Below are 60,948 nucleotides of genomic sequence, written 5' to 3' on the forward strand. Positions count from 1 at the left end.
GGTCAGACTGAAGGCTCTAAACCTTCCCCCCACCGCTGTCCTTCCTGTTTAGAGTGCAGCTTCCTGATGACGCTGTCAGTGTCATATTCCCTCATCTGGTATTGCTCTCAGATGAGAGATCACTGTAAGACAGGAGGTCTAGGCACAGAAATATGATTATTAGAACGGACATTCTCACTTGAGTCAATGTTCTGTGCTGTAGCGGTAATACTATTTCTATTGGTCTAGATTCCTGGAGGCTGGGTCTGTGATTACATTAAAACCAATATCAAACTGAGAGCTTACCAAGTTTCAACAAATTGTTCATTTTCATTTAGCATTATAATCATATGCATCCTCACAGGACAAGATGAATGTTGTGTTTTTATTTCTCGCTGAAAAGTGGGCTTTTATTGTTCAAGTCCTAAGCACTTTATTGGTTGTTACATGGTTGTATGCATTTACAACTAAGCCTCCCAGTTGGCGCAGTGGCCTAAGGCACGGCATCTCAGTGCAAGAGGCGTCACGACAGTCCCTGGTTCGACTCCAGTCTGTATCACAACTGGGCACACAACTGGCCCAGCGTCGTCCGGGGTAGGCCGTCATTGTAAATAACAATTTGTTCTTAACTGACTTGCGTAGTTAAATAAAGGTTCCATTTAGGTCAAGTTCAGGTGAGAAACAAGTAACATGGACAAATTAAGAGAGTAAGGAACACAAGACGTAGAAGGTTGAAAAACGGAGATAATTCATTTGTCCCAATGCCTATCCCAAAACCTTTATAGTGTTGCCATGCAGCTGCACAACCAAAGTGAAAATCCTTATAGGATCTCGTAAATTAAAGACGTCAGATCAACTGGGATTCTTGGAAGACATTTATACACAGCAAATCACATCTGCACTTACGTCAACACACGCACACGTACTGTGTATACACACACCATGCAAACACACAGTGGAGGAGGAGGAGGTGCTGACTGGTTCACCTCAGGATCCAACAATCAAAGCAAATAATCAGACAGGCCCAGACAGCACTGAGACACTGCGGAATAATCACAAAAGACAAAAAGCATTAACCGCATCCAAATATATACCACATTTATACGCCTGTGTCTATATACACCTCCTCGGTATACAGTTGAAGTCGGAAGTTTACATACACCTTAGCCAAATACATTTAAACTCAGTTTTTCACAATTCCTGACATTTAATCCTAGTAAAAATTCCCTGTCTTAGGTCAGTTAGGATCCCCACTTTATTTTAAGAATGTGAAATGTCAGAATAATAGTAGAGAGAAATATTTATTTCAGCTTTTAATTCTTTCATCACATTCCCAGTGGGTCAGAAGTTTACATACACTCAATTAACATTTGGTAGCATTGGCTTTGTAATGGCCACTCCAATACCTTGACTTTGTTGTCCTTAAGCCATATTGCCACAAATTTGGAAGTATGCTTGGGGTCAATGTTCATTTGGAAGAGCCATTTGGAAGACCCATTTGCTTTAACTTCCTGACTGATGTCTTTAGATGTTGCTTCAATATATCCACATAATTTTCCCCCCTCATGATGCCATCTATTTTGTGAAGTGCACCAGTCCCTCCGGCAGCAAAGCACCCCCACATGATGATGTTGCTACCCCTGTGCTACATGGTTGGGATGATGTTCTTGGGCTTGCAAGCCTCCCCCCTTTTCCCCCAAACATAACGATGGTCATTGGCCAAACAGTTCTATTTTTGTTTCATCAGACCAGAGGACATTTCTCCAGAAAGTACAATCTTGGTCCCCATGTGCTGTTGCAAACCGTAGTCTGGCTTTTTTTATGGTGGTTTTGGAGCAGTGGCATCTTCCTTGCTGAGCGGTGTTACGCACGCCTCTATGAAGAGGGAACGCAACACCCTGCTACAACTCAACTCCCCGTGAAGTGAAAGAGGTATGGGACTGTAGGTGCGAGTAAGGATGACAAAGGCAGAGAGAGTGCTACCGTTTACAAGGAATTTATTCCGTCACACGGTAGTATGGGGAAAAGGGGCTGGACGGAACCAAAGCAAAGAAAGTAAATCTCAAAGCCCCCTCTCGTACCTTACCTGCCTACCCACGACTTACCTAATTTAGCACCACCTGGTGCCCTAACCAAAATACAGGGGGTGGTCCGCCCAGGTCTTACCTAGTGTCCCTAGACAGTGAATAAACTATATGTATTCCCGCAGGCCTCTTGCCTAAGCACTCCCTAGGTGCCTTCCCCTTCTCCCCTGGGAACAAACAATAAAACAGAATATTAAACCATTTAACAAACAAACTGAGAAACACAGGACATCAAATATGCTCTATCTGACTGAGCAACAAACTCACACAGAACATACTAAAGCTGCTCCCATCTACAACTAACATATGCTATAGCCATCAGCCTCCTCTCTCAGCCATCAGCCTCCTCTCTCAGCCATCAGCCTCCTCTCTCAGCCATCAGCCTCCTCTCTCAGCCATCAGCCTCCTCTCTCAGCCATCAGCCTCCTCTCTCAGCAATCATCTTTCTTCAATGACCTCCCAGCAATGATCTCTCTCCTGAACAACAGAATACTGGCTTTTATAACTGGAGAAGGAGTCTAATGGGATACAGCTGTAACTTGACGAGGGGGCGAGGTCATCTCCAATTAGCCGTGGAGTCGACCAATCAGCTGCTTGGGGGATTTCAGGAAGCTATCATGAAACACACATTACAAACCACAACCCAGAAACTGGGGAAGGTAACAAGTGGTCTTTCAGGTTATGTTGATATATTACTAGTTTTACTGTGGATATAGATAGTTTTGTGCCTGTTTCCTCCAGTATCTTCACAAGGTCCTTTGTTGTTCTGCGATTTATTTGCACTTTTCGCACAAATTGTACATCTGTAGGAGACAGAACACGTCTCCTTCCTGAGTGGTATGACAGCTGCGTGGTCCCAAATTGTTTATACTTGCGTCCTATTGTTTGTACAGATGAACGTGGTACTTTCAAGCATTTGGAAATTGTTCCCAAGGATTAAACAGACTTTACAGATGTTTTTCTGAGGTCTTGGCTTATTTCTTTTGATTTTCCCATGATGTCAAGCAAAGAGGCACTGAGCTTGAAGGTAGGCCTTGAAATACATCCACAGGTACACCTCCAATTGACCCAAATTATGTCAATTGGCCTATCAGAAGATTCTAAAGCCATGACATAATTTTCTGGAATTTTCCAAGCTGTTTTTCAGGCACAGTCATCTTAGTATATGCAAACTTTTGACCCACTGGAATTGTGATACAGTGAGTTATAAGTGAAATAATCTGTCTGTATACAATTGTTGGAAACATTACTTGTGTCATGCACAAAGTAGATGTCCTAACCAACTTGCCAAAACTATAGTTTGTGAACAAGAAATTTGGGGAGTGGTTGAAAAAAACAGTTTTAATGACTCCAACCAAAGTGTATGTAAACTTCCGACTTCAACTGTATATAAGTGAAATGATCATTTATTAAGTAGTTTTGAGGAGACAGCTGCCGGTAAAGAATGCTGATGATCGTTGAGTGAGCTCCATGGGCAAGCGCCAGACCTGGGTTGAAATAGTATTCAAAATCGTTCAAATACTTTGTATTTTGGTTGAGCCTGCCTGGAGTGCAGATGCGTCCCTGTGTTTGGACTTGTGGAGCTATTCCATTGGTCCCGTTGCACTAAGATCAATCAAGGGCATGCGAAGTAGTTGAAAGCAAACACTTACACACAACACAGGTGTCTACACTGTGAAACGGTGACCTCCCTGCCTCGAGCAGAGGAGTGGTGGTAAAAGAAGCAAGAGGAGGAAGAACCCCATCAAATAAAACACATAATGGTTTACCAGCGAGGGTAGGAAATGAGAGGGTAGGAGTGAGCGTTAGCGGTTAAAGAGGGGGAGAGAACGAGGGGAAAATCCACATTTCACCTCTCCAAGGATGAGAGGGAGAGGGGGTGTGCCGCCTGTTAGGTGTCAAGCCAAAAGGCTTGACTACATTCCTAGTCTGCTGCTCTCCTCTCCTGCAGGGCTTTTCATTGGGTTGTCTCCCTCCTGGTACTCCAAAAACAATGTGAGCTCTCGGCGCAGTGGAAAGAAAGGTTTGGAGTGGCCTACTTTGACAGGGTAGCAGAGAACTGTGTCAAGGATGTGATGCCTGACTGCATGCACAACAGAGCAGGGGACTGACAAAATGTTATAGCGTGTGGCCTTACTATTTAACCTCGGATCTGAACGTTTCTTCAATTCACACTGGTAGCACCTCACCATGAAGTTAGCTGTCAATGCAACACCATGGCAAATTCACCTTGTGCCCGTACAAACAGAAACATTTGAAGTCTACGTTTTCAGGTTGGTGTCATGGGTTCATGAATCAACACAGGCATGATGGGCTTGATTCCAAATTGACCTTTGATCCCTGGATGACAGTCAAATCAACACGTTTGAACTAAAGGTGATGAGACGAGAACTCTTTCCATCGTTGGGTCTGCTTTCATACAGTACAGAGCAGCCATATCCTGCCCCGCCCTTCCTCGCTACTCAGAGCACCACATGGCTTTCACATCAGCTCTCCTCTCGCCTCTTCCTCTCCTCTCGCCTCTCCTCCTTCAGCTTCCTCTCCTGTGTTTGTTTGTCCTCCGTTCAGGTCCCAGGTGTTTTCCTCCCCTGGCTCAGGATCTGCGTTCTGTAGCGGAAAGAGTTGGTCATCCGCTCTGACTCAGGTACCAGTGGTTTCCCTCCCTCTCCCTCGCTCCTCTTCTCCTCCTTTACCGCTGTGGTCCTACACCTCCCGACCCGGGATCCTGCTCCCGGCTCCCTCCCTCTTTCTCCGGCATCCAACCATAACACAACAAACTCCATTTCCTGTCTGAACGGGAACAATAGTAGGATAGCTTTGATGGCGTGTGGTAGGTTGTTGTACTGTAGGTGCTGGCTTTTCAACATTGAAATCACAACCTGAGTCATAGATCTGGAGTCAAACTGAATCGTGGTTGTTCTTAAAAGTTGTTAATATCCTTGAAATAAATCTGGGTTTTTTGTCATATGGTGTGGTCCGTTTACTGTAGCAGACACTTGCAGTATATTCAGTCAACGTGTATATTCCGTATATAAGGGATGAAACCCACGACTGCTCCAACCAACTGTGCCCTAACAACAGCTGTACAGATTAGTTGTGTATGTGTTATGGTACAAACCCCAGCGAAGTGGAAAGAGGTGTATGTGTTATGACACAGACAGCAGCTGGACAGGTGCTGCAGAGGGCACAGGTAGTCATTATTAAATGCATCAGCAGACTACTGTGTAAACACTGAATACATCATCAGCTCTGTCCCTCTGCCATATGGTGCCTTCAGTCCCCAGCCTCCAGCCTTCAGTCCCACTAGCACAAAGAGCCTGGGCATGACCCTTCCTGGACTTGACCTAATAACACAGCTATGTATGTCTGAAATGGCACTCTATTCCCTATATGGTGCACCACTTTTGTACAGAGCCCTATGGGCCGTGATAAAAAAAAGTAGTGCACTAAATAGGGAACAGGGTGCCATTTCGGCCAGCGGACTGAGTTCACTCACAGAGACTCTCTGATGTGTTAGTCATAAACATATCTCTCTCTCTCTCTCTCTCTCTCTCTCTCTCTCTCTCTCTCTCTCTCTCTCTCTCTCTCTCTCTCTCTCTCTCTCTCTCTCTCTCTCTCCCCTCTTTCTCTCTCTCTCTCCTCCTCTTTCTCTCTCTCTCTCTCTCTCCTCTCTTTCTCTCTCTCTCTCCTCCTCTTTCTCTCTCTCTCTCTCTCTCTCTCCTCCTCTTTCTCTCTCTCTCTCTCTCTCTCCTCCTCTTTCTTTCTCTCTCTCTCTCTCTCTCTCCTCCTCTTTCTTTCTCTCTCTCTCTCTCTCTCTCCTCCTCTTTCTCTCTCTCTCTCTCTCTCTCTCTCTCTCTCTCTCTCTCTCTCTCTCTCTCTCTCCTCCTCTTTCTCTCTTTCTCTCTCTCCTCCTCTTTCTCTCTCTCTCTCTCTCCTCCTCTTTCTCTCTCTCTCTCTCCTCCTCTCTCTCTCTCTCTCTCTCTCCTCTTCCTCTCTCTCTCTCTCCTCCTCTTCCTCTGTCTCATTCTCTCCATCTATCAATGCCTCCATTTATTCGATTAGGCCCGAGTCCTCCCGGGGTCATCCTTGTATTAGGATTCCGAGTTGCTCATGGCAACAATTTGATCATCACGCCTCCACACCAAGTCCCTGTCCCTTTTGTCCACACATACAGCGGACGGACGGAGGGAGTGGTGGTTTCGAGGGGTGTGTGGGAAGGTTATTGAGGAAGGCGATGACTCATGCCACATACCACCCTGCGGGGCACAACAGCACCCCCTGTTGATGGGCCGGGGAAACCCCGTGGCGTGGGTGTATTGTCTCTAGAGAGTGGAGTGCAGACATGACATCACATAACAGGATCTCTCCCACTCACCTCTTTGGTTTATGTGGAGGAGGGGGGGTGTCGGTGCACAGGTGGATACTAGAGTGTTGTTCTTTCTTTCTTTCTTTCTTTCTTTCTACTGTGCCCATGGCGATAAGCTACTGTTACTCGATCAATGCCCTCCATTGTTTCATTTCATGAGTATTTAGCAGGATTAACAGTGCACAGCATTGATGGATAAATTCTGTATAATACTCTGACAGACGCTACACATTGAGGAGTGCGAGGCCACTACTGTAACAATCGCCTTTGAAACCAGACTCGTTAAACAACCTGCTGTTCTGTGATGTGGCTGCATGTCTTGACAACGTCATAATCATAATTGAATGACTGTTATCCTTTTCACGTGTTACTATGTGTTGCTATTTGTTCCTATGCGCCTACTTGTTGTTTTGTTATGTTTGCCGTCTGTTGGGCAATGACGTCATCCCTCAGCATCACGGTCTGGGTCCTCGTACAGGAAGCAGTGTTTACTGAGTTGTGAGAGCGACGGATCGTCTTGTCAAAAGGTAGACCTCTGGAACATGTGTTAAGTGAGTGTGAGTGCCCTCTCTGCCTTCACACTAGCCCTGTCCTGTGTTCCCTTAAACACACACACATCCACACGCATGTGCACACACACACACACACAAACGCATGCCGGCACGCACGCGCATACACATACACACACACACACACACACACGCACACACCAAGACACACACACTCGCGACGCGGCAGGGAGAGGAAACTGCAACACAATGATAAGGTCTCAGAACACAATGGGTCCAGCAGAGCTCACACAGAGCCAGGACCAGTTTAGCTCTGAAAGGTCAACAAGCCTCTCCAGGCTTTCATTCGGTTCCCGCCGTTCTTATGGTTCACGTTCTAATGATTACTCTGATGGTCTTTATTTTGCAAATGTGGAACCATCCGGAAATACCGATGAAATATTGAAAATGCAGGCCAGGAAAAAAAAGAAAAAAAGAGAGAAGGCGAATGTGTTTGACGTCAAGCTTCCCATGGCCTGGGAGTTTTTCAGCTCTGTGGTTGCTGTTGCTGGGATCACTGGTGAGCTGCCAGGTTAACAGTCCTTAGTCCTTTTGTCTTTGTCTGGGCAGCTAATGGAACAATGGCCATCACTGGACAATGCATGGGGCAGTTTTGGAGGTTTGGGTTGTGTTTTATGAGTTTTCCAGTATTCAAGACTGAATAGAGCACAGGAGAATGTCTCGTGTGGTGATGCTGAATGTCAGGAGAAGGTAATGAATTGTGTCCATATTTTCCCCTCTGATGTTTTAGAGTAGCTACAGTTTATTACAAAATCCAACTTTTTTTTCCCTCCGAGGCTTATTTAAAGATACTACACTGCTCAAAGAAATTACGTGAACATCTAAACAACACAATGTAACTCCAAGTCAATCACACTTCTGTGAAATCAAACTGTCCACTTAGGAAGCACCACTGATTGACAATCAATTTCACATGCTGTTGTGCAAATGGAATAGACAACAGGTGGAAATTATAGGCAATTAGCAAGACACCCCCAATAAAGGAGTGGTTCTTGCAGGTGGTGACCACAGACCACTTCTCAGTTCCTATGCTTCCTGGCTGATGTTTTGGTTACTTTTGAATGCTGGCGGTGCTTTCACTCTAGTGGTAGCATGAGACGGAGTCTACAACCCACACAAGTGGCTCAGGTAGTGCAGCTCATCCAGGATGGGACATCAATGCGAGCTGTGGCAAGAAGGTTTGCTGTGTCAGTCAGCGTAGTGTCCAGAGCATGGAGGCGCTACCAGGAGACAGGCCAGTACATCAGGAGACGTGGAGGAGGCCGTAGGAGGGCAACAACCCAGCAGCAGGACCGCTACCTCCGCCTTTGTGCAAGGAGGAGCAGGAGGCGCACTGCCACAAATGTGCATGTGTCTGCTCAAACGGTCAGAAACAGACTCCATGAGGGTGGTATGAGGGCCCGACGTCCACAGGTGGGGGTTGTGCTTACAGCCCAACACCGTGCAGGACGTTTGGCATTTGCCAGAGAACACCAAGATTGGCAAATTCGCCACTGGTACCCTGTGCTCTTCACAGATGAAAGCAGGTTCACACTGAGCACGTGACAGACGTGACAGACGTGACAGTCTGGAGACGCCTTGGAGAACGTTCTGCTGCCTGCAACATCCTCCAGCATGACCGGTTTGGCGGTGGGTCAGTCATGGTGTGGGGTGGCATTTCTTTGGGGGGCCGCACAGCCCTCCATGTGCTCACCAGAGGTAGCCTGACTGCCATTAGGTACCTAGATGAGATCCTCAGAGCCCTTGTGAGACCATATGCTGGAGCGGTTGGCCCTGGGTTCCTCCTAATGCAAGACAATGCTAGACCTCATGTGGCTGGAGTGTGTCAGCAGTTCCTGCAAGAGGAAGGCATTGATGCTATGGACTGGCCATCCAATTGAGCACATCTGGGACATCATGTCTCGCTCCATCCACCAACGCCACATTGCACCACAGACTGTCCAGGAGTTGGCGGATGCTTTAGTCCAGGTCTGGGAGGAGATCCCTCAGGAGACCATCCGCCACCTCATCAGGAGCATGCCCAGGCATTGTAGGGAGGTCACACAGGCACGTGGAGGCCACACACACTACTGAGCCTCATTTTGACTTGTTTTAAGGACATTGCATCAAAGTTGGATCAGCCTGTATTGTGGTTTTCCACTTTAATTTTGAGTGTGACTCAAAATCCAGACCTCCATGGGTTGATAAATTTGATTTCCATTGATCATTTTTGTGTGATTTTGTTGTCAGCACATTCAACTATGTAAAGAAAAAAATGATTGAATAAGAATATTTCATTTTGTTCAGATCTAGGATGTGTTATTTTAGTGTTCCCTTTATTCTTTTGAGAAGTGTATATGGAGCGTTTTTGCCTCTGGTGGGGATCTTGAGCCGAAAAGGGTCGCCCGAAATAGAGACAAACGTTGACTACGGAAACCTTCCCTTTAGCTTAGTCATGAATCACCCTATAGACAGAACACAGAGACAGGACCCGTCTTAACTTCAGTAAGACCGGATCAAGAAAGACAGCAATTCTTCCCAACAACAGTGGCTATGTAGCAGCATCTGTCTGATCTATCCTCAAAGGAGAGGGGAGCAGGAGCAGGTCAGCCCACCCAAATGTCATCCCCGGCTGTTACATAAGCCAGCACTGTATTCTATTCTCCATTATGACACCTATGCCATGAACATTCTCCATCCGGAACACTCCCAACGTGGCGGAAAGGTCACGGGAAGAAAATGAAGGGAAAAAAAGAAGGTATTGTCGCTGACCGATGGCATCATGCAAAGGTTAGCATGGAGAGATGATGACTTTGGGTGCATTTTTTGGAGGCTGTTTTACCCCCCTGATGTATTGTCTGTGATTCATGAATTATGTTCTGTCTGCAGTGAATGGATTGCACTCATTTATCAATACCGTTATACGGGTTCAACTTTAACCTGAACCGTGTGGACATAAGGCCATTGTTGACCCGTACATCTCAATCATCAGTGTTCTGTAATTAAAGGACAAACGCTACCCTCCGTGTTAGTTTGAAACGTTTCCAGCTCCATGAAGACAGCGTTCTTTAGAATGGCTGCAATCTCCTATTGCACACAAGGACAGTGTTTGTTACCATTGTGTACATTCAACCTAAAGCTAATAGAACAAAGGCATCAGAGATTATTTATAATCGGTCACAGAAACTGGAATCCATCTCCCCCGACGCACCCACATTTATTTTAGGGGATTTTAACAACTGTAAAGTTGTTAAAGTCTTGCGCACATACCATCAGTATGTGAAATGTCACACTAGGAAAAATAGGACTCTTGATTTGTGCTATGGAGACAATACCAAAGGTGTTCTCTGCCACCTCCAGACCTCCCCTGGGGACATCAGACCACAATGTGGTCTACCTCAGGCCAACCTACTGTCACCTCCTGGAGAGGGAGAAACCCACAGTTAAAACTGTCCAGATCTGGAATGACAACAGTATCACTTGTCTGCAGGGGGTTTTTCACTCTACAATGTGGGAGGTATTTGAGGACAGCAGCTCTGATCTGGATGAACTCACAGAGGTTATTTCAGACTATGTAAACTTCTGTGTTGAGTCAGTTGTGCCAACTAAGACCTGTCAAATCTTCCCTAACAACAAGCCTTGGGTATCAAAACATCTAAAAATCACTACTTGATAGGAAGAAGGCAGTTTAAGCTGGGGGTGATAGACAGGCTTTAAGAGATGTACAACGTGAGATCAAAAGGCCGATACTGGTGGACAAGGAGGCATACAAGCAAAGGGTGGAGAGGAGCCTCTCCTCAGGAAACGCAAGAGTGGCCTGGCAAGGGATTATATCCATGGATAGCGCCCCCCCCCCACATAGGCAGGGGAAAAACCAGTGCTGACCTTGTGAACATGAGGGCATGGCTAATGAACTGAATGTTTTCTTCTCATGATTTGAATCAGACAACTTCGTGTCGGAGGTAAAAACAAATGGAAGCATCATTACAAATGTTTGAGAGGGTTGTTGTTCAACAGTCTGATGTTTTAAAGTTGTTCAGGGGATGTAACACACAAAAGCCCAGACAAAATGAGTGGACATGTGTTAAAGCACCGTGCTGAACAACTGGCTGGTGTTTTTTACAGACATTTTCCAATCCTCACTCAACCAGCAACACGTTCCAGTATTGTGGAAAAATCTATAATTATACCAATTCCTAAAGCATCTAATCCCTCTGTGCTGAATGACTGTCGCTTTGACATTCTAAGTAATGAAATGCCTTGAGAAAATTGTGAAAAGTAATATTCTCAGTGTCACCCAGAAGCTCCTCGAACCCATTTCAGTTTGCCTATCAGCCCAGCAGAGGAGTTGATGATGCCATTCTTACCCTCCTTAACATGGTCTATAGACATCTAGAGGGGTATTAACATGGTATCTAACATGGTCTATAGACATCTAGAGGGGGTTATTAACATGGTCTATAGACATCTAGAGGGGGTAGGGTATTAACATGGTCTATAGACATCTAGAGGGGTATTAACATGGTCTATAGACATCTAGAGGGGTATTAACATGGTCTATAGACATCTAGAGGGGGTATTAACATGGTCTATAGACATCTAGAGGGGGTATTAACATGGTCTAAAGACATCTAGAGGGGTATTAACATGGTCTAAAGACATCTAGAGGGGGTATTAACATGGTCTAAAGACATCTAGAGGGGTATTAACATGGTCTAAAGACATCTAGAGGGGTATTAACATATTAACATGGTCTATAGACATCTAGAGGGGGTATTAACATGGTCTTTAGACATCTAGAGGGGTGGTCTATAGACATCTAGAGGGGGTATTAACATGGTCTATAGACATCTAGAGGGGTATTAACATGGTCTATAGACATCTAGAGGGGTATTAACATGGTCTAAAGACATCTAGAGGGGGTATTAACATGGTCTAAAGACATCTAGAGGGGGTATTAACATGGTCTAAAGACATCTAGAGGGGGTCTATAGACATATTAACATGGTCTATAGACATCTAGAGGGGAGGGGTATTAACATGGTCTAAAGACATCTCTAGAGGGGGTATTAACATGGTCTATAGACATCTAGAGGGGTATTAACATGGTCTATAGACATCTAGAGGGGTATTAACATGGTCTATAGACATCTAGAGGGGTATTAACATGGTCTATAGACATCTAGAGGGGGTATTAACATGGTCTATAGACATCTAGAGGGGGTATTAACATGGTCTAAAGACATCTAGAGGGGTTATTAACATGGTCTATAGACATCTAGAGGGGTTATTAACATGGTCTAAAGACATCTAGAGGGGTATTAACATGGTCTATAGACATCTAGAGGGGTATTAACATGGTCTCTAGAGGGGGTAGACATCTAGAGGGGGTATTAACATGGTCTATAGACATCTAGAGGGGGTATTAACATGGTCTATAGACATCTAGAGGGGGTATTAACATGGTCTATAGACATCTAGAGGGGGTATTAACATGGTCTATAGACATCTAGAGGGGGTATTAACATGGTCTATAGACATCTAGAGGGGGTATTAACATGGTCTATAGACATCTAGAGGGGGTATTAACATGGTCTATAGACATCTAGAGGGGGTATTAACATGGTCTATAGACATCTAGAGGGGGTATTAACATGGTCTATAGACATCTAGAGGGGGTATTAACATGGTCTATAGACATCTAGATGGTGCCAAATCCCATGTAAGGGTTCTGTTTGTTGACTTTTCTTCTGCCTTCAACACAATCAAACCTTACATTCTGGCACAGAGACTCATTCGAGACTTCTTCTTAGACAGGAGGCTGGTTTTGTGGCTGCTGGACTTCCTGAGTCAACGCTCACAGCGAGTCAAAATAGGTCCCCATGTGTCGGATACACGCAATACCAACACAGGCTCTCCTCAGGGATGTGTTTTGTCCCCACTTCTGTACATCTTGTACACTAATAGTTGTACTAGTTCCCATACTGACAGACACCTCGTTGAGTTCGCCGATGACACTGCCTTGATCAGCCTGTTGCATGATGACGAGGAACATCATGGCCCGGGTCCTAGATGGCTTTGTAGAGTGGTGTGTGGAATCACACTTGGTCCTCAATACCAACAAGACCAAAGAGATGTGCATAGACTTCAGGAAGTGTACAACACCTACCTCTGCAACATCTATCAGAGGTCAGAACATAGAGATTGTAGAGGAATACTAATATCTGGGTGTCCTCTTGGACAATAAGCTTCAGCGGAGTAAATGTACATACCTGATCTACAAATAGAGCCAACAGAGACTGTACTTTCTCAAAAAGTTTAATATAGACTGTACTATACTGACTCTGTTTTACAAATCCTCTATTGAGAGTATTTTAACTTTTTGTATTGTTTGTTGGTTTGGCAATGCCACTGTCAGCCAGAGAAACATGCTGAGAAGGATTATTACCACAGCAAGCAAGGTACATGGAGTCAAACATACAGGCCTGGATGAGATCTTTAAGGTCAGGGCCCTCCGTAAGGCTCACAAAATCATTTTAGACCCAAGCCACCCCCTCAAATCAAATCAAATGTATTCATATAGCCCTTCGTACATCAGCTGATATCTCAAAGTGCTGTACAGAAACCCAGCCTAAAACTCCAAACAGCAAGCAATGCAGGTGTAGAAGCACGGGGATTTAGGGGATTTGGCACCCCCTGTACCTGGACTTTGAATTACTCCCCTCTGGGCGCAGGTATAGGGCACCTCTCAGCAGGAAAAACAGAACGAGACAATCATTTGTGCCAGGTGTGATATCCCTCCTAAATAGCTCGGGCGAATGTTCTTCCTCTTTTTTAAATTTACATTTTTTAAAATGTTTTATTCCTTATTTCTTACTCTTATTATTTGTATTGGTATGTAACCGTTATGATAGTTGCGTTGTCAATCTTGTTTTGTATTTAAACGCCACTTTAAATGTGTACATGACACTGCAACAAAAGTTCGCCAGGGAGACAATAAAGTCGGTAAGTAAGTAAGTAAGTAAGTAAGTAAGTAAGTAAGTAAGTAAGTAAGTAAGTGTGCGGTGCATCACAACTAAGACTTCAGAGGAACAAATATAACCCCAACTATAACTGTTGGTTATGAGTTCATGATCGTTTCGTTTTTTCCTTTTACAGTAACCTTTGGATGAGCTTCAGAAAACGACTGATCCTAGACTCTTACTCCTGCTGCTACTGGGAGGCTGGCACTCAGAAATCCAACCAAAAGGCAGAGACGCTCTTTCTTGGAGCCTCTTTAGTTGTAATTACGTGGTGATAAGACGACAACAATGACACATTGCCAGAGAAATGAAGGAAGAACCGCGGAGGAGATAAAGTGTTAGCTCCACTCTTTCTCATCTCTACTCTTTCCTTCTCCCTCTCGCTGTCTTTCTCTCTCTCTCATACACTCACACGCACTCACACACTCTCAAAGGTCTGTCTCATCAATCTTCTCATTAGATCAAACGACTCTCTTTGTGTGAACTACTGTGAGGTGTGGAATTCAGCCTCTGTTTGACTGTCAGCTTGTCACAACAGAGCTAAATGCAAGACCGAGACGGAGAAAGTTGATTTGACGAAATGAGAAGACAAGGAGAACATATGCTCGAAAGAAACTGATGCAGCGTGTTAGCTGACCAGAGCAAAGACGATACCCACTGGGCACGTCGATTCAATGTCTATGGCACTGTGGTTCAATGTAATCTCATTGAAATGACCTGGAAACAACGTTGATTCAACCAGTGTTTGAGATTGCACAGAATATAGGATTATTATTGCTAATTGATAGGTTAAATTGTCGGTGTTTCTTAATCCTGGTCCTTTATTTTTCCCCCGGCACTACACACCTGATTCCACTAATCAAAGGTTGGATGATGAGTTGATTAGTGGAATCAGGTGTGTAGGTACTAAGGCAACAACTAAAATGTGCACCCATTTGAGTCAACACGACCAGGACTAACAAACTAGGTTAAAAACTTCCCCAGGTATTGGAAAGATTTGTCGATCTATTTACGCCTGCAAAGTATCTGTGCCTTTCAAACCCGCACATTGGCAGTGGGATGACAAGGAGAGGGGGCAGAGGGCAGAGAGACGGATGGGAGAGGTGCATTGTCCAAAATACCAAGGTTGGCAAGAAGACAAGGCAGTGAGGGACTTCAATACAGGACTCAGGGATGAACACGTGAATAGCAGTGTCAGAGAAGAGAGTCGGGCCAATATAAAGGAACAAGCATGTTCATTGTCTCTCCATTACTCTCGCCTTCCACTCTCCTCCGAATGCGTCAGTGTGTGTGTTTGTGTATGTATGTGTTAAAACACACTACAAGAAGGGGGAAGTTCTGCATTGTCTAAGTTCTCCATTCAGTCAGCTCTCCACCACCATCATCAGCCTACCCCCTTTCCCCTCACTCCCTGTCTAGTGCATATTAACAATAGTCTATTCTGTGGCATCCCGTGCAAGAAGGGACACACCCAACCCAAGGCCGGGTTGCAGGGAGAGAAATTTGGGAGGTGGCCAGTCATCAGGGACAGTGGCTCGATTCTCATCTGGGAGCGTGGACAGGGGGGAGGTGGTCTGTCTTAACTGTCCCATGCTAATTGTCATGGTGAGTGAGTGAGTGAGTGAGTGAGTGAGTGAGTGAGTGAGTGAGTGAGTGAGTGAGTGAGTGAGTGAGTGAGTGAGTGAGTGAGTGAGTGACAGACAGGGAGACAGACAGAGACGATGTGTGTGTGTTTATGCGTGTGTGTCATTGTTATGTTTCAGTCTGTTCATATCAGCCCAGTACATCTTATAGCATGGGGCATTTTTGTCTACTCTGGGTTATTGTCTCACTGCAAAGTGACTTGGTCTCTCTCTCTCTCTCTCTCTCTTTCTCTCTCTCCAGCCTTCCCTTTCTCTGTTTTTGTACATTTCATGGGCCCCCGTGTCCAGCAGCTAGTGCCGATTGGGCCGCTGACCCAAAAAAGTCCCCACCCGCGTTACATAGAATCACAATGCACCCCATTACAGTGGGGGACAGACCAGACAGAAGGTCACTCCTTCGCCCTCATGCTCCGACACGACAATCTCCCTCCCTAACTGCACAGCCCACTGTCTTTTGAGCCAGACTTCCTCCATTGTCACATACACAAATATACAGTTTCTGAGTGGCTGGGTCTGCACACTAGTGCAATTATATAATTATGTGATTGTCGCGCGGGGGGAGGGGGGGGGGGGGGGAAAGAGACGAGGGCTTTTGTGTGCCGATGGATGGAATGTGGTGCGCTTGGCATTTTTCTGCAAAAGGGCAGCTTTCTGGAACCTTGTGCCAAGGAGAGGAGGGTGAGATCACAGCTGGTGGTGCCCACTCTGTATCTCTCTCTCGCTCTCTTACCCCCCCCCCATTCCGTTTTCTCTCATTCTCTCTTTATCTATACAATATATCCCTCTTATCTGTCCTTGAGAATTTCAGGTTCGTGCCGCTGCTCTTGGACAGATGTGGCCTTTCACTGGGTCTTGAACAGGATTTTGGGCATCAGAAGATAAGGGTTACGGCACACTTTGAGACCATGGTCCGAGGGCCTGGGGCGAGTGCTCTGTTCGGCGATATTGTTGCTGGTCAAGAGCTGTTAGTGGGATAAGAGCAATTTGAGCCGAGGCAGGTGTTTATTGAGATTACAGTAGGCTGCAGCACGGCGTCCTTTTGAATCAAAGTCAAGACTAACAAAGCAGGCGTTTCGTCAACCGTTCCTTTTTACTGGAAGAGAATGTCCCACTCTCAACCGTTAAAAGATTTTCATCGATGACCTCTCTGACTCTCATTTTTAAAAATGAGGTTTATTTGCTTTATCAGGGGCCTCCTTTGCCATTTAATGAAAACGCCTGGACTAGTTTAGGAATTGCTCCTCGTTAGATGCACCGTACGCAGTTTCAATCCCATCCAGTGAAGATATCTAGTAATCTATGATACTTAATCCAAGTTATGTTCCCACTCTACTTAAATTGTTTCACAGTATTCAGGCCTGCATTGCTCCAATGTCTTACTTAGAACCTTATAAACAAAGAACTAAGTTTGAAACGAAACCAAAAAAAACGGGTTCTTGGGGGAAAATTCCCATAGAATTCCAGCATGTCTGATCCCCTCGCCTCTCGTCAAAGGCCCCCTCTAGAGATCACACAGCGCGGAGTATGTGAAAGAATGCTAAGGGGACGGGGGAAAGGAGCTAGGGGGCTTGAGATTCCCATCTAAAACCCATTACTCCGTCCTAAAACGGGCGCCACAGATATTTTATGGCGGCAGTAAAAGTTATGAAATACAAAGAAGTAGAATCAAAAGTAATTTAACATCAACATCTCCGACATCTCCACTTTTATCCAATACAGACTGAATTGGATTAAAAGTGGAGATGAGCCAAGAACCCCTCCCATCACTACGGCTGGCCCTATAAGCAGCCAAGTTGCTCAGTTCATCTTAAAATACCCCTAACAAATTGTTGTGAATGCAAAATGTCTGGCCCGATCAGGGGTATCTTCCAAAATGTTTTGGCATGTCACCAGAACGACATTTTCCCATCAGTGTGATAATGCGATGTAGCTCCATGTTGCTCCATAGTATGGCCATGTCTGTTCCTACATGGCCATGTCTGTTCCTACATGGCCATGTCTGTTCCTACATGGCCATGTCTGTTCCTACATGGCCATGTCTGTTCCTACATGGCCATGTCTGTTCCTACATGGCCATGTCTGTTCCTACATGGCCATGTCTGTTCCTACATGGCCATGTCTGTTCCTAAATGGCCATGTCTGTTCCTAAATGGCCATGTCTGTTCCTAAATGGCCATGTCTGTTCCTAAATGGCCATGTCTGTTCCTAAATGGCCATGTCTGTTCCTAAATGGCCATGTCTGTTCCTACATGGCCATGTCTGTTCCTACATGGCCATGTCTGTTCCTACATGGCCATGTCTGTTCCTAAATGGCCATGTCTGTTCTTAAATGGCCATGTCTGTTCCTACATGGCCATGTCTGTTCTTAAATGGCCATGTCTGTTCTTAAATGGCCATGTCTGTTCCTAAATGGCCATGTCTGTTCCTAAATGGCCATGTCTGTTCCTAAATGGCCATGTCTGTTCCTAAATGGCCATGTCTGTTCCTAAATGGCCATGTCTGTTCCTACATGGCCATGTCTGTTCCTACATGGCCATGTCTGTTCCTACATGGCCATGTCTGTTCTTAAATGGCCATGTCTGTTCTTAAATGGCCATGTCTGTTCCTAAATGGCCATGTCTGTTCCTAAATGGCCATGTCTGTTCCTAAATGGCCATGTCTGTTCTTAAATGGCCATGTCTGTTCCTACATGGCCATGTCTGTTCCTACATGGCCATGTCTGTTCCTAAATGGCCATGTCTGTTCTTAAATGGCCATGTCTGTTCCTACATGGCCATGTCTGTTCCTAAATGGCCATGTCTGTTCCAAAATGGCCATGTCTGTTCTTAAATGGCCATGTCTGTTCCTAAATGGCCATGTCTGTTCCTAAATGGCCATGTCTGTTCTTAAATTGCCATGTCTGTTCCTATATGGCAATGTCTGTTCCTAAATGGCCATGTCTGTTCCTAAATGGCCATGTCTGTTCCTACATGGCCATGTCTGTTCCTACATGGCCATGTCTGTTCTTAAATGGCCATGTCTGTTCCTAAATGGCCATGTCTGTTCCTAAATGGCCATGTCTGTTCTTAAATGGCCATGTCTGTTCCTACATGGCCATGTCTGTTCCTACATGGCCATGTCTGTTCCTACATGGCCATGTCTGTTCCTAAATGGCCATGTCTGTTCCTAAATGGCCATGTCTGTTCCTACATGGCCATGTCTGTTCCTAAATGGCCATGTCTGTTCTTAAATGGCCATGTCTGTTCCTACATGGCCATGTCTGTTCCTAAATGGCCATGTCTGTTCCTAAATGGCCATGTCTGTTCCTAAATGGCCATGTCTGTTCCTAAATGGCCATGTCTGTTCCTAAATGGCCATGTCTGTTCCTAAATGGCCATGTCTGTTCCTAAATGGCCATGTCTGTTCTAAATGGCCATGTCTGTTCCTTGGCCATGTCTGTTCCTACATGGCCATGTCTGTTCCTAAATGTCTGTTCCTATGGCCATGTCTGTTCCTACATGGCCATGTCTGTTCCTAAATGGCCATGTCTGTTCCTACATGGCCATGTCTGTTCCTAAATGGCCATGTCTGTTCCTACATGGCCATGTCTGTTCCTACATGGCCATGTCTGTTCCTAAATGGCCATGTCTGTTCTTAAATGGCCATGTCTGTTCCTACATGGCCATGTCTGTTCCTAAATGGCCATGTCTGTTCTTAAATGGCCATGTCTGTTCCTACATGGCCATGTCTGTTCTTAAATGGCCATGTCTGTTCTTAAATGGCCATCTCTGTTCCCATGTCTGTTCCTAAATGGCCATGTCTGTTCCCATGTCTGTTCCTAAATGGCCATGTCTGTTCCTAAATGGCCATGTCTGTTCTTAAATGGCCATGTCTGTTCTTAAATGGCCATGTCTGTTCCTACATGGCCAAAAATGGCCATGTCTGTTCCTAAATGGCCATGTCTGTTCCTAAATGGCCATGTCTGTTCTTAAATGGCCATGTCTGTTCCTAAATGGCCATGTCTGTTCCTAAATGGCCATGTCTGTTCCTAAATGGCCATGTCTGTTCCTAAATGGCCATGTCTGTTCCTAAATGGCCATGTCTGTTCCTAAATGGCCATGTCTGTTCCTAAATGGCCATGTCTGTTCCTAAATGGCCATGTCTGTTCCTAAATGGCCATGTCTGTTCCTAAATGGCCATGTCTGTTCCTAAATGGCCATGTCTGTTCCTACATGGCCATGTCTGTTCCTAAATGGCCATGTCTGTTCCTAAATGGCCATGTCTGTTCCTAAATGGCCATGTCTGTTCCTAAATGGCCATGTCTGTTCCTAAATGGCCATGTCTGTTCCTAAATGGCCATGTCTGTTCCTAAATGGCCATGTCTGTTCCTACATGGCCATGTCTGTTCCTAAATGGCCATCTGCCTGCCTGCCTGCCTGTCCGTCCGTCCGTCCGTCCGTCTGTCTGTCTGTCTGTCTCTGTGTGTGTTAGCCAGCTGACAGGTGGAGAGACAAAGGCCAGACTTTTCCTGATATGGTGACAAAATGCTACTGCCAAGTGCTCAATTCACACATAAGACACCATTCAATAAACACACTACTACTCCATAAATAAGGTTGCAAAACTACCCAGACCACTGATAATCTCCCTCGATCTGGGGCTCCACGCAAGATCTCACCCCGTGGGGTCAAAATGATAACAAGAACAGTGAGCAAAAATCCCAGAACCACATGGGGGGACCTAATGAATGACCTGCAGAGACCTGGGACCAAAGTAACAAAGCCTACCATCAGTAACACAGTACGCCGCCAGGAACTCAAATCCTGCAGTGCCAGACGTGTCCCCCTGCTTACATTACCAGGCCCGTCTGAGAGCATTTGGTTGATCCAGAAGAAGATTGGGAGAATGTAATATGGTCAGATGAAACTAAAAAACTTTTTTGTAAAAACTCAACTCGTCGTGTTTGGAGGACAAAGAATGCTGAGTTGCACCCAAAGAACACCATACCTACTGTGAAGCATGGGGGTGGAAACATCATGCTTTGGGGCTGTTTTTCTGCAAAGGGACCAGGACGACTGATCCGTGTAAAGGAAAGAATGAATGGGGCCATGTATCGTGAGATTTTGAGTGAAAACCTCCTTCCATCAGCAAGGGCATTGAAGATTAAACATGGCTGGGTCTTTCAGCATGACAATGATCACAAACACACTGCCCGGGCAACGAAGGAGTGGCTTCATAAGAAGCATTTCAAGGTCCTGGAGTGGCCTAGCCAGTCTCCAGATCTCAACCCCATAGAAAATCTTTGGAGGGAGTTGAAAGTCTGTGTTGCACAGCAACAGCCCCAAAGCAGCACTGCTCTAGAGGAGATCTGCATGGAGGAATGGGCCAAAATACCAGCAACAGTGTGTGAAAAACTTGTGAAAACTTACAGAAAACGTTTGACCTCTGTCATTGCCAATAAAGGGTATGAGATAAAGGGTTTTGAGATAAACTTTTGTTATTGACCAAATACTTATTTTCCACCATAATTTGCAAATAAATTCATTAAAAATGTGATTTTCTGGATACTTTTTCTCATTTTGTCTGTCATAGTTGAAGTGTACCTATGATGAAAATTACAGGCCTCTCTCATCTTTTTAAGTGGGAGAACTTGCACAATTGGTGGTTGACTAAATACTTTTTTGCCCCACTGTATATTGAATATATTTCATGAATTTACTTTTGTTTTTTGATTAAAAGATATGTTGTATATTGTAAAGGCTAAAAAGTATTCAGTATGCTGAAATGAGTATAGGTCAGTAGACGGAAATGGCTTGAATGGGCAACCATGTGGTAGAATTAACTAAATACAGTCCAGCACCTCTAGGTCATCCTCACCCTGCAACATTCTGACAACATAATTAAATAGACCCCATCTTTCAAAGATAATTCGTAAAAATCCAAATAACTTCACAGACTTTCGTTGTAAAGGGTTTGAACACTGTTTCCCATGCTTGTTCAATGAACCAAAAACAATTAATGAACATGCACCTGTGGAACGGTCGTTAATAAGACTAACAGCTTACAGGCGGTAGACAATTAAGGTCACAGTTATGAAAACTTAGGACACTAAAGAGGCCTTTCTACTGATGCCCAGGGTTCCTGCTCATCTGCGTGACCTTGCCGTAGGCATGCTGCAAGGAGGCATGAGGACTGCAGATGACAGTGCTAGAGGGAAACAGGATGGACAGCTGATCATCCTCGCAGTGGCAGACCACGTGTAACAACACCTGCTCAGGATCGGTACATCCAACCATCACACCTGCGGGACAAGTACAGGATGGCAACAACAACTTCCTGAGTTACACCAGGAAAGCACAATCCCTCAATCCCTCAATCCCTCAGTGTTCAGACTGTCCGCAATAGGCTGAGAGAGGCTGCACTGAGGGCTTGTAGGCCTGTTGTAAAGGCAGGTCCTCACCAGACATCACTGGCAATGTTGCCTATGGGCACAAACCCACCGTCGCTGGACCAGACAGGACTGGAAAAAAGTGCTCTTCACTGACGAGTCGCAGCTGTGTCTCACCAGGGGTGATGGTCGGATTTGCATTTATTGTCGAAGGAATGAGCATTACACCGAGGCCTATACTCTGGAACGGGATCAATTTGGAGGTGGAGGGTTCGTCATGGTTTGGGGTGGTGTGTCACAGCATCATCAGACTGAGCTTGTCATTGCAGGCAATCTCAACGCTGTGCGTTACAGGGAAGACATCCTCCTCCCTCATGTGGTACCCTTCCTGCAGGCTCATCCTGACATTACCCTCCAGCATGACAATGCCACCAGCCATACTGCTCGTTCTGTGCGTGATTTCCTGCAAGACAGGAATGTCAGTGTTCTGCCATGGCCAGCGAAGAGCCCGGATCTCAATCCATTTGAGCACGTCTGGGACCGGTTGGATCAGAGGGTGAGGGCTAGGGCCATTCCCCCTAGAAATGTCCGGGAACTTGCAGGTGCCTTGGTGGAAGTGTGGGGTAACATCTCACAGCAAGAACGGGCAAATCTGGTGCAGACCATGAGGAGGAGATGCACTGCAGTTTAGTACAGCTGGTGGCCACACCAGATACTGACTGTTACTTTTGATTTTGTCCCCCTATTATTCCACACAGTGGACACATTATTCCATTTATGTTAGTCACACGTCTGTGGAACTTGTTCAGTTTATGTCTCTGTGACGTAGAAATCCGTCACTGGCCGCGGGCAGCATTTGGTTCTTTAACGCACACACATATTCATCACTCCTCCCTGCGCCATTATAAGATAAGTTAACAATGTGGGTCGACACACAAATTAACTTCTGTCTTGGTGCATGCATTTCACACTTGTCAATGTTCATATTTGAGAGATACAATAATTATTATACTTATCAATGTTGTGGATGAGCGCATTGTTTGTTTGTTCTGTTCCTCTCTCTCCATCTCTGTAGCGTCCGGGTATGCTGGAAAAGGACCCGAGCTAAGGGAATTGGGTTGGCTTTATAGTGCCTGTCCCAAATGGCTCATTAATGCATATGGGCATATTGAAAGATATTGTCAGTAGTGATGTAATGTTGTAAATGTTATGTTGTGATATTGTTTAAAACCGTGTTGCAATGTATATCCTTTAGTATGTTTAGTTCATGGAAAATGTAGGTTTGTATTGTTAATTGATTAATTAACCAGGGTTAATTGTTCTGAGGGGAGGGGCTAGCCCTACAAAAGGAGCCTCTCTTTCAGTCATGGGGAGGGCATTTTTTGGATTGAGCTGTGGATGGGGCAGCATTGTTTTTAAGCTGTCCCATAAGGTAGACGTTGATGGCAGTACTGTTGTTTTTTTGTTCCGGAATCACTTGTAAATAAACACCTTTGCACAGAAGAACTTTTGCGGCTCCGCCATCTTTTTATTTTGATAGAGGTTAGGTTATCCAGTTTAGCCTTCTGGCCTACTCTACGTGACAGTCTCAATTGTTGAATCTTGTTATACCAATATTTACACATGTTAAGTTTTCTGAAAATAAACACAGTGAGAGGACGTTGTGAAACCGTGTGTTTGATAACATTTAATTTATTCCATTCCAGCCATTACCATGGGCCCGTCCTCCCCAATTAAGGCGCCACCGGCCGCCTGCGATTCCGATGAGACCGTTGGTGCTCTGGGTCTCACTGAGACCTTGCTTCTGCACAGTGAGCTGGTGACAGTCGATGTGACGGAACTCAGACCAAAACAGGTCAAACAGGCCAAAGAAGGACATGACCAGAGCCCACTCAGAAATGGCCACTTCCAGAGCGGAAGCGCAAGAGAGTATGCCCATAGACACTAAAGGAGGGAAAGGACAGTCAAGGAAAATACATTGGTTTCCCCACAGACAGAACAGCTACATGATCTTCCTCATTCTGTAGAGACAGACTCTGATGGTGCTGCCACGGAATCAAACACACGTCACCATACAGCATAGCTAGGCAACAGCATATTTCACTCAGCAAAGTAAACATTTGAGAAAACATTTGGCGCTCAGCCAGACTGCAAAAACAAGGGGGTCAAAAATCAAATCAAATCAAATGTTAATTGTCACATGCGCTGAATGCAACAGGTGTAACCCTTACCGTGAAATGCTTACTTTACAAGCCCTTAATTAACCAACAAATCAGTTTTAAGAAAAATCTTTGGCAATTTTTAGGGCCTTCCTCTGACACCACCTGGTATAGAGGTCCTGGATGGCAGGAAGCTTGGCCCCAGTGATGTACTGGGCCATTTGCACTACCCTCTGTAGCGCCTTCTGGTCAGAGGCTGAGCAGCTGCCATGCCAGGTGGTGATGCAACCAATGGTGGTGATGCTCTCAATGGTGCAGCTGTAGAACCTTTTGAGGATCTGAGGACCCATGACAAATCTTTTCAGTCTCCTGAGGGAGAAAAGGTGTTGTTGTGCCCTCTTCACGACTGTCTTGGTGTGTTTTGACCATGATCGTTTCTTGGTGATGTGGACACCAAGGAACTTGAAGCTCTCAACCTGCTCCACCATAGCCCAATGAGAATGGGGGTATGCTCGGCCCTCCTTTTTCTGTAGTCCATGATCATCTCCTTTGTCTTGATCACATTGAGGGAGAGGTTGTAGTCCTGGCACCACACTGCCAGGTCTCTGAGCTCCTCCCTATAGGCTGTCTCATCGTTGTCAGTGATCAGGCCTACCACCGTTTTGTCGTCGGCAAACTTAATGATGGTGTGGGAGTACTGCTTGGCCACACAATCATGGGTGAATAAGGAGTACAGGAGGGGACTAAGCACTCACCCCTGTGGGGCCTCAGTGTTGAGGATCAGCGTGGCAGATGTGTTGTTGCCTACCCTTAGCACCTGGGGGCGGCCGATCAGGAAGTCCAGGATCCAGTTGCAGAGGGAGGTGTTTAGTCCCAGGGTCCTTACCTTAGTGATGAGCTTTGAGGGCACTATGGTGTTGAATGCTGAGAAGTAGTCAATGAATAGCATTCTTACATAGGTGTTCTTTTTGTCCAGGTGGGAAAGGTCAGTGTGGAGTGCAATCGAGATTTCGTAATCTGTGGATCTGTTGGGGCAGTATGCAAATTGGAGTGGGTCTAGGGTTTCTGGGATGATGGTGAGCCATGATCAGCCTTTCACAGCACTTCATGGCTACAGATGTCAGTGCTACAGGTCGGTTGTTATTTAGGCAGGTTACCTTGGTGTTCTTGGGCAAAGGGACTATTGTGGGGGGGGGCGGACGGGGGGGCGGACGGACAGTCAGACAGACAGAGAGAGAGAGACAGAGAGAGAGAGACAGAGAGAGAGAGAAGGAGGATAGAAGAGAGAAGGCAGTCGCATGCCAAAGACAGAAAAAATAATGCTGAGTATGGTGGTTTGAACTAACCTTGAAAGTGCTGAATAAATCCACTCAGCCAAGACAGCACAGATGTTGCAGACCTGGGAAAAGATACAGCTTTGTGGATCATAGGTGCCACATTCACTGGAAGACAAATTCAAAACGCACTTCTCTACAGATACTGAGAAAGCACTAGGAGCACACTGTACATGACACTGCAGTGGGAAAACTGAGGAAATAGAAGTTGCATCTGTTAGGGAAAATATTGCACCAGTTTAACTGGTCTGTGGTGGTGCCGATCCAAGATGCTGATTGAATAAGATAACTTAATTCACCAATTGTCCACAACGTCCAACCAAAATGTAACTTCTGCTTTATCCCAACCCTTCTAAACACACACATACATATACAGGTTGGAGCAGGGGGCTGCCACACTGGGCGCCTATGGAACAGTTGTTGTGGGGGGCTATGTGCCTTGCTCAAGTGCACAACGGCAGGCAATTGCATCTAGGATTGGATAGTAGCAACCCTCCGGTTTCCAGCTCACTTCCCATCAGACCTGGATTCAAACTGGCAACCGCCCGGTTGCTGGCACGCCTCTCTAACCGCTAGGCTACCTGTCGCACTGCCGATTTAATAACTTCCAGCCATAATTTCATGTCACGATGACAAACAGCGACAAATGAACGCAAAAGCTCGTTCTGTCTGAGGAATCACTACTTGGTAACAAGAGAAAAAACATAAGTATTGCCATTGGACTTTTCCTGTCTATGCTCAGTCATAGAACTCCTAAACTTAATCACCACTTAAGTTGGATATATTTGTGGCTACATGATTTGCGTACTGTGGGTCCGCATTACTCTGGAATCGTTAAACCCTTCACAGTGTTGTAAAGACCAGTGTGACTCCTACCTGATGTAGTGGAATCTCTCTGTGATATTAACAGTCTCAGCGATACCTGGCAAAAACAAGAACTGTGTTTAGTATTTCAACACTTCATTGACACTCAAACTTTTTTCAGAACACACTGTGGAGTTTGACACAAACAAAATTGAGTTATTCAGTTTATGTGTTTTGTTTCTCGCTCTCAGAAAATAAGTTTTCTGTGTCTGTTACTTGCACCAATAGTACTATATTTTATTATAGACACCATTTCATTGTACATTAGCTTGAGATCTCAGTGACCACAGCAAAGAGCCGGTCAGATACTAGTACCGTCCATACGCCCACAGTACCAAACACCGCCAAACCGATCAGAAGTAGCGCACAGGACCACCTTATGATCCACTTAGGTCACCTGGGATAGATGAAACGAGACACCACGGTGCCATTAAATGATCCTCTCTGCTCTTCTAATGATTATCTAATCACATATAAACACAAGCTATGGACTAAATATGTTGTATGTTCTCTACTCGGTTTTGGAACACAGAGATGCAGTATAATGTACTTTAAAAGTTCAAAATTGTAAGCTGAAAGATATTTGCCACTCAGTTGGTATGATTCTGTACGTAAATGCAAAACTCCATTTAGTATGATATATTTAGGTTCCATTTTCAATTAGGTTACGTTAGGTTACATTATTAATGGAAAAACGCTCGTACAATATCATCCGACTTATAGGAGGCATAATATCATACGTACAATAGCATACGAATTGGATGAGACCAGGTTTCTTGCTGCGCTGTAGCAACGAATTAGAATTATGTGAATTATGGGAATTTACGTTGATGGTTAGGGAAACTAACTACAAAGGTTAGGATAATTTACATGAAAGGTTAAGAGAACTAACATGACAAAGGTTGGGTGAATTTATGTAACAGGTTAGTTTTCAAGATCTGTAACTTTCAAAATACAGAAATCATCCCCGTATGATGCATTTTACATGAAGCAAACGGGGATGATTTCTGTATTTTGAAAGTTACAGATCTTGAAAATGTGATTGTTGACAAGGAAAACATTGTGGGAATATGTTTACAATGAACTAATGAAACAAATACCAAAATATCGTTTTTGGGTGGAGTTTTCCTTAAAGTTTTGAACAAGGGTTAGGGGACGGGTTAACGAAAATGCATCAGTTGTCCCCTACTCAACTCAAACATGCAACTTTTGGATTGCTAGATGGTCATGGCTTACACACCCCACCCGACTGACAAACTAACCAAACTCCCTCCTTTTGTTTCTGTCTTAGTAGGTATCATATGCCTTTGGAGGTGCTAAGAAACACAAAGTATGTTTCATATGGCTCTGACGCCAGGCTGACTTACATGGCCTGATGGTGCTACCATGTGGTAGAATGGACTAACTACAGTGTAGTGCCTCTCTCACCCTCACCCTACAGATTCCTGTAACAGTGAAAGCGATACAATGAGACAACCTACCGAGAGAGAAAACATAGCAGCCACCACTGCTGTAGTCAAAAGATGAACAAAGATTTTTTTTAAATCACTCTCTATTTCCCAGAAACTCAACAGAAACCAAACAAAAAGAGGTTTAGCTAAGGAGATGGCGCATCAAAGACCGTAGTATTTTATTAAAGAAAAAGAGTAGCATTTTATTCAACAATAGGTTTCAAATATGTACACTTAAGTGGAGCTTCATCAGTCAGAGCTGAATGTTCAAATGTTCTGTTGGCTGTACTATTGTACATTATGATCCCACCAGTGTTGATGCTCTGGGTCTTGCTGAGGCCTTGGTTCTGCACGGTGAGCTGGTGATGGTCGATGTGACGGAACTCGGACCCAAAGAGGCCAAATAGGACAAAGAAGCACATGACCAGAGCCCACTCAGAAATGGACGCCATTGAGCGGTAGCCCGTATCAAAGAGTAGACCTATGGCCACTGAGGAGGAAAGGGGAGTCAAGGAGCACAACCCAAACTGGTGACAATGTCTAAAATATAGTGGTTTGTAGGGAGGACATACAGTTTTATGATAGTATTTTTATGCGCAATGTTTTCACTGTAAATTCAGGTAAAGAAGCATGATTTAGGATGATTTTTTAAAATAATTTACAATTAGCTGTGTTGACCCTGGATCACCATTCAGCTGTGTTGATCTTGGATCGTCGAGCACTCCCCTTGTGCTCTCCCTCTCTCTGATTTATCTCAGCTGATAGATCTGATGTTAAAGGATACTGGTGATGACCAAGATGGTGCAGATGCTACAGAGGGCAGCTCTGAGAGGCCCCATCCAGCGACGGTCTTTAGAGGGCTGGACTTTATAGGTGAGCCACACCTGCAACCAGAAGTAGGCCAGGCCCACAAAGAAGGCCAGAAAAGCCCCAAACACATGGATGCCAAACAACACAGATTGCTGAAAGAGACAGATGGAGAGAGGAATGGTGGTGAGAGGGAAAGAGCCAGGCAGGATATTGTCAACCATATTTCAGGGTATATCAATATGGCATCTTTTTAAGGGAACATGCTAGGATTGGGACGATATTGGGATTCGTATGACGATAATACTGTAGTTATAGTATCCTATTGTAATCGTAAGGCGATACCCGAAAGCTGCCGAGGATGGAGATGCCCAGAGATGAGATGAAGCCCAGTACGATACTGGCGATGTTCACCTTGCTGTTCTGACCATTGTCCCTGACCTGCTGAAACCGGATCACCACAACCCACAGGACTGACAGAGAGAGGGAGAGGAAGAGAGAGAGAGAAAAGAGAGAGATGGGGGTGTTAGAGGAGGGTAGAGTGGGGAGGATAGAAGGGAGAATAAGGTTGAGGTTACAGACAGAATAATAAAGTGGTATGAACCAACGTGTAAGTGCTGAATAAATGCACTTACTCAAGACAGCACAGATGTTGCAGACCTGGGAAAATATACAGCTCTGTGGATCATAGGTGCCACATTCACTGGAAGACAAATTCACATTTAAATTATTTACACATTTGGAAATGACTTGGTAATGAAATATTGAATTTTAAACAAATAGCCACCAGTGTGTCAGTGGTATTGTGTCATTGTGGGCTCAGTCACATTTCCCAGCATGTTTTGTTGGTGGTTATACCCGTTTAACTGGTCTGTGGTGGAGCCTCTATTGACATAGTCTAGATACACAGTGGAATTCAGGGTAAACCTTTTACAGTGTTGTAAAGACCAGCGCCACTCTTACCTGATGTAGGGGAATCTCGCTGTGATATTAACAGTCTCATTTGATACAGCGATACCGAACCTGGGAAGAACAAGACCTGTCGTTAGCATATCAATACTTCAGTGGTTTTCTGTTTGTTATTTGCACTGAGAGTACGTTTATTATCCTCAACACAATCTCATTGTACCGTAGCGTAAGACCACACTGTTATTATATCTAGACAAGTAGCTGGAGAGAGCAAACCAGTCTGTTAGATACTCACACCACCCATATTCCCACAGTGCCAAACACCGCCAAGCAGATTGGAAGGAGTGCCCAGAGCCACATTATTGTTTACTTACTTCCCCTGGGAAATATGAAACGAGACAACTGAGACAGCCAGATACACTTTAGCCTAATTTCAATAAAAAAAGGGACAAAGGCCCTCAACTGAGGAACTCAGGAATCCATAAAAATATCTTACCCCAGGACATTTCACATGGTGACTATCCCAGAAAAAGATTTCTGCGATGATCTTTGAGGATCCCCTTCCTCGGAGCCTTAGACAGGAAACTGTCAGAGGCACCTATAACCTGGTAACGGAGAGACCCAAGAATAGTCCAACAAAACTAAGGTTAATCATTGTATGTTGAAGTGAGCATAGGCTTGATGGTGCCACCATGTGGTAGAATTGACTTCCGCATCCCCCTCACACAGAGATTCCTGTAGCAGGGAAACCAATACCATGTGACAACCAGCAGAGGGACGAAACATAGCATCCACCACTGCTGCTGTCAAAACATTGAGGACATATTCTCCCCTTTCAACAGAAACAAAGAGATAGGCTCTAGGTGAATAGATGCTGTAGACGACTTACCCAGAAGCAAATCTTGACCTGTATTTTCTGCAATAACTCTCAGGGTTGACTGAGACATCATGTAGCATGCTGTCTTTCTAATGCAATGTGAAACAGTCAGTCTTCACCTTCAGCTCGATAGCCTGGTTAAACGGACTGACAAAACAAGAGCCTGAAGAAACTGCAGCATTCTCCTTGGCGGGCAGCCAATCTGTCTGTGCCGATGCAACTGCGGAGGACCGGGTGTGTTCAGGAGGGTGCAACGTTAAAAAACATTCAGCTATAAATGCGTTACGTAGAACAGCTATCCTTATATGTCACATAGAATTAGGTGTCATGCCATGTCTATAAATTATATTTCTATCTGCAACGTTCTTAATGCTTTTACCTCTCTGAATACTCCTCTGGTTGTTTGTGTGAGAGGGTAATTCTGAAGAAAACGAAGGACAGCACAGCTGATGACAGCCACCACCTGCACACAGCACTCACCGAGAGCAAATCAGGAATGAGTGAGTTTCCCAAAGGTATTCTTTATGTTTTTGGGAAACTCACACCCAAGGCTGCTTGTCCTAAAGGCATGGACACACAGTGCTATATGCCTATTTAATCAGAAACACTAATACCACTGAAAACAGATTTGGTACAATATCTATCAACAATATGGACATTTGATGCAAAAAAAAACATTGATTGTTTAAAATGTTTGTAAAGAAATTCATCTGCTGTTTTACACTGCAACATAAAAATAAAACAAGTTTTTTAAATGACGTGTGTTTGCACTGGGAGAACAAATGTCATGATATTATTATTTTTTTTTTACATGACAGACTGATGGAAAGCTCAATATTCTCTGTACAGTAAGTTTAAAGTGACATTTTATTAAACATTAGTCAAATAAAATCACTTACAGTTATGTAAACCCTCATCAGACTATTATGTAAACCCTCATGACTTACAAAAAAGTAAAGTATCAGTTCCTGTATCACATCATATTGAAGTTGATTTCAATTTCCATGGCAATAATCAGTTCATTCATCTTCCTCTAGATAAATACTCTAGATATGTTTCCATGTCTTGATGTGCCATTGAAATAATATATGTTGGTACAAAAATAAAACCAAAGGGGAGAAAATCTTAGATCTGCTTGACTGAATAACAGTACAAGACAATTAGAATTGTGAAACATTTTTTTTTATATAACTTTATGCATTTTTTCAATACTTTCATAACATAATATTCAATAAGTAAATAAATAACAGTAATACAAAAGTTGTTTGTGCGTGTACAACAAAATGCTGGGTTGTTCGAACCCAACTGCTGGGTTGCAGCCATTGGGCCACTTAGTTGGGTTGTTTTCTTTTTAAAAAACTGCTGGTTATTGATGCTGGGTTATTGAGATATGACCCAGCGGGTCAGCTCAGAAGACTGGAGTCATGGCTTTGTCGGGGCGTGGCATTCAGATAGTTATTTTTGGCCACCCGTGAGAGTAAATGTCATTCTGGTTCATGTGTTCTGTTGTATTGTTATCACATGTTAAGGTTAAACACAGACACTTTTGTAGCTTTAATGATGCTTACACAAGTATGTGAGTTCCGCAAGAGCTTATGCTAAAATATGGGATATCTCAATGTTGGGATATGTATATAATAATGTTATATTCAAATATGTAATGTGCAAAGAAATTAGCAGTGTACAAACTTAACATGATTAACAGGAATGACCTTTACTCTTACAGGTGGCCAAAAATCATTATTTGAAAGCCACGCCCCCAATAGGCCATGCCTCATGAAAATAACCTATGGATTACATTTTTTTTTTTTTTAATAACTTTTACTAGGATTAGATGTCAGTAATTGTGAAAAACTGAGTTGAATGTATTTGGCTAAGGTGTATGTAAACTTCCGACTTCAACTGTATGTATACGTCGTAACCCTGCTAGTTAAGCATTACATCATGACAAACTCACCGACTTTTGATTTCAGTCTTTTATTGTCTTACAATACAGCATGCAATTAGTCAGTCATGAGGTTTATTTTGGTGTGTAAGAGTATGTGTTTTAGTGAAAAGGCCACACAAAATAATATAATAATTTCAGAATTGGTTAAAACTAAGTTGGTGTTAAATTAGTCGTTTTTTTAGGTCAGTGTCCCCCGTTTTAGAGCTCCAGCTCAAATTTGACGTCAATCTCGGCCTTGTAAGGTTCCAGCAGAGGACGTACCTCCTCAGAGAGAAACCTCGCCACCTGAGAGGGAGACAGTATTATGAGTTTGGATGCGTCAACTATAAGCGCATGGAGAAAATCTGTATACTCTACTAAATACCAAAGAGCACACTGGTGATATTGATGCTCAGATTGAATGGATATTTTGCCACCATGAAATCTGTACCAAGTGTGCTGGAGATTATTTTCTGTTTAACTAAAGGTTAAACTAAAGATTTTACAATACTCTTGAGGCCAAGTTGTGAAAAACAAAGATAACGGGTAGTGGGGTGTTCTGTATAGTACCTGTTGGGGGGCGCGGCCGATGAAGGTCTTGGGGTCCAGGATGTTGTCAAGATGGCCCAGGATAGGGGCGAAGTAGGGGTCAGCCTGGACCCTGGCCAAGAGGTCATTGTCCCCCCCCTCCTGTTTCACCACGTTTGCAGCCTGCTGGGACAACACACGGATCTTCTCATGGCAGTCCTGGAGCAAGAACACAGGCAAGAGAAACTGTTACTGTGTGATTACACAAAAATATAAATACGCAACATGCAACCATTTCAAAGGTTTTGACTGGGAATATAGATAAGCATCTGTTGGTTACAGATACCTTTAAAAAAAAAGGTTGACTCATACAGCAGACATCTGTAAGGGTGTGTACCTGTCTGTTGCCTCCAGCCTTCACCATAGCCATGATGATGTTCTCTGTAGCCATGAAGGGAAGCTCATGACGGATGTGTCTCTCTATCACCTGAGAGCGCGAGAGAGGATGAGAGAAAGCGAGGGGGAAAGATGAAAATTATGATGAGAAAGGGATAGATTACATTAGGAGTGTAACGGTTCACCAAACCCAGGGTTCGGTACGTATTGCGGTTTTGGGGTCACGGTTCAGTTTCGGAAGAGCAGGACATTTTTTAAAAAGGCAACAGTTACTGTAGTTAATTTTAGTTTTGGCAAAATATGTCAAACTAACCCAGGAAAAGATCATGAGCCATATAATGTCGGGCCCAATAAAAATGTTTTTGTTTTTCCAGGTTTCTGTTTTCCCACTGTCAAAAACACTTTAAAAGAAAGAAAAAAAATGCACCAAGACATTTTAGGTCTGGCAAAAAAACAAATACATTTCATTTTTGGGTGAAGATAACCTTTCATTTAGGTGCACAAAGTATTGAGATAAACTTTTGTTATTGACCAAACACTTATTTTCCACCATAATTTGCAAATAAATTCATTAAAAAAATCCTACAATGTGATTTTCTGGATTTTTTCCCCCTCATTTTGTCTGTCATAGTTGAACTGTACCTATGATGAAAATTACAGGCCTCTCATCTTAAGTGGGAGAACTTGCACAATTGGTGGCTGACTAAATACTTTTTTGCCCCACTGTATATTTTTTAAATGAAATATTAAATGAATATAAGTATTCTAACACTTTACTCAGTACTTTGTTGAAGCACCTTTGGCAGTGACTAAAGCCTCAAGTCTTCTTGGGTATGACGCTACAAGCTTGGCATACCTGTATTTGGGGAGTTTCTCCCATTCTTTTCTGCAGATCATCTCAAGCTCTGTCAGGTTGGATGGGGAGAGTCTCTCCAGAGATGATCGATCAGGTTTAAGTTCAGGCTCTGGCTGGGCCCCTCAAGGACATTCAGAGACTCCCAAAGCCACTCCTGTGTTGTCTTGGCTGTGTGCTTAGGGTCGTTGCCCTGTTGGAATGTGAATCTTCGCCCCAGTCTGAGCTCCGGAGCAGGCTTTCATCAAGGATCGCACTGTACTCTGCGCCGTTACTTTTGCTCGATCCTGACTAGTCTTCCAGTCCCTGCCGCTGAAAAACATCCCAACAGCATGATGCTGCCACCACCATGGTTCAACGTAGGGATGGTTCCAGGTTTCCTCCAAAAGTGACATTTGTCATTCTGGCCAAAGAGTTCAATCTTGGTTTCATCAGACCAGAGAATCGTATTTCTCACGGTCTGAAAGTCTTTTGGTGCCTTTTGGCAAACTCCAAGCGGGCTGTCATGTGCCTTTTAATGAGGAGTGGCTTCCATCTGGCCACTGTACCATAAAGGCCTGATTGGTGGAGTGCTGCAGAGATGGTTGTCCTTTCCAAATCATGTCCAATCAATTGAATTTACCACAGATGGACCCCAATCAAGTTGTAGCAACATCAAGGATGATGAATGGAAATATGATGCACCAGAGTTCAATTACGAGTCTCATAGCAAAGGGTCTGAATGCTTGTGTAAATAAGGTGTTTTATTTTGTAACATGTTTTCGCTTTGTCATTATGGAGTATTGTGTGTAGATTTTTATTTATGCTAAGATGGATTTAGGCTGTAACGTAACAAAATGTGGAAAAAGTCAAATGGTCTGAATACTTTACGTTGTAGTTAACCTTTCACTGAGAAGGTTTTTGGGAAAGACTTTCCATCTACCAGAAGACAGCTGTCCTTAGCATCATTGTGTATAGCTATACACAGACAGGGGCATCCCGTGCCATTTCCTCTTCAGAAAGTTGAAGGAATACACTAATGACTTGTGCATTTTCTTCACGTCTTATCTTGGGCAAATTAATGCTCTAATAAGTTCAATACATTTTTGCTTCTACGTCAAAGTCAAAATGTTCCCTAAGTGGAGATTTAAACAATGGAGGAGCATCCCATTCTGAGATAGATATACACGCACACAGTTGAAGTCGGAAGTTTACATACACCTTAGCCAAATACATATAAAATCCGTTTCACAATTCCTGACATTTAATCCTAGTAAAAATTCCCTGTCTGAAGGCAGTTAGGATCACCACTTTATTGTAAGAATGTGAAGTCAGAAAAATAGTAGACAACGATTTACTTCAGCTTTTATTTATTTCATCACATTCCCAGTGGGTCAGAAGTTTACATGTTACCAAATACCAATTAAGTGTATTGGCTTTAAACTGTTTAACTTGGGTCAAAGATTCCAGGTAGCCTTCCACAAGCATCCCACAATAAATTGGGTGAATTTTGGCCCATTCCTCCTGACAGAGCTGGTGTACCCAGGTTTGTAGGCCTCCTGGCTCACACACACGCTTTTTCACTTCTGCCCACAAATTTTCTATAGGATTGAGGTCAGGGCTTTGTGATGGTCACTCCAATACCTTGACTTTCTTGTCCTTAAGCCATTTTGCCACAACTTTGAAAGTATGCTTGTGGTCATTGTCCATTTGGAAGACCCATTTGCGACCAAGCTTTAACTTACTGACCGATGTCTGGAGATGTTGCTTCAATATATCCACAATTTTCCTCTCTCATGATTTTGTGAAGTGCACCAGTTTTTTTCCTTCATCAGACCAGAGGACATTCCTCCAAAAAGTACAATCTTTGTCCCCATGTACAGTTGCAAACCATAGTCTGGCTTTTTTATGGCGGTTATGGAGCAGTGGCTTCTTCCTTGCTGAGCGGCCTTTCAGGTTATGTCGATATAGGACACGTTTTACTGTGGATATAGATACTTCTGTACCTGTTCCTCCAGCATCTTCACAAGGTCCTTTTCTGTTGTTCTGGGACTGATTTGCACTTTTTGCACCAAAGTATGTTCATCTCTAGGAGACAGAACACGTCTCCTTCCTGAGTGGTAAGACAGCTGCCTGGTCCCATGGTGTTTATACTTGCGTCATATTGTTTGTACAGATGAACGTGGTACCTTCAGGCATTTGGAAATGGTTCCCAAGGATGAACCAGACTTGTGGCGGCTTACACATTTTTCTTGGCTGATTTCATTTAGATTTTCCCATGATGTCAAGCAGAAGAGGCACAGAGTTTGATGGTAGGCCTTGAAATACAGCCACAGGTACACCTCCAATTGACTCATGTCAGAAGCTTCTAAAGCCATGGCATTATTTTCTGGACTTTCCAAGCTGTTTAAAGGCACAGTCAACTTAATGCATGTAAACTTCTGACTTCAACTGTGTGTGTGTGTGTGTGTGTGCTATATTCACTCAAAGTGCTGACCAAACAGAGGTCCCCGTACCGAATGGATCGGATACGAATGTGTACCGTTACACCCCTACATAACATCAAATCACATTTTATTGGTCACAAACACGGTTAGCAAATGTTAATGTAAGTGTAGCGAAAATCTTGTGCTTCTAGTTCCGACAGTGCAGAAATATCTAACAGTTCCCCAATCTAATACACAATCTAAGTAAAGGCATGGAATAAGAATATACAAATATATGGATGAGCAATGACAGAGCGGCATAAACAAAAAAAAGATGCAAAAGATGTATAAAATACAGTATATACATATGAGATGAGTAATGCAATATATGTAAACATTATTAAAGTGGCATTATTAAAGTGACTAGTGATCAATTTATTAAAGTAGCCCATGTCTGTATGTAGGCAGCAGCCTCTGTGTTAGTGATGGCTGTTTAACAGTCTGATGACCTGCAAGAGAGTGTGAGTTGAATGTTGTTCCTCTGTGTGCAGATATGCAGTTGTGTACTCATGAAATGACAAGGTTTAAAACGCTGGTGATAATACCTTGAGGACAATGGTAAAAATAAAAAAATTTAAACATCCCGGTTTATTGTGTTTTTATCCTCAATTTCTGTCTGGAGAAGCTTACTACATCTAATTATCTAAAAATAATTCAATGACTCTACCTTGGGGTAGACCACCAGACCTTCAGTGATGTTCTGCAGGGTGCTGAGGATGATGTCAGCAGTAAGGAAAGACTCAGGGAGAGAGATTCTCCTGTTGGCACTGTCATCTAGTGTTCTTTCCAGCCACTGGACAGAGGCGGTCTGGAGGGGATCAGCGAGCAGCGCTATCAGGTGGCGGGCCAGACTACAGCAACGCTCACAGCGCATTGGGTTCCTCTTGTAGGCCATGGCACTGGAGCCTAGTGGGGGAGAGGGGGAGAGACTTGTCAGTGGGACCCAGACAAGTAACAATGAGTTGGCATTTAGGAAACAACTTAAACTAGCTGTTTACTCTGAGTCATCAGGATGATTTACTGTTTGGTGCCTTAAATCAAAGTGAAATCTAGGGCCGAAACTCAATTGTATATTATTATTGTATATTATCCTCACATCCTTCGTCCACAGCTCCTTGTCAAAGCACAATTGGAGCAGAAGATCAGAGGTAAAGGATCTTCTGATCTTTTGCTCCAATCCGCTTTGAGAAAAATGCAAGGAGAGAGGAATCGAGAGTCACCCTCGTTTTGGGATTAGATTCCCCTATACCTGGGTAGGAAGTTGATCAATTTCCTTCTTATAACTCACCGATCTGCTCCTTCTCAAAAGGCTCCTCTATCTCTTTAAGGTTAGCCAGCAGGCGGATGTCAGTGCAGATCTGAGGAGGAGAGTATAATATTATTATTACCTGTGGGTCATTCAACTACTGTTAAAGACCACCAGGAGGCATTGTTTCGCCGTATATAGATTTGTGACTTAGGGCTGTAATGATGACAAACTGATTTCCACTAAAGTAAAATCTCATCTCGACCTTGTGGATGGTGGCTCCCATACTGGCCAGGTGAGAGAGGGAGTCAATGTCCACCTTACGACTGTAAGTCTGTCCGGTCACCATGTAGGCCCTGGGAGGAAAAATAAACAGGATTAGATAACATAAACCTAAAAATAAAAAAAAGTTGAGGGATCTGTTTGTACTAGGCTCAAATTACAAAACTTGTGGTAGATAGGAAACTCAAGACTGTTGACAAAAGTATAAATTAAACTCACTTTTTGAAGCCTGCCATCTCTGTGACCATTCTGTCTAGATCCTCCACCTTATTATGGTCCCCCTGGAAGAGCTGCAGGAAGCTGGCCTGGGTGCCTGTAGTACCCTTCACCCCCCGGAAACGCAGGTCTTCGCGGGCACGCTGAAGGTTCCGCATGTCCATGGCCAGGTCCTGGAGCCACAGACATGCTCTCTTACCCACTGTGGTCAACTGGGCCGGCCTGGTAGAGCGCGAGAGAGAGGTGGAGGAGAAATAAGATACAGAAAGGTGAGAAGAAAAGTTCAAATAAAATGTGGAGGGGAAAAAAAAAAAGTGAAGATTCAAATAAAAACAGAAAGATGAAGACAGAAATAAGCCAGAGATTAAAGTGCACTGAATATATCGCTTTAATCCTAGAGGAATATAAGAATATTTTGAAGATCCACAACTTAGAAGATGAGGACAGGAGAACTAAAAAGTCAATAGAGTACCAATGGTCAATAGGGAATTGTCAATGGAAATAATTGGTCTTTAGTTCAACAGCTGTTCAGAATCTCTGGAATGTCAGAGAGGTATGACGGCTGCGTGGTCCCATGGTGTTTACACTTGCGTACTATTGTATGTGCAGATGAACGTGGTACCTTCAGGCGTTTGGAAGTTGCTCCCAAGGATGAACCAGACTTGTGGAGGTCTACCATTGGCCTTGGCTGATTTATTTTGATTTTCCCATGATGTCAAGCAAGGAGGCACTGAGTTTCAAGGTAGGCCTTGACATACATCCACAGGTACACCTCCAATTGACTCAAATGATTTCAAGTGGCCTATCAGAAGCTTCTAAAGCCATGACATAATTTTATGGAATATTCCAAGCTGTTTAAAAGGCACAGTCAACTTAGCGTATGTAAACTTCTGACCCACTGGAATAGTGATACAGTGAATTATAAGTTAAATAATCTGTCTGTAAACAACTGTTGGAAAAATTACTTGTGTCATGCACAAAGTAGATGTCCTAACCGACTTGCCAAAACTATAGTTTGTTAACAAGAAATTTGTGGATTGGTTGAAAAATGAGTTAATGACTCCAACCTAAGTGTATGTAAACTTCCGACTTCACCTGTATCCACAATGGCACATATAGTCCATGAGCCAGGGGGGAGATTGGTCGGGCTCACTTGGGCTGACGATGTCTCATAGTGATTACCTTGAAAGTCTATAGTCACTCGAGTTAGAAATGTGTCAGTATGCAACAAGTTATATGCTCACATATACCCTTTAATTATATATCACTGGAAAGCTTAGATTCACAGATACCAATCAGTCAAAACATTTTGGATTTTCAGGTCACCATAACCTTGACCTTTGACTTCTAGGGTACATATCATAATTACCTATATAAATTGCTTTAAAATGAAACCCTGATACATGTGTATCTTTGTTTGACAAGTGGTTCTGAAAGGGTACTCCCAACAGTTAATAGGATAACATTGTATGGAATGTTAATCAGCTCACATCCATGACTTCACTGGTACATATCCATTTTACATGTTTGAAGAGAAAACGTTGCAGTTATTGATCATGACATCTTCAGAAATAAGCAATTCAGACAGATTTTTAGGCACATTCTTGCAGTTCTGTGAATTATCTTTATATCTGCACAGCTGGCTCAATTTGGTTGTGTACTCTACATGACTATGAGCATGTTATGATATTATTGGGCACGCTACAGTTACATTCATACAGGTATGATCGTGTGAAGTTGATACAATAAGATCCTATCGAGTTGCTTGGCGGCCATATAGGAAAAAGGTTTCTGTGGAGTTAATATGCAAATCCTGTGATGGCCCTGTATCTACAAATATTTTTTAAAAGGCCTGTTCTAGCAGTGTGTGTGTGAAATGTGGTGCCTCCATCATCAAAGTTTCAATCCAAAAACACATCTGCCCCACTACATGGAATTCTGTGGCTAAGCTTCCAACATTCTAATGTCTATGGCACAATATGGGCTATTTTTAAAAAACAATAGTTGTAGCTGGTGCTTTCAAAAGTTGGTTATATTATATATAATTTTAAAAGGTAACTTCAACTTCCTTTCAGAACCACTTGTCAAACAAAGATTAAAATGCATCAGGGGTTTCCTTTAAGTGATTTACACAGATATACCCTAGGGGTCAAAGGTCAAAGTTCTGTTGACCTGAACATTCCAAAAATATGTCTGATGGATAGCTGTGAAGCTAAGCTTTCCAATGATATGGGATTAAAGGCTATACGTGAACAATACATTGTTCAAAACTGACATTGTCATCGGGTAAAATCCCAATGGGGAAAATAAATGGGATGGAGGGATGAAATAAAGAGTGATAACACAGAGAACGCTACCATTGCTGCACTGCTATCACACATTTTCCAACTCTAGAGACACAAACCTTGAAGAAAATCACTGAGACATCGTTGGCCCATGTGAGCCCGACAGCCCAACTTTGAGGGTCATGCTCATGGACTAATAAAGACGTTCGAACCTCCTGGGGTGTTCATACTTACTGGTAATGTGTGAAACCCAGGGTGGGGAGACCAGCGTATTTTTCAGCAAAGTTTGACAGTCTGTCGATCACTCTGGCCAACTATAGAGACAGAATACTGTTTTTAGTTTACGGAAGTGATGAGGATATATAGGATCATACTTGTTCGACGTTCGCAGACATTTTCAACAAAGTTGCACATAACTACACTAAACTATCAGTATCTAGTGCTGCCCTGGCGGTAGTAGTATTAATCCTTCCTGGTCTAAAACAACTAATTTACCTTCGGCAGGAGAATGTCAAAACCGTCACGAAGCAGGATCAAATCCTGGGAGGGGGAAAAAAAGCAGGTATATCAGTCAATATGAATAAAAATCTCAGTCGTATATATACACCCATGAGAAACAAACATGACCATTAAGCACACTCATCCTAAAATAACGTGGTTGTCGGGCTTCTCTTACCGTGTTGTCTCCCACGTAACAGGAAGTGGCGCCCAGGTGGATGATGGGAGCAGCGGTGGGGCAGCAGTGGGCGAAAGTGTGGACGTGGGCCATGACATCGTGCCTCAGCTTGCTCTCCTCCTCCGCCGCCATGACAAAGTCGATGTCCTCAGCGTGGCTTTCCATCTCGGTCACCTGGGCGTCGGTGACGAGCAGGCCAAGAGCCTGGAGAAGGGAGGATAAGAAGAGGAGAGAGAGTTAGAAGGAGCAGACAAAGATCCTGGAGGTCAGCGGGGGAGGGGGCAAGAGAAGCAGAGACAGTTAGAGATGGTACTCTAGGGGTGTAGGGAAAGCACTGCAGCCTGTCATTGTAGCTGATACACTGGATGCATATCCCAGAGTAAGCGCTAGCTACTGTGGAAGGACCACTAGAGGGCAGGCTGGGCTCATGGATAGTAGCCCAACAAAGCATGGGAGACAAGGTAACCAGAGTCAATTAAGCACAGCTGACGGTACAAATGAGATACTCTCCTTCCCCTATAAAAGAGAGAATGGAACCAGCAGAGAGGGGGGAAAACTATCTCTGGAAGATGGCCACCGAGAGAGAGAAGCTGTGCTGAATGAACCACGAAGATGGTGACAAACCCGTGATTTATGTTTGTTGTAGTTTAAAGATTATCCTATTGTGTTCTTGTTTCATCTGGAGAAGAAGATGTGTGTTTTCCTTGCAGGATTTTTCATTGATTATGTTAGAATGTTTGTTGACAAAATACCCTCAATAGAGAACCGTGTTCAATCAGAAAAACCTACTCCTGACTCGTTTATTCCACCTTCCCGCTTTAGAGTGACGCCTAATTACTTGGTACGCTCACATTGGTGGAGGATGCGGGTATTAGGTGGACGAGTGACACAAGGATAAGTGAGTAAATTAATATTCTTCCAGAAGACCCGGAGGAACCATTCAAGAACGATGGATAACGCCCTACTACAACAATTGATCACGGCACAGCAGACAACCATAGAACTCCTGCAACAACAGCTGAGTCGACGAGAAGAACCTACAGTTAGGCCAAGAGCGGCTGCTCACGCCATCTTACCTCGTCTCTCCAAGGAGGATGATATTGAGGCCTTTCTCATGACCTTCGAAAGGACGGCCACCTTGGAAGAGTGGCCGCCCACAGAATGGGCTAGCGCATTAGCTCCTCTTTTGACCGGGGTGGCTCAGGAAGCCTATTTTGACCTGGATTCCCGCGAAGCTGCGGACTATGGGCGACTAAAAACCGAGATCCTGTCCCGGTACCAGCTGACTGCCAGAGATAGGGCTGTAAAGTTCCATCAATGGACCTATACAGCTGATCAACCCGTCCGTGCCCAGATCTTCGCCTTAATACGACTGACGAAACAGTGGCTAGAACCTGGAAAGGGAGTAGGACATGTGATAGAGACTCTCGTAGTGGACAAGATATTGAGAGAATTACCCAGTGACTTAAAAAGGGTTGTGGGGCAAGCCAACCCGTTGTCAGCCGACGACGACAGCCCAGGCGGTGGAAACATATCGGTCTACAGGGGAGTTGTTAAAAAGTGACAAGGAGGAACGGAAGGAGTCTTCCAATCCCGTACCACGACTCACCCCGGCGCGCCCGCCACCGAAACGTCCAAGCCCCCCCCGGAGGTGGGAGAAGTCAGCCACCACACAGCCGGGTCGGTGTTATAAGTGTCAGTCTCCCAACCATTATGCCCCACAATGTCCTAGCAAGGATGAGCCCATGGTCACGGAGTAGTCACTGCCTATCCCCACACATCCCGTTTTGAGGGGGCAGGATCAACACTGTTGGTTAGCAGAGATAGCCCCAGCCTCAGAGATTCCGGTGCGAGTTGAAGGACAAGATGTGGTAGCTATTCTCGACTCGGGAAGTATGGTTACGTTAGTAGAGGAGCGGATGGTGACCTCTGCCACACTGCTACCAGACAAAGTAGCCGTATCCTGTATCCATGGAGACACCCACTATTACCCCACTGTGAATCTGCCTATTCTCACTCCAAAAGGAAGGTGTACAGTCAGGGCAGGGAAAGTGCCATTATTGATCGGGAGAGACTGTCCCCTATATAAGGAGCTTCGGCAGATGACGTTATGCACGGGAAGAAGGGGGACAGGAAAGAAGAGAATCTCCAAGCCCGAGGTAGTAGTACTACAAGGAGACGTAGCCGAGTCCTCGTCCTCTACAGCAGAGGAAGAAATAGCGACCCAACGTTTACGACAGATATTCCAGGAAACCACCGATGAAGACACCTGTGAAGGGTTATACACAACGCAGGAAGGAAGGAGCAACCAGGCACTAAGGGATATATTTGAAGCTCCATCCGAGGAGGGAACCTGGAAGGGATTCTCCTCTGTCTCCCCTGATGGGGATGTGGAACAACCTCCACATCCCTCTACTGAGGTTGACCTGCCCCAGGAATTAAAGGGACAGTTCGGCACCTCGCAGCATAGAGACCCAGACCTAAGGGAGGCCATGAGGAAGGTGAAGGTGATCGACGGAAGGAACGTCGACGGATCAGGTGAGCCCCCTCTTCCTTACTATGCAATCAGGCGGGGTCTCTTATACTGGGTCGTACGACGAAGGGGGGAAAACCAGGAATTACTAATGGTGCCTAGACCATACAGGGATACAGTTCTACAGTTAGCCCATTCCCACGTCCTAGGAGGACACCTGGCACGAGACAAGACGATTGACAGAATCATGCAGAGATTCTATTGGCCCCGTGTCACCCGAGATGTGGCCAGGTATTGTAAGACGTGTGATCAATGTCAACGTACAGCCCCACGGCCACACCTACGTAACCCTTTGATTCCTCTCCCCATCATAGAGACTCCCTTTGAACGCATAGCTATGGACCTCGTAGGACCCTCCCAAAATCCGCCAGAGGACACGAGTACATCCTAGTGGTTATAGATTATGCTACCAAGTTCCCAGAGGCCATACCCCTACGTAACATGTCGTCAAAGGGAATTGCCAAGGAGTTATTCCTGATGTTCTCTCGTATGGGCCTTCCCAAGACTATCTTAACCGATCAAGGAACCCGTTCATGTCCCGGTTGATGAAGGACTTGTGTCGGTTATATCAGGTTCAACAGATATGTACAAGCATATTCCACCCTCAAACAGATGGATTGTGTGAACGCTTGAACAAAACAATTAAAAGCATGTTGAGAAGAGTGGTGTCCCGAGACGGGAAAAACTGGGACATGCTTCTCCCACACTTAATGTTTGCCCTGCGAGAAGTACCCCAGGCATCCACTGGATTCTCTCCGTTTGAATTGCTCTATGGCAGACCCTGTCGAGGAATCCTCGACTTAGCCAAGGAGACCTGGGAGACCCAACCATGCCCCTTTCGATCTACAATAGAACATGTTACCCTGATGAGAGACCGCCTGTCAGCAGTGTGGCCCATAGTCAAGGAGCATATGGAGAAGGCCCAAAGGACCCAAGGCCGGGCCTATGATAAATCTGCGACCCCCCGTGAGTTCACCGTGGGAGAGAAAGTGATGGTGCTTGTGCCCACAGCCGAACATCGCTTGCTGGCGCAGTGGAGGGGGCCCTACGAGGTAATGAAAAGGGTCTCACCGGTCAATTACCTCATCAAGCAACCTGACAGGAGGAAGAAGGTCCAACTCTATCACATAAACCTGCTGAAGACGTACCATGGACGAGAGGAGGAGGTGGCTTTGATGGCCCTGGAGGGCAAAGAAAAAAAAAAGGGCTCTACCAGAGGTGCGCCGTGGCCAAACTCTCCTACCGGAGCAGTCAAGACAGCTAGACAAGCTGATTATGAACTTTGGTCGAATATTCTCTCCATTCCCAGGACAAACAGATGTCCTGTTCCACCATATCCACACTGAACCCGGCAAGAAAGTGCATATCCGCCCTTACAGGATTCCTGAGGCTCGCCGAGTCATCGCTAAGAAAGAGGTGAGGGAGATGTTGAGGATGGGCGTGATCGAGCCCTCGACGAGCGAGTGGTCCAGTCCCATAGTCCTGGTCCCCAAAGCCGATGGTAGTATGAGACTCTGCAACGACTTTAGGGGCGTGAATGCCATCTCTACATTCGATGCGTACCCCATGCCCCGCGTGGATGAACTCTTGGAGCGCTTAGGAAAGGCCAAGTTCATCACTACCCTGGATTTGACGAAGGGATATTGGCAAGTGCCGGTGGCTCCGGAGGATCGCCCAAAGACTGCCTTCGCCACCCCAGAGGGGCTTTTCCAGTATGTGAGGATGCCCTTCGGACTGCACGGAGCTGCTGCAACCTTCCAATGCCTCATGGATGCCATTCTACGGCCCCATCAAGAGTATGCAGCGGCGTACATAGACGATGTGGTCATCCACAGCGAGGACTGGGATAGTCACCTCCTGCGATTACGGGCGGTGCTCGTGAGTTTGGAAGCCACAGGGTTGACAGCCAATCCAAATAAATGCTGCCTGGGCCTGTCCGAAGCGGAATACCTGGGGTATACCGTGGGGAATGGGAAAATACGCCCGCAGGCAGAGAAGACCAGGGCAATTCGTGACTGGCCTCGACCCCGGACCAAGCGAGACGTTCGGGCCTTCTTAGGGATAACAGGATATTATCGCCGTTTTATCCCGGGATATGCAACCATTGCCAACCCCCTCACAAACCTCATCAGGAAAAACCTGCCAAACCAGGTAGAGTGGAAAGAAGAGACGGAAGAGGCCTTTCAATTGTTAAAAGATGGCCTGTGTTCCGATCCCGTTCTACAGGCTCCGGACTTCTCACAAGAGTTCATTGTGCAGGTCGACGCCTCGGATACAGGGCTCGGAGCTGTACTAGCTCAGGGTGAAGGTGAAGCAGAGAAGCCGATTCTCTTCATTAGTAGGAAACTCAGCGATCGGGAACAGAGGTATGCGACCGTAGAGAAAGAGGCCTTAGCCATCAAGTGGGCCCTCGATTATCTCCGGTACTACCTACTGGGTCGGAGGTTTGCATTAGTTACTGACCATGCGCCCCTCACGTGGATGGCTGGTAAGAGAAACAATAACAGAATAGCCAGATGTTTTTTGTCTTTACAACCGTTCTCTTTCCATGTCATCCACAGGGCCGGATCGAGGAACGGGAATGCAGACGCGCTGTCCCGACGCGACCAAGACGGTGCGTCTGGCGCCCGACCCTCCGGTTCGGTCCTGGGGGGGAAGGTATGTGGAAGGACCACTAGAGGGCAGGCTGGGCTCATGGATAGTAGCCCAACAAAGCATGGGAGACAAGGTAACCAGAGTCAATTAAGCACAGCTGACGGTACTAATGAGATACTCTCCTTCCCCTATAAAAGAGAGAATGGAACCAGCAGAGAGGGGGAAAACTATCTCTGGAAGATGGCCACCGAGAGAGAGAAGCTGTGCTGAATGAACCACGAAGATGGTGACAAACCGGTGATTTATGTTTGTTGTAGTTTAAAGATTATCCTATTGTGTTCTTGTTTCATCTGGAGAAGATGTGTTTTTCCTTGGAGGATTTTTCATTGATTATGTTAGAATGTTTTTGTTGACAAAATACCCTCAATAGAGAACCGTGTTCAATCAGAAAAACCTACTCCTGACTCGTTTATTCCACCTTCCCGCTTTAGAGTGACGCCTAATTACTTGGTACGCTCACACTACTTTATCAAGTGTTCCCTGGATTTTATTAAGCCGAAACATCGTTGCAACATTGCAGCTTGTAGTAGTTGCACATTGTAGGCTCCTATGTAATAAAAAGTAAGCCAAGTGGGTCAATGGGACGTGAGGTGGAACGGTTCAGAAAGTGGGTCAACATTTTCCAATCACTTTCAAACAGATAGATAGATGCATTGTTGTTTTGCTCCATATCTCACAGAGTACTTTGGAAAACTATTCAAGCACAATCATCACGGTAGGTCTATTTAAAACCATTGAAAAATAGAATGTGGTGTTTGAGTAGAAGATCAGGAGGTTGACCCTGTGTTTATTAGAATAGCGAGTGACATTACTGGGCAGCGTCTCAACTCCCTCCCTACCCCTCCCCTTAACCGTAAGCAACAATGTTTTTTACTTGGCTCTGGATAGGTAGGCAGTGCAGTTTCCACCATATTGTATACAATTTACATATCTGCAAACATAGAAGAGCTACTTAGGGCCACGGAGAAGTGAGTAAAGAGAGTAGAGAGGTTAACGCTCAGGGGGTGTCTTATTACCCTGACATTTTGGCCTGGCTATTTTAGACAACCCCACCCCAACAGAAAAACACTGTAGCCCAAACTTGCTACTTGACATCTGACAAAACAAAGTTTTGTATGGGAACACTATGTACATTCCTTTTCATAAGGACACAAGTTTAAAGTATCTACTAACGAGTGTGAGAAGAGAGATTTCCAACACCCCCATGGACCTGTGCATGCGTGTGTGTCAGCTGAGCTGCTAAAAGGCTCCATAAGCAGAGATGACCAGTATTTAGGGAATGGGGAATACCTAGTCAGTCGTCCAACTGAAATGTGTCTTCCATATTTAACTCAACCCCTCTGAATCAGAGGTGCAGGGGGGCTGCCTTAAATCAACATACATGGCGCTCGGGGAACAGTGGGTTAACTGCCTTGCTCAGGGGCAGAACGACAGATTTTTACCTTGTCAGCTTGGGGATTCAATACTGGCCCAAAACTCTAACCACCGGGCTACCTGCCTAATTTATGTTATGTATTAAAAACACATTTTAATTACTTCAGAGTATTTTGAATTACACTGGGCTGAACTCCAATGTACTTCGTATTTTCAAAAAGAAAAATATTTTACCATAAAATGTTGTATAGTGGTTCACATTTTGTGGCTCCCCTTTCACCCTACATTGGAATCAGAAGTCTGATAGCACTATGGTGTGATAAAAGCATCTGCTAAATGAATTAAATATAAATGTACAATACCAGTCAAAAAGTTGACACCTACTCATTCAAGGGTTTTTCTTTATTTTTACTATTTTCTACACTGTAGAATAAGAGTGAAGACATCAAAACGATGCAATAACACATACAGAATTATATAGTAACCAAAAACACTTGACCAGGGCAGAAATTTTACAAACCGACTGGTTGGAAAGGTGGCATCCTATGAAGTTGAAAGTCCATGAACTCTACAGTATGGGCCAGTCTACTGCTAATGTTTGTCTATGGAGATTGCCACCCTGTGTGCTCGATTTTATACACCTGTCAAAGTGTGGCGCTGAAATAGCGAATCCACTAATCGGAAGGAGTATCCACATACTTTTGGCCATGTAGTGTTTATTTGCACACATATTGTTTATTTTGATACAAAATATAACGATCAATGTATCTGTATTTTGTCATTTCTGGCTATCCCTGCCTCTATATCCTTACCTTTTTGTAGTTAATTCCCCCTCCACTAACAGAACAGATGAGCTGATAGTAACGTTAATTACACACACACAGCGCCCCTGTAAATTAGAAGGGTTGTGGAAGTCATTTCTGTATTTAAGCTAATCAACAACAACAAAAATTGCTAGCATCCAGGCCGTGATTGGGAGTCCTATAGGGTGGAGCACAATTGGCCTCCGGGTTTGGCCGTAATTGTAAATAAGAATTTGTATTTAATTGACTTGCCAAGTAAAAAAAAAAAAAGTTTTTAAAAAATTGCCTAGTGTTTTGCTTTGCAACACTTTAGGTTTCAACGTCTGCACTTTTACTCATGTGGTCTAGCTAGACATATATCCAGTTTCCAAATAGTTTAGCCCAACAGCAGTGGAATATTGGAATTTGCAGTGTGGTCACGAGGCTGAAAAATATATGGAACCCAGACAGTTGGTAAAGTAAGTTACACCAGTCCAATGTTAACCAATCCTGGTCCTCGAGTACCCCCAACAGTACACAACTATGCAATGACGATCACAAGACACTGCATCCTACTAGAAAAAATAGCTTGTTTAGCTGCTGCCTACTATGGTTCGCATCTTCTCTCTTGGGAAGGCAAACAATCTGAACCTGTTCATTTACTGTAAGGTCCCCATATTTAGAGCAGGGAACTTGTTTGGAAAACAATAGCTAGCTAACGTTAGTTACTGAAATACAGACGAGGGCATGCATAACAGTTACATGTTCATCCCATGATGGCTAGCTAAGTTACTATAAAATACCTAACACCTTTTCCGCTTTGGCCAGGTAGATCCACAGTTTTCTCCACGTTGTGAATTTCTTCCTGTCACTGAAGTTGTAGGCCATTTCCTTGCTGGCATATCGAGACACCAGCGGCGAACGATACTTACTAAATTCGTCCATAACTAAAACTCGCTTATCACCAGCACGAGTGCAGTGCTGCCAACTAATTTTCAGGGGAAATTGCTAGAGGCAGGTCAATTTGTTGCTAAAAGTTGCTCAATTACGTTGTGATGTCATTACGTAATAACGTAAAACTGTGTCATTACGTAGAATACGCAACAAAGTTACTGAAATTGACTGGCCATCTCTGCAAAAAATATGATTGACATTTGTTAGTAAATATTTCTGTTTATTATCATATATTTGTATTTGTAAAAGTAATATAAACACAACATATTTTATATGATCACATTTTTATTTTGAAACACAACACATTGAATTATTAAACAATTACATTTTATGTATTTATTTTTTAACTACTAAGCCTACACATTCTGAACAATTATAGTTTTAAGCAGTGTATTGGTAGTTAGTTAACATGCTACCTAACTGCTCAACAATTATAGGTACAGGCTAATAACAAGGTATATATGCTATCTTATTGAACAAGCAACTTAACTCAGATAATGATGTGTGCGCTAGGCATCTCTCTCCAGCTCTCTCCAGGTTGTTGTGCTGTTTGGCTGGCTAGCTGCTCAATGGTTTCCTCCAGATGTTGCCACTGTTTTCACACACACTGCAGTACACACTGCCACCATCAGCTGTGTGTCTCCGCCAGTTCCAGAAAGTCCACTCCTTGCATACGTACCGTAAATATGATGAATCATAGGTTGGCAAGGAAATCCTCTTCATCTTCATAGTCACGGAGCTGGAACCAGCAGAAGAGGATGGAGTGGCCTTAAAGCTGTATGCTGCTATGCTGCCAAACTGCTGCAGAACTTCACTTCGAACCGCTGGGTTCTATGTCGAGACTCATGAAATTGCCTTTGTAACCGATATGAAATGGCTAGCTAGTTACCGGTGTGCGCTAGTAGTGTTTAAAATCGGCGATGTCACTCGCTCTGAGACCTTGAAGTAGTTTCCCTGCAAGAATCGGGGCTTTTGTGGAGCAATAGGTAACAATGCTTCAAGGCTGACTGTTGTCAATGTATACAGAGGGCCCCTGGTTAAAGCCCAGGTTGTGGTGAGGAGAGTGACTGAAGCAACACTGCTACACCTCTCAAGGGTGGGAAATATTTGAACATAATGACGAGATACCTACGTTCCCACCCTAACAATAGGACTCGTTGTCCACAGAGCGGAAAAGGCGGGCTGCTGACAAGCTCCCGTCCATTCCTCTATTTGTATTGGTGGATACATCTCATTATTGTAATACTTTTTTGAATAATGGATGTTGACATCAACCGCCTGTATTCATTGGAGAGAGATGCTAGGCTACTAGCCTCATGTCATGAAGAGCCGATATATAGTGTTTTCTTTCAAAGTTGCCATGATGTCACATGTCCTACTTATATCAGTACACTCGTAACAACCTAAGCATGATGAAACTTCTATTCGATTAAAATGACTACCCTCTCTGGCCTCACCTCCTCTACCCAGTATGGCCAGCAACTCAATTGTGTATATGGATAAATGATCCATTTCTCTTTTTGTCACTGCTACCTTAAACTCAGGAAACACTGAAAGCTGCACCTGGCCTCCCTGTTTTAGGGTCTGTGGCATAAGAATCAGAATTAGTTAGGTAACATAAACTCAGCAAAAAAAGAAATGTCCTCTCACTGTCAACTGCGTTCATTTTCAGCAAACTTAACAGGTATAAATATTTGTATGAACATAACAAGATTCAACAACTGAGATAAACTGAACAAGTTCCACAGACATGTTATCAACAGAAAGGCAATAATGTGTCCCTGAACAAAGGTGGGGTCAAAAGTAACAGTCAGTATCTGGTGTGGCCACCAGCTGCATTAAGTACTGCAGTGCAACTCCTCCTCATGGACTGCACCAGATTTGCCAGTACTTGCTGTGAGATGTTACCCCACACTTCCACCAAGGCACCTGCAAGTTCCCGGACATTTCTGGGGGGGAATGGCCCTAGCCCTCACTCTCTGATCCAACAGGTCCCAGACGTGCTCAAATGGATTGAGATCCGGGCTCTTCGCTGGCCATGGCAGAACACTGACATTCCTGTCTAGCAGGAAATCACGCACAGAACGAGCAATATTGCTGGTGGCAATGTCATGCTGGAGGTTCATGTCAGGATGAGCCTGCAGGAAGGGTACCACATGAGGGAGGTGGATGTCTTCCCTGTAACACACAGCATTGAGATTGCCCTTGAAGATTTACCAAATATGTCATGGTGCAGCTGCTGTCCAAAAATGTCACATGGAGAAGAACTGTTTTTTTTGCGACACTTCAGGGTGTCTGTATGGTATAAGATGAGACTCACCAGAGATACCTCAGTGGACTCACACAAAGAATGATAAAGACTTCTAGTGGCCAAAAGCCTGTTTTAGCATGGGCAGCACATAGAGAATGACAAAGAAAGCATCCCTATATCATTCTAATTATGGTATCTGTGAGCGCATGGGCAACGCCATTGAGGCAATCTCCATTTTGAAGTAGTCCATTTTCTTCTTCTACTACTTATATGAGTATGCAAACAAACTGAAAGGGTAAATACTGCCACCTGTTTCATGTTGTCTGAACAGGTATAAAGCTATAGGATTTTCCTGCAGGATGTTTTCTCAATAATACTTGTACATTATTATCATTCATCAAAATCTCTATAGTATTCCTATAGTGAGCTTGATTTTTTTTTGTCTATATTTTGGGGTATTTCTTCAAGCTGCTTACCATTCATGTCTTATCATCCATGTTCTTTTTTCAGTGAAGAACATTTTTGTTCATTGTCATACTTGTTGGTTCAGCTTGTTCTCCTTTTTCTGCTTATTATTTGTTATTTTATTTAACTAGGCAAGTCAGTTAAGAATAAATTCTTATTTACAATGATGGCCTAGGACCAGTGGGTTAACTGCCTTGTTCAGGGGCAGAACGACTGAATTTTACCTTGTCAACTTGGGGATTTGATCAAGCAACCTTTTGGTTACTGGCCCAACGCTCTAACCACTAGGCTACTTGCCACCTCAAAGCACCTACTTTTAAAATCAATGTTATGTAAATATTTCCATTGCCCATGTCACAAATAAAATGGTAGATCCAACATGTCTCAACTCCAATTGAATGGATTGAAGAGCAACTCCACACTTTACTTTACACTTCACTTTATGAGTCATGTTTTACTCATATAGTGTGGCTAATGGTAGGTAGCTGATGGTGGTAGAATTATTCCATTTAGATCACTTCAACAACGGCCTTTGTGTGACTATTCAAGCAGTCTACATCAGAGTCAACATGTCAGAGCACATTCTTAAATAGGAAGTAGCAAACATATACATGGAGATATTGTTCATGAATAGCACCAAAATACAATCATGCTACAGCACCCTCAGCACCCCTACTTCCACAGCTATGCATAGAGGGGTCATAGTGTGTAGCTACAGACGAGACTTCCCGTGACGTAGCCCAAACCATTGGGACGCTACAGACATTTTCGTGAGAAGACCAATTTTTCGGATGTCTTCTGACTCCAGGTCTTTAGCTCTGCCACCTCCAACCGCAGATGTGGAAGTCTGACATTGGCCAATGTGGTGGATTGAGACATAGCCCAAAAACATATCTGTAGCTTAGACAGATTGCTATGGGGATTTTTCTGTTAGGCTAATTCTATTTCCGGACATCGACTCTACATCTATTTACAAATCTCAGATAGGTAGGCCCTATACTATTTGCACAATTCAAATATTACCATGTTATTGCATCCTTTATACCATGCCATAGATCTGAATCATGGAAATGTACCATGGTTTTAGCTTTGTAGTATGATGGTACTGTCATGCACCTAAATAATATCAAGATGTTGCATCATTTATACCATGGTATAGATGTGGATCATGGAAATACCATGGTTTTAACCTGCACTCTACCATGGGTCACATTCTACCATGGTAACGCCTAATTATGATAAATGGTACAATCTTAATAATAATAATAATCTTTATTAATTGTGCATTACCCTGGTACAATAGCAATATAATGCATTAAATAAATAAACCTACCAAGGTCAAAAGAGGTTGGTTGTTTGGTATTATGATGCATTTATATACCATTATGGACAAGTTTCTGATAAAGTCAGAGTCATTAGGCTACTATTGTTGTTCCTGGTTTGTCTAACATCAAAGAAAAAGGGGAATTGTTGATGTGAAAAAGGGGTAATACTCTCTGTACCGTTTTTTGCTTATGTTTGGGTTCCCTGTGTTGCCAACCAGAAATGTGGGAGAATGTGAGATATAGCTATGGTCCTCTTATCTTTGGCATTTTGTAATGATGATTTTTTTTTTCGTATTTATTGTTTTTTAAAGTCAAGGGGTGTTGTGTTTATTTCGGCCTGCAGAGGGAGCCGCTCAATCTAGTGGTTGCTTCATGTGCTCTCGCTCTACAGTGGCTCTCGAGCTAGGCTGCCTAGATGCATTTTTCCTCCTCGTAAAGCTGTTGCAAAGCTTATTTGCTGTGTTTTGTGTGGTTCCGTTTGTAAGACTGGCACAAGATGCTCACACGCTAAACTGAAATGATTCATAAGAGTCACGACTCTTTGGTTTGAATTATAAGTAGACAAAATGTACAAAACCACACATTTCTGGTCTGCATTTCAAATATTGTATTTTCTTGTTAATACCGTATTTCAATATGGCATCATCTCTTTCCCTCCTCCCTCATATTCTCCCTCTCCCACACATGTTCCTCCAATGTCTGTATTATAAATAGTGTTCAGCATTGGGGGAATAATTCCCACAGCTGTAACCACGGCAAATTCTCTCCAACTCTGCTCCCCACTTTGTCTCTGTCTGCAGCAGTATGTCGTGCTCGGCGTGGGAGCAGCTCCCTTGTCTGCTTCCCCTCAATATGACCAGTCATTTCCCTGAAGCTGCATGGTGTTAACTTCCTGTCTACACAATATTCGCTCTTGAGAAGATAAATAAAAAGGGGGGGGGGATTAGTTCCAGGGAAGAGGGGGCAAGACAGAAAGACCTACAGAGAGAATGGGAGAAAGAAAATGGTAGAATGAGAGGAAGACAGAGAAGGAGTGACAAAGAGAGAAAGGGGAAACAGAGAGCGAGAGAGAGAGAGAGGGGGGGTAGGATAGAGTGAAATGTTCTGCGATTGAAGGAGAGTGAGCATGAGAGGGAGAGAGACTAGAAGACTAAACCTTTTTGACTGCCTGTATTTTGTGGACCGGTCAGGATACACCATTGAACAGATTACCGGTGTCCCCTGAAGGAGCAGGAGGCAAAAAGCATGGAGGTGGAGGGGTGAGTAAGAAAACAAGAGGCTAGAGACAAAATGGCTACAGTCTCCACTGGTTCTGAATTTGGTACCGGTAGGTGAGTTTACTTCTGGAGCTCTGCTCCTCTATGTTTCGCTACAGATAATTATCTGCACTCTTCCATGGACAATCCCAACGGCAGCTACTGTCAGTTATAGCTCTCTCTTCTCTGGCCATCTGACAGCATAGACATTAAAACAGGACAATATATATCACTCATTACCTTCCTGCCTTGGAGAGCTCAAATGGAGAGTCCAAACATCTGCCAGTCGTTGTCGTCTCCGACAGTTGAACCCATCTGTCATCTCCCGGAGCGTAGGCTTCTGTTGCTGGGGGGACCAGGAGCTGGGAAGAGCACCACAGGGAATGCCATCCTAGGTGAGGAGATCTTCCAGACTGGGACAGAGACTATCCACAGCACCGTTGGCCACGGGGGGGTTTGCAGGAGGCGTATCACTGTGGTTGACACCCCAGGCTGGATTATACCCCATGACTCAGCGGATGATAACACAGGGGCCCCGCCAGAGCGGGCTAGCAAGGAGGGACCCTGTGTCGGTGCCACCCTCTGTCCCCCAGGGCCCCACGCGCTCCTGCTGGTGGTCCCCGTGTCACAGCCCTTCACAGAGGGCCACAGGAAGGCAGCAGAGAAGCAGCTGGGTCATCTAGGAGGAGGGGCCTGGAGGTCCACCATGGTGCTCTTCACTGGGGTCGACAAGCTACCGGAGGGGACGTTCGTAGAGGAGTTCATTGCAGCTGGGGAGCCCCTTCAGTGGCTGGTGGAGAGGTGTGGTAACAGATACCATGGCCTGGATAGTTACACACAGCAGAGTGGGGATGACCACATGGTGAACACACAAGTTCAGGAGCTGCTGGAGAAGGTAGAGGAGCAGGTTAAGGAAAACCATGGCTGGTATTTTGCAGTAAACGAACTGATTCTGCTAGAGGAGGAGCAGGCAAGGAAGGCGGTGGAAGAGAGGCGGGTGAGAGAGGAGCGGGAGGAAAGGGAGAGGCAGAGACTGCGGATGGTCGGAGGGCCTCCCAGAGGTGACCAGCTCTTATTGCTTCATTGTTAGAAGAAAGAGTTTTAAAAGGGTTCTTCGGCTGTCTCCACGGGAGAACCATTTGAAGAACCCCTTTAGATTCCATGTAGAACCCTCGGTGGAAAGGGTTCTACATGGAACCCCAAAAAGGTTCTACCTGGAACCTAAAAGGGTTCTTCAAAGGGTTTTTAACAACGGTTCATGTAATAACACCGGTTAACTTTGCTACAGGGTTCTCCAATGGGGACACTTGAAAATCCTTTTTAGATATAACCTTCGTTTCTAAGAGTTTTGCATACTTGGCATAATAGTTCCTAAACGTTCACAAAGGTTTTAATAAATCGCATACACGTTATAAAGCTTTCTATCTCTCCCTGTCTCTTCCAGAGCTGAGGGTCCTCTTGTTGGGATGGAAAGGAGTGGGAAAAAGTTCTGTAGGGAACACCATCCTGGGCCGGCGGGACTTTGAGTCTGGAACAGAGACGGAGCAGAGCCTTAGGAGGCAGGCTGAGGTGGCCGGACGCAGGGTCACTATCGTTGACACCCCTGGCTGGGACTGGTTCTCCGTCAGACGTACCCCGAAACACGTGAGACAGGAGTCAAAGCGAGGTGCCACCCTCCTCCGGCCTGGCCCCCACACCCTTCTCCTGGTGCTGCCAATCATCTCCACCCTCACTTCACGCAAGAGGCGGACCCTGGAGGCCCACCTGGAGGGCCTGTTTGGTGATAGGGCGTGTCTCCACACCATGGTGCTGTTCAGCTGCGGGGATTGGCTAGGCCGAACGCCCGTCGAGGAGCACATTCAGAAGGGAGGGCGGGAGCTCCATAGGTTGTTGGAATACTGTGGGAACTATTATCACGTGGTGGACAGCAAGATGCCGGGGAAGGACACAAGGAACATCTCAGATCTGCTGGACAAAATAGAGGAAATGATCAGAGAGAATGGTGATGAGGCCTTCTTGCCAATACAGAGTGAGTAGACAGTAGATGATACTGAACCCCTCTCTTCTTTCCCTGCTGGCATTAATTCACTTCTGGATGAAGTTCATACATGTTATTATGATTGTTTTTGTCAAGCATTATTTGTTATACAGTAAAGTTTTAAGGCCCCTTGACTTTTTTTCACATTTTGTTACGTTACAGCCTTATTCTGAAATGTATTAAATTGTTTTTGTTCCTTCTTTATTCTAAAATGGATTAAATAGGTTTTTTCCCTCATCAATCTACACACAATACACCATGACAAATCAAAAGCAAGTTTGAATTTTTTTTTTGCAAATGTATAAAAAAAATGAAATATCAAATTTACAAAGGTATTCAGACCCTTTACTCAGTGCTTTGTTGAAGCACCTTTGGCAGTGATTACAGCCTCAAGTCGTCTTGGGTTTGACGCTACAAGCTTGGCACACCTGTATTTGGGGAGTTTCTACCATTCTTCTCTGCAGACGCTCTCAAAAGCTTTGTCAGGTTAGATGGGGAGCGTTGTTGCACAGCTATTTTCAGGTCTCTCCAGAGATGTTCGATTGGGTTCAAGTCCGGGCTCTGGCTGAGCCACTCATGGAAACTCAGAGACTTGTCCCGGAGCCATTCCTGAGTTGTCTTGGCTGTGTGCTTAGGGTCAAAGTCCTTTTGGAAGGTGAACCATCGGCCCAGTCTTAAGTCCGAAGAACTCTGGAGCAGGTTGTCATCAAGTATCTCTCTGTACTATTCTCCGTTCATCATTCCCTTGATCCTGACTCGCCTCTTGGTGCCTGCTGCTGAAAAACATCCCCACAGCATGATGCTTCCACCATCATGCTTCACCGTAGGGATGTTGCCAGGTTTCTTCCAGACGTGACGCTTGGCATTCAGGTCAAAGTGTTCAATCTTGGTTTCATCAGACCAGAGAATATTGTTTCTCATGGACTGAGAGACTTTTAGGTGCCTTTTGCAAACTCCAAGCAGGCTGTCATGTGCCTTGTACTGAGGAGTGGCTTCTGTCTGGCCACTCTACCATAAAGGCCTGATTGATGGAGTGCTGCAGAGATGGGAGAACCTTCCAGAAGGACAACCATCCCCAAAGAGGCACTCTGGAGCTCTGTCAGAGTGACTATCAGAGTCTTGGTCCCCTCCCTGACCAAGGCCCTTCTCCCCTGATTGCTCAGTTTGGCTGGGTGGCCAGTTCTAGGAAGAGTCTTGGTGGTTCCAAACTTTTTCGAATTTTAGAATGACGGAGGCCACTGTGTTCTTGGAGACCTTCAATGCTGCAGAAATGTTTCAATAACCAGATCTGTTCCTCGACAGAATCCTGTCTCGGAACATCAAAATCCTTCAGTTTAAGCTAGGAATATCAGTTTTTGCATATGGGATGTGTCTCAATCCACCACTTACGCCTATGTCGGCCTTCCACATCTGCGGTGGAAGGTGGCCGAGCTACAGCTGTGTTTGTCGGACCATGAGACATCCCAAAAATCGTTCTTCTCACGAAAACGTCTGTGGCATCAAAAACGGTTTGGCCTCACTATTATGACCACTGTATGGAAGGGAGAAACTCACGAACCCGAGATGGTGTTTTCTGTTTTGCTCTACGACCCCCACAAGTGTCACGGGACTCTTCTGAAGGTAACCCAAACAAACAAAGGGAAGTAATGAAGGCAGCTTTGTGCCAACAAAGATAAAGGGGTAAATATATATTCTTACATATCCTAGATATATGACAGACACTTCAAAATATTATTCCTTATGATTTGTTTTTTTGCCAGTCTTTTTTTGTCATTAATGTGTTTCTTTGGGCTATAGTAATAAAGGCCAAATTCAATATTTTACCAAATTATTTTAAACCCCCCTTTAGAGAATAAGTTTTGAGATAATTGTGTTCTTTTGTGTTTGACAGTGGATGAAGAAAGCCCTGAGTCATCTGAGAACAACAGCCCTGAAGAGGACTGTAGCAGAGGATGCCAGCTCCAGTAGTGACAAGGGAGAGAGTAGCCAGGAGCACATGCTTACACACTGTAAGGTGGACATGCTCTCACACTCCAAGCCAAAACATTCACATTTCAAAGTGGCCTGGTGTTTAATTACACTGGAAATGAAATGAAATAACACATACAATGCCTTCAGAAAGTATTCACACACCTGGACTTTTTCAATGGAAAAAAACAAGGGGTGTGAATACATTCTGAAGGGACTGAACATGCATTCAAAGTAGTTGGGTCATTCTTGAATTGCTGTGGCATTTGCGTCCTTTGCAACCATGAAAAACACTTTAAAAGGACAAATAATTGCACATCATTCATGTTTTTGTTTGTATTGGACTGTTTATCAACGATGCAACATAATGCAAGTCCTTTATACTGCAAAACGGTATGCAGTACTTAATGCAAGCACATTGTAGTGACATATTTTGGGCATTAAGAGATATCTATCTACCATTTTGAATGCTAGAAAGTAACAACATATTGTATAGTTCAATGAAAACAAATAAAGGCTATTAAAAAGAAGGCAGATTTATATAATAAAAATATCTATTTACCAAAAAATATATGGGGGATTGGAAATTATGCTTAGAATTACATTGATAGAAGTCACAATCTCCCTGCAATATTAAAGCTGATCTCATTACTCATTCCAAAGATATACAAGGCAACAGTAAACATGTCGTCCCCCACGAATGATGCAGCCTTGAGCCAATTAATAACAACAATTCAAACAAGGGTGACACTTTATTTGAAGGTACACATATGAGCCACTCATTTCTAGTCTATAAGTATGTATGCAAATAGCTTATAAGGCCTTTATTATGTGTTATTAGCCATTTATTAGGCCTTAATTAAGTTGATTTGTTATTCAAACATTATAATGCATGTAATAATAACCTCATTATTAGCTATAATAAAGTCATATTTATTGTTAATAAAAATCATGTAACACAAGAAACTATCTCAAGCTGGGACTAATAAGGGGCATAGCACCTCAATACTTGTTCCCTGTTCTGAAGTGTGACTATATTTTAACTTGCTGACCCCCCCGTTAATGACCTCATTGGACGGAAAGGGGCACACCTCCCTCATATATACCATACAGCCAACATTCAAGATACATTTTTATGTAATCAATTAGCAACTAAACGTCCATATATACTTCCATCCATGTTGGCTATTTGGCATATAATGTGGCATACTTACTATGACTGTGATATGGGGTTGCCTCACCTGATGTGGTTGCCTCTAATGAAATGTAAATGAAAGGCAATTATATTGTGAGCAAAATTATTCATCATGTCACTTTAGTCAATTATTTTTAAAGGGTTAAAGACGTAATATTTGAACTTCTATGGCCTCCATTTAAGAAAATCCTAGTTTACCTCAAATGTGTCATTAGTGTTACCGTCATTAGTGTTACCATCATTGGTGTTACCGTCATTGGTGTTACTACTCCTACTGTGGCACAATTCTATCATAACGATAGAAAAGATTTAAAGTCATTGAGCTGCCCTTTTAGTTGATTTGAAATGGGAAGATGTACCCAAAATACATTTAAATATTTAAAATCTAGAGAATTGACGTTTCCAAAATCCCCAAATGCCACTGCAATTCAAGAACGACCCAGTTGTCATTGTTTCCCTCAAGGTGTTATGGTAATTGAAAATGCAACTACGCATTATGAATACATTGTCTTATAAATGCATGTTGTGGTGAGCATCCTAAAGATAAACGGCACTCTTAAAATAATCACATCAATCTGATCATTTTATCAGGCTTTGGTTTGTGTCGTCAGAACAAACCAAACTAAATTGGAATGTAGTAATGGATGTTCTGTAACAGCACTGCCGTGTATTATTGAAATCTAACGTTAACTTTTTATTATGGGTTAAATATCGCAACTCTGACACTTATAAATGCTTTACTGACTGTTTTATCTAGTAGTGCATTGCAGTACACATATTAAAAAATACATGCATATGATGTTATGTGAATGTTCAATTGCACTGAAATTCGTGAAAACATGTACATTAAAGCATTTTGCACTGTATG

At 44.1% G+C, this 60,948-nt stretch overlaps 3 protein-coding genes across 4 annotated transcripts; 1 reads left to right on the top strand and 2 right to left on the bottom strand.

Annotated features, from left to right (window-relative positions):
• Window positions 1-27,979: 27,979 nt before the first annotated feature.
• On the bottom strand, window positions 27,980-30,560 carry LOC118384368 (modulator of macroautophagy TMEM150B-like). The gene is made up of 8 exons (XM_035770838.2): window positions 30,423-30,560; window positions 30,030-30,138; window positions 29,829-29,912; window positions 29,588-29,647; window positions 29,260-29,327; window positions 28,970-29,097; window positions 28,602-28,779; window positions 27,980-28,307 (listed from the first exon to the last, which is right to left on the bottom strand). Exons 3-8 carry the CDS (start codon window positions 29,891-29,893, stop codon window positions 28,021-28,023), a joined length of 786 nt encoding a protein of 261 aa, XP_035626731.1. The 5' UTR covers window positions 29,894-29,912; window positions 30,030-30,138; window positions 30,423-30,560; the 3' UTR covers window positions 27,980-28,020.
• Window positions 30,561-32,371: 1,811 nt separating this feature from the next.
• Window positions 32,372-49,675, bottom strand: LOC118384369 (adenylosuccinate lyase-like). Of its 2 annotated transcripts, none has more exons than XM_035770839.2 (11): window positions 49,439-49,675; window positions 41,285-41,488; window positions 41,104-41,148; window positions 40,843-40,922; window positions 38,327-38,545; window positions 38,091-38,181; window positions 37,868-37,937; window positions 37,247-37,485; window positions 33,263-33,352; window positions 32,908-33,084; window positions 32,372-32,643 (listed from the first exon to the last, which is right to left on the bottom strand). In XM_035770839.2, exons 1-11 carry the CDS (start codon window positions 49,571-49,573, stop codon window positions 32,557-32,559), a joined length of 1,437 nt encoding a protein of 478 aa, XP_035626732.1. In that variant the 5' UTR covers window positions 49,574-49,675; the 3' UTR covers window positions 32,372-32,556. The 2 variants fall into 2 exon arrangements, with proteins under 2 accessions (XP_035626732.1, XP_052374529.1); XM_052518569.1 differs by having other exon boundaries at window positions 49,432-49,572.
• Window positions 49,676-54,606: 4,931 nt separating this feature from the next.
• Window positions 54,607-59,938, top strand: si:dkey-110g7.8 (GTPase IMAP family member 8). Its single transcript, XM_035770840.2, has 3 exons — window positions 54,607-55,940; window positions 56,324-56,908; window positions 58,809-59,938. The coding sequence occupies exons 1-3, from the start codon at window positions 55,142-55,144 to the stop codon at window positions 58,883-58,885; spliced, it is 1,461 nt and encodes a 486-aa protein (XP_035626733.1). The 5' UTR covers window positions 54,607-55,141; the 3' UTR covers window positions 58,886-59,938.
• Window positions 59,939-60,948: the final 1,010 nt, after the last annotated feature.

This window comes from Oncorhynchus keta, chromosome 5 (genome assembly GCF_023373465.1).
Source record: "Oncorhynchus keta strain PuntledgeMale-10-30-2019 chromosome 5, Oket_V2, whole genome shotgun sequence".
Taxonomy (NCBI): Eukaryota; Metazoa; Chordata; class Actinopteri; order Salmoniformes; family Salmonidae; genus Oncorhynchus; species Oncorhynchus keta.

Excerpts from the sequence above, each read along its gene's own strand:
- si:dkey-110g7.8 (XM_035770840.2), top strand. The coding sequence starts at position 55,142 with ATGGAGAGTCCAAACATCTGCCAGTCGTTGTCGTCTCCGACAGTTGAA. Across the intron at positions 55,941-56,323 it reads GGTCGGAGGGCCTCCCAGAG|AGCTGAGGGTCCTCTTGTTG; the intron begins GTGACCAGCTCT and ends TGTCTCTTCCAG. Across the intron at positions 56,909-58,808 it reads GGCCTTCTTGCCAATACAGA|TGGATGAAGAAAGCCCTGAG; the intron begins GTGAGTAGACAG and ends TGTGTTTGACAG.
- LOC118384369 (XM_035770839.2), bottom strand. The coding sequence starts at position 49,573 with ATGGACGAATTTAGTAAGTATCGTTCGCCGCTGGTGTCTCGATATGCC. Across the intron at positions 37,938-38,090 it reads TGGGAGCCACCATCCACAAG|ATCTGCACTGACATCCGCCT; the intron begins GTCGAGATGAGA and ends TCTCCTCCTCAG. Across the intron at positions 33,353-37,246 it reads GTCTGGTGGTCTACCCCAAG|GTGATAGAGAGACACATCCG; the intron begins GTAGAGTCATTG and ends TCGCGCTCTCAG.
- LOC118384368 (XM_035770838.2), bottom strand. The coding sequence starts at position 29,893 with ATGTGGCTCTGGGCACTCCTTCCAATCTGCTTGGCGGTGTTTGGCACT. Across the intron at positions 29,648-29,828 it reads ACTGTGGGAATATGGGTGGT|GTTCGGTATCGCTGTATCAA; the intron begins GTGAGTATCTAA and ends TGTTCTTCCCAG. Across the intron at positions 29,328-29,587 it reads GCGAGATTCCCCTACATCAG|TGAATGTGGCACCTATGATC; the intron begins GTAAGAGTGGCG and ends TTTGTCTTCCAG.